We start from the raw sequence: 66,658 nt of genomic DNA, 5'->3' as shown, positions 1-66,658 counted from the left end.
GGGAAGCTGGAGAGAGTGATCCGGATACTGCAGGCAGAGGAAAAACAAAAGTTAGGTTGTGGTCAACAGCTACAGGCAACAGGAAACAAGAGACGAGTAAGCGAGAGCGAGGGAACAGTAAACTGGAGCCAGGTACGTAATAGTTACCACGGTAGCGCATAGGACGATCTGGCGCCAACAGCAAGGAATCCACGGGTTATGAAGGGGAGTTGATTGGAGGTGAAGACCAGGTGAGCGTGATTGCAGATGAGGACCAGGTGCGAAGTGAGACAGACAGGGGGAGTTGCAGATACAGACGAGGAAAACACAGCGGGCTGCTGTGACCACAACAAATTTACTGATGTTGTGACATAAAATGACATACTGCTTTGTCTTAGGTTTGTATCTATACTGACTGTACACAATATAGTAAGCAATTAAACTGGGAGTGGCTGTATTTAAAAAAAAACATTCCAATTTGAGAAGTAAGCTTATTAATTTTCTTGATGAGAGTTACAGTCATATGAAAAAGTTTGGCAACCCCTCTCAGCCGGCATTATAATTGACTCTGCTTTCACACAAAAAAGATAAAAGTGGTATGTCTTTCATTTACCAGGAACAGCTAAGTACTGGGATGTTTTCCAAACAAAGATTTTTTGAAAAGCAGCATTTAGTTTTATGAAATTAAATAAAATGTGAAAAACTGGCTGTGCAAAAATATGGGAACCCTTGTGGTCTTGCTGATTTTAATGCCTGTAACAGCATGTAAAACTGAGGACTCTAAACACAAAACTGGTTGGATTATGTTGTTAAGCCTTGAACCTCATATAAAGGTCTGTTTAATCATGATAAAAGGTATTTTAGGTGCCTAAATGCAAGTTCCACTTCTCTTTGACTCTCTGCAGAAGTGAGACAGAATGCGATCATCAAAACAGCTCCCAAAAGATCTTAAAAACAAAGATTATTCATTGTCATGGTTTAGCGGAAGGCAACAAGAAGCTTTCCCAAAGGTTTCAATTGTCAATTTCCACTGTAAGGAACGTTGTCAGGGAATGGAAGGACACAGGCACAGTTGCAGTTAAACCCAGGTCTAGCAGACCAAGAAAAGTACAAGAGCGGCATATGCGGCGGATTGTGAGAATGGTTGCACACAACCCAAAGATCACCTCCAAAGACCTGCAAGAACATCTGGCTGCAGATTGTGTATCTGTACATGGTTCTACAATTCAGTGCAATTTGCACCAAAACATCTGTATGGCCGGGTGATGAGAAGGAAGCCCTTTCTGCGCCCACGCCACAGATACAGTTGCATGGAGTATGCAAAAGCTCATTTAGACAAGCCAGCTTCATATTGGAAGAAAATGCTTTGGACTGATGAGACAAAAATTAAGTTATTTGGTCTTTATAAAAAGCAGATGTTTTGGTGCAAATTGCGCTGAATTGTTGAACGATGTACAGATACACAATCTGCAGCCAGATGTTCTTGCAGGTCTTTGGAGGTGATCTGTGGGTTGTGTGCAACAATTCTCACAATCCTCCACCTATGCCGCTCCTGTTTTTTTCTTGGGCTGCCATGCCTGGGTTTAACTGCCACTATGCCTGTGTCCTTCCATTTCCTGACAACGTTCCCTACAGTTGAAATTGACAATTGAAACCTTTGGGAAAGCTTCTTGTAGCCTTCCCCTAAACCATGACAATGAACAATCTTTGTTTTTCAGATCTTTTGGGAGCTGTTTTGATGATCCCATTCTGTCTCACTTCAGCAGAGAGTCAAAGAGAAGTGCAACTTGCATTTAGGCACCTAAAATACATTTTCTCATGATTAAACAGACATTTCTATGAGGTTCAAGGCTTAACAACATAATCCAACCAACTTTGTGTTTAAATTCATCAGTTTTACATGCTGTTACAGGCATTAAAATCAACAAAACCACAAGGGTTCCTATATTTTTGCACAGCCAGTTTTTCACATTTTATTTTATTTCATACAACCAAATACTGCTTTTCAAAAAATCTTTGTTTGGAAAACATCCCAGTACTTAGCTGTTCCTGGTAAATGAAAGACATACCACTTTTATATTTTTTTTGTGAAAGCAGAGTCAATTATAATGCCGGCTGAGAGGGGTTCCCAAACTTTTTCATATGACTGTAGGTGATAAGTTTGATACCATATTATTTCCTATAGGGGAGAAAGGGGTAATGTGAGACACTTTTTACATTTGCTCCCCTCTATGCGAGCTAAAATGATTTATCAGTGAAATGTACATGTAGCACCTGGAATTACCCATAATGCATTTTCCATTCCTGGCCAGTGGGTGGCTTGATTAGTTTGTTTAGTTGTTGAACTCCTGACTCTGAGCTGGCTGTTTGTGTGTCTCTACGTGCTGCAAATAAATTAAACTTTACTTTTATTATACTACTTCTACCGTCGTGTTTGAGTGGTGTAAAATTTTGGAGGCGCTACTGAGATATCAAGATAAGGACTTTGCAGCGGAAAGACAACGGAACTCGGAGAGAAAAAGACGGTAAAAGCCCGGTGTGCGAGAACAATGGCCACGAGGTAGTTTAGCTTGCATAGCTAACAGTCGTAGTCTAGTTAGACGACACGGAGCCGTTTTATTGTTTTTTTTTCCGAAGTGTGACGAGTCACGAACGCGAACAGCAAGATGTCGGAGCACCATGAAGAGTTTCTTTTGGCGATAGAAGAGAAGTTGATTGGATTAACCGTGAAAGAGTTGCACCAAGTTTGTGAGAGCTGTAATATTGCAGGCAAAGACTCAGCAGACATTACAGGTAAAACTCGCCGTGCACTGGTGAAGCACGTTACCGAGTTTTTGGAGAAAGAGGACGAAGACATGTCTGTGCTTTTGCAACTGAACGACCTGCTTGACACTATGCGGGGCAACCCTGTGACCGACGGCGCGGGAGCAGCAGCGGCCGACGGCGGGGAAGCAGCGGCAGTGTCCAGGTATGCGGGCGACGACGGCGGGGGAGAAGCGGCACTCTCCACACCTGCGGTGGCGGTGGACTACGTGGGAGCAGCTCACTCGGCGCCGCCCGCGTCAGCAGGAGGAGACGGCGCACCAAATCCATTATTGTTGGAGCAAGGAGGAGCCCTGGAGACAGCGCGGCACAAGGAGACTCAACGCGGAGGCAGTGAGTCCACGAGCAATAGCTACTACGATTCTTCAAGGGGGTTCAGAAAGGACTTCAAAATAAATGGAAATGTGGGTGAGTCAACCTCAAAAGACACTCTTAGCTTTAGTAGCTTGGAACATCAGATTGAAAGTGGGCTAAGAAAATGCTATCCTGAATTTGAAATTGTGGAAGCAGTTATTCGTGCTGTGAGGCCTGGATTGAAACTGAGGAGTTATTTAGAGGGGGAAAATAACCTTACCCTTGTTACCCTGAGACAAATCCTCAGAGCTCACTATGCAGAACAGGATGCGACTGTATTGTACCATCAACTGTCACAAACTGTACAGGGACCTGCGGAAACACCGCTAGATTTTCTGGTCCGAGTGCTCGATCTGCGTCAAAAAGTACTGTTTGCATCGGAGCGTGCCCAGTCTGGCCTGAAATATAACAAAGAGCTAGTCCAAAGCCAGTGTTCACAGTCCATCATGATGTTTTTGGGTTACTATAGGAGTTATGTGCAGGATTTTTCCCGTCATGCAAAATGCCTGTATGACCTGTTCTCATCAGACATAACCCAAAGTATTGAGTCTAAGTACAAATTTCGAACAGCGAAGGCAGGACAAGCCCCACCAAATCAGAAAATAGAGTGGACACACACCAAAAAGCATTGAACTATCTTGTTGATGTCTTGACTAACCCACCTGTAATGGCTTACCCCAGATTTGAGGATCCATATATTCTGCATTTTGACGCTTCAGAGGAAGGACTGGGAGCAGTCCTTTATCAGAGACATGAAGGCAAACTGAGAGTCATCGGCTATGGCTCACGGACATTGACACCAGCAGAAAAAAACTATCGACTACATTCAGGAAAACTGGAGTTTTTAGCACTGAAGTGGGCGGTTACAGACGGGTTTAGAGACTATTTGTTTCATGCTCCCTCTGTAACTGTGTACAGCGATAATAACCCTGTTACTTATGTCCTGAGCTCAGCCAAACTAAACGCAACAGGACATCGCTGGGTGTCCGAGCTGGCTGACTTTAACTTGACGTTAAAGTACCGTCCGGGGAAAGTGAACACGGACGCAGACTTCCTGTCCCGGGCACATGTGAGTATGGATGCATTAATGTGTGAATGCACGGAGCAGTGTGGCCCAGAGGTGCTAGGAGCAATATTCAATGCAGTTGAACATCAGAAAGAGCATGATGTGGACTGGATCTCGGCCATTACCTGCAGCCCACATGTACATGAAATAGCTGCCGATACCCAGTCAGACATAAAGATAACACAGCAAGAGCTACTGAAAGCGCAGCTGCAAGACACCGCCATTTCCTATGTAATCCAGCTGAAAAAGTCTGGAGAGAAACCAGAGAAGATGAGAGGTAAACAACTGTTACATGAGTGGAAAAGACTGTATGTTTCTCAAGAGGGTTTGTTAAAACGCAAGACGGCAACATGTAGTCAAATTGTGCTTCCTGAAGTTGGTTTACAAATATCTTCACTGTGAAATGGGTCACCTTGGGGTGGAACGGGTCTTACGCCTGGGAATACCAGGTGCTTTAAGCATTTTCGAAGTTGAAAAAAGCTTTCATTTTGATCAATTAGGAGGTAGAAACATCAAACATCAAAGGCAATAGTGCTCACAGCAGCCAGCTATAAAAGGCCCACTTGTTCACTGTGCCTTTGCTTACGGCCATACCACCCTGCACCCGCCCGATCTCGTCCGATCTCGGAAGCTAAGCAGGGTCAGGCCTAGTTAGTACTTGGATGGGAGACCGCCTGGGAATGGCTCATGACCCCCCAAAGTCCCTATTGCTCAGCTCCTGGGATCGGATCAGAGGATCACGATCCTAAACGGAGGGCTCCATCTGGTGGCCACTGGTGGGAGGTTTTATTACCAGAAATGTCATGTGCAAGCCCTAGTTTATCAAAATCCACTAGTCTGCTGAATGTTTTGTTTATTATTTTCATAGTTTGAGTTGATGTAGCTGATGAGATTCATATAATCATGTGGAAAAGTGTATAATTGTTACATTTTTGGGCTGAATTACGAAAAAGAAAATGAATGTATTCAGTGCACTCTCACTTTGTCTGGAAGACATCAGAGTCATTCACAGAACTCATTGTTTTCACACAAGGACTTCTAATTGCTTTGGTGCGTTTTGTTTCTTTCCACTATCCCACCCCTTGTGAAACCCAAGCACACAGAGACTCCAAAATACTTTTACAACTTTTATTTTTCACCCAGAATGTGTTTCATTGAAAAGGCAATCCATATAAAAACACAAGTAAACAAGATCTGTTTAGTTAAAAGCTCGCCCACAACGACAAGGTACAGATCTACAGGTGAGAACACGAGAGACAAACATTTACTACCATTTGCAAACATTTAGTTAAACATGGAGCTGACAGACATACACACATCACAGGCACATAAATAACATCAATAATAATCAAAAACACTCAACAATTAAAGAACACACACTTGTACTTAAGATACAAATAACAATTGGCTTGTACAGGCTAAAGTGCAATAATGAACATGATTACCCAAAGACTCAGGTGACCAATCAACAAATAAAGGCTCAAGCCGTTCCTCTGTTGTGTTTTTTTGTGTTTTCTTTAGCAAACTTTTGTTAAACATGAAGCAGAGAGATACAGACAAACATCACATAGACATGAAGCTGACAAAGAAAAACAAACAACACGCATGACAAAAACACAGATTATCTGAACATGAACAACCACTAAAGGGTATGTAAACTGATTGTGTTAGATTGGAACTGATTAAGGTTAAAAAGATTGGACTTGTTGGGCATGAATGCCTTCACTGTTGGTGCAGGAGGGACAAAGCTCTGGCTGCAGGATGGCCCACGAAACGGGGTGGGCCATAAGTGAACGCAGCAGGAGGCCTCGGCTGGAGGTGGGTGAGCGCAGCAGGCTTGGGCCGGGTGGAGGACGACAACACCGTGAGCTGAACGGGCCGGTTCGCAGGAGTCACAGAGCCAGAGCTCATCAACAAATAATCTGGAAATATAAAATACACATGTGATCGGTATTGATATGACGTGTGTGCTATTTGCTTTCCACAGCCAACAGGGGAAACAAAGTGCTTATGACAACTTACCTCCGCTTCTCACCACGTCTCTTTCCAGCCTCGTGATGGATGTGCTGGTACTGGACCTGAGGCCGGTCTGGCAGAGGGAGGGATGTTGGCAGCGCAGGAGCCTACGGGAATGGTGCGTCAGACAGCACTTTCAGGTGAGGAGTCACCTTGGGTAGTACTGTCGCCCCGTAGTTGGCCTTCTTCTCCTCCCTAGCAGTGAAGGTCGAGATCGACTTGGCGTTGATGTTGGGCAGTGGAATGACGAGACCGCCGAGGATGGGGTCGTCTCGGACATCTTCAGATGCCTCGTCAGGTTGGACTTTTTAGTGAAAGTCTTGTGGCACACGCTGCACTGATGTGTAGGCTTCTCCATGTTTCATCTGCTACGGTAAAACATGAATACATGAGTAAAACTAAAAGCAGATCATTTAGATTGACAATATGTAGCCCTTTATTATACAGAAATGTGCTGTTGGTGTATTAGCCTAGGACAACACGCTCGCCATATTGTTATCTATGTTGTTGTTGTTGTCTTAACAGTCACATTTACCCATGTTAACACATATCCACATCAAATTGACCAAGAAAATGTTGATTGTCACCGGAAAGCACAACACACCTTAATCAGCTTATTATTTAAACGACTCTTGGGTGAATATAGTCATGCCATACACCGTTAGAAAGCTTAGATTGTCATGATTAAAACGAGACCATCGACGTGTAATATGGTTGCTCACAGCAATAATAGTGTTGGCGGTTAACTCGGTTAGACTTCAATGTAAACAGTCTGGCGAGCTATCGTTACACTACACACATTAATCAGCTTATATTTCAACGGCCCTTCGATGAATACAGTCATGCCATACACCGTTAGAAAGCTTAGATTGTCATGATTAAAACGAGACCATCGACGTGTAATATGGTTGCTCACAGGAATAATAGTGTTGGCGGTTAACTCGGTTAGACTTCAATGTAAACAGTCTGGCGAGCTATCGCTACACTACACACATTAATCATCTTATATTTCCACGAACCTTGGATTAATACAGTCATGCCATACACCGTTAGAAAGCTTAGATTGTCATGGTTAAAACAAGACCATCCACAAGTAATATGGTTGCTCACAGCAATAATAGTGTTAGCGGTTAACTCCGTTAGGTTTCAATGTAAACAGTCTGGTAAGCTATCGCTACACTACACACATTAATCATCTTATATTTCCACGACTCTTGGGTGAATATAGTCATGCCATACACCGTTAGAAAGCTTAGATTGTCATGGTTAAAACGAGACCATCCACAAGTAATATGGTTGCTCACAGACAAAACGGCGTTAGGATGAAGAATATGAAACTTTACCTGTGAGAAATCAACGTCAACAATGGCCGCCGCCAGTGCCGAGATCGTGCATATATGAATAAATTAGATGACGTTTTCCTATCCTCGCTCAGTGATTGGTCTGTTGAGCGCTGATCTCTGCTCAACATTGCTCAACCATTGGCTGATCGCTGCTCAACTCTGCTCAGCATTGCTCAACCATTGGTCGGCTGGCGGGACCTTAGGGACTTGGAGGAGAATTCGCCTGGGAATGGCTCATGACCCCCCAAAGTCCCTATTGCTCAGCTCCTGGGATCGGATCAGAGGATCACGATCCTAAACGGAGGGCTCCATCTGGTGGCCACTGGTGGGAGGTTTTATTACCAGAAATGTCATGTGCAAGCCCTAGTTTATCAAAATCCACTAGTCTGCTGAATGTTTTGTTTATTATTTTCATAGTTTGAGTTGATGTAGCTGATGAGATTCATATAATCATGTGGAAAAGTGTATAATTGTTACATTTTTGGGCTGAATTACGAAAAAGAAAATGAATGTATTCAGTGCACTCTCACTTTGTCTGGAAGACATCAGAGTCATTCACAGAACTCATTGTTTTCACACAAGGACTTCTAATTGCTTTGGTGCGTTTTGTTTCTTTCCACTATCCCACCCCTTGTGAAACCCAAGCACACAGAGACTCCAAAATACTTTTACAACTTTTATTTTTCACCCAGAATGTGTTTCATTGAAAAGGCAATCCATATAAAAACACAAGTAAACAAGATCTGTTTAGTTAAAAGCTCGCCCACAACGACAAGGTACAGATCTACAGGTGAGAACACGAGAGACAAACATTTACTACCATTTGCAAACATTTAGTTAAACATGGAGCTGACAGACATACACACATCACAGGCACATAAATAACATCAATAATAATCAAAAACACTCAACAATTAAAGAACACACACTTGTACTTAAGATACAAATAACAATTGGCTTGTACAGGCTAAAGTGCAATAATGAACATGATTACCCAAAGACTCAGGTGACCAATCAACAAATAAAGGCTCAAGCCGTTCCTCTGTTGTGTTTTTTTGTGTTTTCTTTAGCAAACTTTTGTTAAACATGAAGCAGAGAGATACAGACAAACATCACATAGACATGAAGCTGACAAAGAAAAACAAACAACACGCATGACAAAAACACAGATTATCTGAACATGAACAACCACTAAAGGGTATGTAAACTGATTGTGTTAGATTGGAACTGATTAAGGTTAAAAAGATTGGACTTGTTGGGCATGAATGCCTTCACTGTTGGTGCAGGAGGGACAAAGCTCTGGCTGCAGGATGGCCCACGAAACGGGGTGGGCCATAAGTGAACGCAGCAGGAGGCCTCGGCTGGAGGTGGGTGAGCGCAGCAGGCTTGGGCCGGGTGGAGGACGACAACACCGTGAGCTGAACGGGCCGGTTCGCAGGAGTCACAGAGCCAGAGCTCATCAACAAATAATCTGGAAATATAAAATACACATGTGATCGGTATTGATATGACGTGTGTGCTATTTGCTTTCCACAGCCAACAGGGGAAACAAAGTGCTTATGACAACTTACCTCCGCTTCTCACCACGTCTCTTTCCAGCCTCGTGATGGATGTGCTGGTACTGGACCTGAGGCCGGTCTGGCAGAGGGAGGGATGTTGGCAGCGCAGGAGCCTACGGGAATGGTGCGTCAGACAGCACTTTCAGGTGAGGAGTCACCTTGGGTAGTACTGTCGCCCCGTAGTTGGCCTTCTTCTCCTCCCTAGCAGTGAAGGTCGAGATCGACTTGGCGTTGATGTTGGGCAGTGGAATGACGAGACCGCCGAGGATGGGGTCGTCTCGGACATCTTCAGATGCCTCGTCAGGTTGGACTTTTTAGTGAAAGTCTTGTGGCACACGCTGCACTGATGTGTAGGCTTCTCCATGTTTCATCTGCTACGGTAAAACATGAATACATGAGTAAAACTAAAAGCAGATCATTTAGATTGACAATATGTAGCCCTTTATTATACAGAAATGTGCTGTTGGTGTATTAGCCTAGGACAACACGCTCGCCATATTGTTATCTATGTTGTTGTTGTTGTCTTAACAGTCACATTTACCCATGTTAACACATATCCACATCAAATTGACCAAGAAAATGTTGATTGTCACCGGAAAGCACAACACACCTTAATCAGCTTATTATTTAAACGACTCTTGGGTGAATATAGTCATGCCATACACCGTTAGAAAGCTTAGATTGTCATGATTAAAACGAGACCATCGACGTGTAATATGGTTGCTCACAGCAATAATAGTGTTGGCGGTTAACTCGGTTAGACTTCAATGTAAACAGTCTGGCGAGCTATCGTTACACTACACACATTAATCAGCTTATATTTCAACGGCCCTTCGATGAATACAGTCATGCCATACACCGTTAGAAAGCTTAGATTGTCATGATTAAAACGAGACCATCGACGTGTAATATGGTTGCTCACAGGAATAATAGTGTTGGCGGTTAACTCGGTTAGACTTCAATGTAAACAGTCTGGCGAGCTATCGCTACACTACACACATTAATCATCTTATATTTCCACGAACCTTGGATTAATACAGTCATGCCATACACCGTTAGAAAGCTTAGATTGTCATGGTTAAAACAAGACCATCCACAAGTAATATGGTTGCTCACAGCAATAATAGTGTTAGCGGTTAACTCCGTTAGGTTTCAATGTAAACAGTCTGGTAAGCTATCGCTACACTACACACATTAATCATCTTATATTTCCACGACTCTTGGGTGAATATAGTCATGCCATACACCGTTAGAAAGCTTAGATTGTCATGGTTAAAACGAGACCATCCACAAGTAATATGGTTGCTCACAGACAAAACGGCGTTAGGATGAAGAATATGAAACTTTACCTGTGAGAAATCAACGTCAACAATGGCCGCCGCCAGTGCCGAGATCGTGCATATATGAATAAATTAGATGACGTTTTCCTATCCTCGCTCAGTGATTGGTCTGTTGAGCGCTGATCTCTGCTCAACATTGCTCAACCATTGGCTGATCGCTGCTCAACTCTGCTCAGCATTGCTCAACCATTGGTCGGCTGGCGGGACCTTAGGGACTTGGAGGAGAATTCGCCTGGGAATGGCTCATGACCCCCCAAAGTCCCTATTGCTCAGCTCCTGGGATCGGATCAGAGGATCACGATCCTAAACGGAGGGCTCCATCTGGTGGCCACTGGTGGGAGGTTTTATTACCAGAAATGTCATGTGCAAGCCCTAGTTTATCAAAATCCACTAGTCTGCTGAATGTTTTGTTTATTATTTTCATAGTTTGAGTTGATGTAGCTGATGAGATTCATATAATCATGTGGAAAAGTGTATAATTGTTACATTTTTGGGCTGAATTACGAAAAAGAAAATGAATGTATTCAGTGCACTCTCACTTTGTCTGGAAGACATCAGAGTCATTCACAGAACTCATTGTTTTCACACAAGGACTTCTAATTGCTTTGGTGCGTTTTGTTTCTTTCCACTATCCCACCCCTTGTGAAACCCAAGCACACAGAGACTCCAAAATACTTTTACAACTTTTATTTTTCACCCAGAATGTGTTTCATTGAAAAGGCAATCCATATAAAAACACAAGTAAACAAGATCTGTTTAGTTAAAAGCTCGCCCACAACGACAAGGTACAGATCTACAGGTGAGAACACGAGAGACAAACATTTACTACCATTTGCAAACATTTAGTTAAACATGGAGCTGACAGACATACACACATCACAGGCACATAAATAACATCAATAATAATCAAAAACACTCAACAATTAAAGAACACACACTTGTACTTAAGATACAAATAACAATTGGCTTGTACAGGCTAAAGTGCAATAATGAACATGATTACCCAAAGACTCAGGTGACCAATCAACAAATAAAGGCTCAAGCCGTTCCTCTGTTGTGTTTTTTTGTGTTTTCTTTAGCAAACTTTTGTTAAACATGAAGCAGAGAGATACAGACAAACATCACATAGACATGAAGCTGACAAAGAAAAACAAACAACACGCATGACAAAAACACAGATTATCTGAACATGAACAACCACTAAAGGGTATGTAAACTGATTGTGTTAGATTGGAACTGATTAAGGTTAAAAAGATTGGACTTGTTGGGCATGAATGCCTTCACTGTTGGTGCAGGAGGGACAAAGCTCTGGCTGCAGGATGGCCCACGAAACGGGGTGGGCCATAAGTGAACGCAGCAGGAGGCCTCGGCTGGAGGTGGGTGAGCGCAGCAGGCTTGGGCCGGGTGGAGGACGACAACACCGTGAGCTGAACGGGCCGGTTCGCAGGAGTCACAGAGCCAGAGCTCATCAACAAATAATCTGGAAATATAAAATACACATGTGATCGGTATTGATATGACGTGTGTGCTATTTGCTTTCCACAGCCAACAGGGGAAACAAAGTGCTTATGACAACTTACCTCCGCTTCTCACCACGTCTCTTTCCAGCCTCGTGATGGATGTGCTGGTACTGGACCTGAGGCCGGTCTGGCAGAGGGAGGGATGTTGGCAGCGCAGGAGCCTACGGGAATGGTGCGTCAGACAGCACTTTCAGGTGAGGAGTCACCTTGGGTAGTACTGTCGCCCCGTAGTTGGCCTTCTTCTCCTCCCTAGCAGTGAAGGTCGAGATCGACTTGGCGTTGATGTTGGGCAGTGGAATGACGAGACCGCCGAGGATGGGGTCGTCTCGGACATCTTCAGATGCCTCGTCAGGTTGGACTTTTTAGTGAAAGTCTTGTGGCACACGCTGCACTGATGTGTAGGCTTCTCCATGTTTCATCTGCTACGGTAAAACATGAATACATGAGTAAAACTAAAAGCAGATCATTTAGATTGACAATATGTAGCCCTTTATTATACAGAAATGTGCTGTTGGTGTATTAGCCTAGGACAACACGCTCGCCATATTGTTATCTATGTTGTTGTTGTTGTCTTAACAGTCACATTTACCCATGTTAACACATATCCACATCAAATTGACCAAGAAAATGTTGATTGTCACCGGAAAGCACAACACACCTTAATCAGCTTATTATTTAAACGACTCTTGGGTGAATATAGTCATGCCATACACCGTTAGAAAGCTTAGATTGTCATGATTAAAACGAGACCATCGACGTGTAATATGGTTGCTCACAGCAATAATAGTGTTGGCGGTTAACTCGGTTAGACTTCAATGTAAACAGTCTGGCGAGCTATCGTTACACTACACACATTAATCAGCTTATATTTCAACGGCCCTTCGATGAATACAGTCATGCCATACACCGTTAGAAAGCTTAGATTGTCATGATTAAAACGAGACCATCGACGTGTAATATGGTTGCTCACAGGAATAATAGTGTTGGCGGTTAACTCGGTTAGACTTCAATGTAAACAGTCTGGCGAGCTATCGCTACACTACACACATTAATCATCTTATATTTCCACGAACCTTGGATTAATACAGTCATGCCATACACCGTTAGAAAGCTTAGATTGTCATGGTTAAAACAAGACCATCCACAAGTAATATGGTTGCTCACAGCAATAATAGTGTTAGCGGTTAACTCCGTTAGGTTTCAATGTAAACAGTCTGGTAAGCTATCGCTACACTACACACATTAATCATCTTATATTTCCACGACTCTTGGGTGAATATAGTCATGCCATACACCGTTAGAAAGCTTAGATTGTCATGGTTAAAACGAGACCATCCACAAGTAATATGGTTGCTCACAGACAAAACGGCGTTAGGATGAAGAATATGAAACTTTACCTGTGAGAAATCAACGTCAACAATGGCCGCCGCCAGTGCCGAGATCGTGCATATATGAATAAATTAGATGACGTTTTCCTATCCTCGCTCAGTGATTGGTCTGTTGAGCGCTGATCTCTGCTCAACATTGCTCAACCATTGGCTGATCGCTGCTCAACTCTGCTCAGCATTGCTCAACCATTGGTCGGCTGGCGGGACCTTAGGGACTTGGAGGAGAATTCGCCTGGGAATGGCTCATGACCCCCCAAAGTCCCTATTGCTCAGCTCCTGGGATCGGATCAGAGGATCACGATCCTAAACGGAGGGCTCCATCTGGTGGCCACTGGTGGGAGGTTTTATTACCAGAAATGTCATGTGCAAGCCCTAGTTTATCAAAATCCACTAGTCTGCTGAATGTTTTGTTTATTATTTTCATAGTTTGAGTTGATGTAGCTGATGAGATTCATATAATCATGTGGAAAAGTGTATAATTGTTACATTTTTGGGCTGAATTACGAAAAAGAAAATGAATGTATTCAGTGCACTCTCACTTTGTCTGGAAGACATCAGAGTCATTCACAGAACTCATTGTTTTCACACAAGGACTTCTAATTGCTTTGGTGCGTTTTGTTTCTTTCCACTATCCCACCCCTTGTGAAACCCAAGCACACAGAGACTCCAAAATACTTTTACAACTTTTATTTTTCACCCAGAATGTGTTTCATTGAAAAGGCAATCCATATAAAAACACAAGTAAACAAGATCTGTTTAGTTAAAAGCTCGCCCACAACGACAAGGTACAGATCTACAGGTGAGAACACGAGAGACAAACATTTACTACCATTTGCAAACATTTAGTTAAACATGGAGCTGACAGACATACACACATCACAGGCACATAAATAACATCAATAATAATCAAAAACACTCAACAATTAAAGAACACACACTTGTACTTAAGATACAAATAACAATTGGCTTGTACAGGCTAAAGTGCAATAATGAACATGATTACCCAAAGACTCAGGTGACCAATCAACAAATAAAGGCTCAAGCCGTTCCTCTGTTGTGTTTTTTTGTGTTTTCTTTAGCAAACTTTTGTTAAACATGAAGCAGAGAGATACAGACAAACATCACATAGACATGAAGCTGACAAAGAAAAACAAACAACACGCATGACAAAAACACAGATTATCTGAACATGAACAACCACTAAAGGGTATGTAAACTGATTGTGTTAGATTGGAACTGATTAAGGTTAAAAAGATTGGACTTGTTGGGCATGAATGCCTTCACTGTTGGTGCAGGAGGGACAAAGCTCTGGCTGCAGGATGGCCCACGAAACGGGGTGGGCCATAAGTGAACGCAGCAGGAGGCCTCGGCTGGAGGTGGGTGAGCGCAGCAGGCTTGGGCCGGGTGGAGGACGACAACACCGTGAGCTGAACGGGCCGGTTCGCAGGAGTCACAGGGCCAGAGCTCATCAACAAATAATCTGGAAATATAAAATACACATGTGATCGGTATTGATATGACGTGTGTGCTATTTGCTTTCCACAGCCAACAGGGGAAACAAAGTGCTTATGACAACTTACCTCCGCTTCTCACCACGTCTCTTTCCAGCCTCGTGATGGATGTGCTGGTACTGGACCTGAGGCCGGTCTGGCAGAGGGAGGGATGTTGGCAGCGCAGGAGCCTACGGGAATGGTGCGTCAGACAGCACTTTCAGGTGAGGAGTCACCTTGGGTAGTACTGTCGCCCCGTAGTTGGCCTTCTTCTCCTCCCTAGCAGTGAAGGTCGAGATCGACTTGGCGTTGATGTTGGGCAGTGGAATGACGAGACCGCCGAGGATGGGGTCGTCTCGGACATCTTCAGATGCCTCGTCAGGTTGGACTTTTTAGTGAAAGTCTTGTGGCACACGCTGCACTGATGTGTAGGCTTCTCCATGTTTCATCTGCTACGGTAAAACATGAATACATGAGTAAAACTAAAAGCAGATCATTTAGATTGACAATATGTAGCCCTTTATTATACAGAAATGTGCTGTTGGTGTATTAGCCTAGGACAACACGCTCGCCATATTGTTATCTATGTTGTTGTTGTTGTCTTAACAGTCACATTTACCCATGTTAACACATATCCACATCAAATTGACCAAGAAAATGTTGATTGTCACCGGAAAGCACAACACACCTTAATCAGCTTATTATTTAAACGACTCTTGGGTGAATATAGTCATGCCATACACCGTTAGAAAGCTTAGATTGTCATGATTAAAACGAGACCATCGACGTGTAATATGGTTGCTCACAGCAATAATAGTGTTGGCGGTTAACTCGGTTAGACTTCAATGTAAACAGTCTGGCGAGCTATCGTTACACTACACACATTAATCAGCTTATATTTCAACGGCCCTTCGATGAATACAGTCATGCCATACACCGTTAGAAAGCTTAGATTGTCATGATTAAAACGAGACCATCGACGTGTAATATGGTTGCTCACAGGAATAATAGTGTTGGCGGTTAACTCGGTTAGACTTCAATGTAAACAGTCTGGCGAGCTATCGCTACACTACACACATTAATCATCTTATATTTCCACGAACCTTGGATTAATACAGTCATGCCATACACCGTTAGAAAGCTTAGATTGTCATGGTTAAAACAAGACCATCCACAAGTAATATGGTTGCTCACAGCAATAATAGTGTTAGCGGTTAACTCCGTTAGGTTTCAATGTAAACAGTCTGGTAAGCTATCGCTACACTACACACATTAATCATCTTATATTTCCACGACTCTTGGGTGAATATAGTCATGCCATACACCGTTAGAAAGCTTAGATTGTCATGGTTAAAACGAGACCATCCACAAGTAATATGGTTGCTCACAGACAAAACGGCGTTAGGATGAAGAATATGAAACTTTACCTGTGAGAAATCAACGTCAACAATGGCCGCCGCCAGTGCCGAGATCGTGCATATATGAATAAATTAGATGACGTTTTCCTATCCTCGCTCAGTGATTGGTCTGTTGAGCGCTGATCTCTGCTCAACATTGCTCAACCATTGGCTGATCGCTGCTCAACTCTGCTCAGCATTGCTCAACCATTGGTCGGCTGGCGGGACCTTAGGGACTTGGAGGAGAATTCGCCTGGGAATGGCTCATGACCCCCCAAAGTCCCTATTGCTCAGCTCCTGGGATCGGATCAGAGGATCACGATCCTAAACGGAGGGCTCCATCTGGTGGCCACTGGTGGGAGGTTTTATTACCAGAAATGTCATGTGCAAGCCCTAGTTTATCAAAATCCACTAGTCTGCTGAATGTTTTGTTTATTATTTTCATAGTTTGAGTTGATGTAGCTGATGAGATTCATATAATCATGTGGAAAAGTGTATAATTGTTACATTTTTGGGCTGAATTACGAAAAAGAAAATGAATGTATTCAGTGCACTCTCACTTTGTCTGGAAGACATCAGAGTCATTCACAGAACTCATTGTTTTCACACAAGGACTTCTAATTGCTTTGGTGCGTTTTGTTTCTTTCCACTATCCCACCCCTTGTGAAACCCAAGCACACAGAGACTCCAAAATACTTTTACAACTTTTATTTTTCACCCAGAATGTGTTTCATTGAAAAGGCAATCCATATAAAAACACAAGTAAACAAGATCTGTTTAGTTAAAAGCTCGCCCACAACGACAAGGTACAGATCTACAGGTGAGAACACGAGAGACAAACATTTACTACCATTTGCAAACATTTAGTTAAACATGGAGCTGACAGACATACACACATCACAGGCACATAAATAACATCAATAATAATCAAAAACACTCAACAATTAAAGAACACACACTTGTACTTAAGATACAAATAACAATTGGCTTGTACAGGCTAAAGTGCAATAATGAACATGATTACCCAAAGACTCAGGTGACCAATCAACAAATAAAGGCTCAAGCCGTTCCTCTGTTGTGTTTTTTTGTGTTTTCTTTAGCAAACTTTTGTTAAACATGAAGCAGAGAGATACAGACAAACATCACATAGACATGAAGCTGACAAAGAAAAACAAACAACACGCATGACAAAAACACAGATTATCTGAACATGAACAACCACTAAAGGGTATGTAAACTGATTGTGTTAGATTGGAACTGATTAAGGTTAAAAAGATTGGACTTGTTGGGCATGAATGCCTTCACTGTTGGTGCAGGAGGGACAAAGCTCTGGCTGCAGGATGGCCCACGAAACGGGGTGGGCCATAAGTGAACGCAGCAGGAGGCCTCGGCTGGAGGTGGGTGAGCGCAGCAGGCTTGGGCCGGGTGGAGGACGACAACACCGTGAGCTGAACGGGCCGGTTCGCAGGAGTCACAGAGCCAGAGCTCATCAACAAATAATCTGGAAATATAAAATACACATGTGATCGGTATTGATATGACGTGTGTGCTATTTGCTTTCCACAGCCAACAGGGGAAACAAAGTGCTTATGACAACTTACCTCCGCTTCTCACCACGTCTCTTTCCAGCCTCGTGATGGATGTGCTGGTACTGGACCTGAGGCCGGTCTGGCAGAGGGAGGGATGTTGGCAGCGCAGGAGCCTACGGGAATGGTGCGTCAGACAGCACTTTCAGGTGAGGAGTCACCTTGGGTAGTACTGTCGCCCCGTAGTTGGCCTTCTTCTCCTCCCTAGCAGTGAAGGTCGAGATCGACTTGGCGTTGATGTTGGGCAGTGGAATGACGAGACCGCCGAGGATGGGGTCGTCTCGGACATCTTCAGATGCCTCGTCAGGTTGGACTTTTTAGTGAAAGTCTTGTGGCACACGCTGCACTGATGTGTAGGCTTCTCCATGTTTCATCTGCTACGGTAAAACATGAATACATGAGTAAAACTAAAAGCAGATCATTTAGATTGACAATATGTAGCCCTTTATTATACAGAAATGTGCTGTTGGTGTATTAGCCTAGGACAACACGCTCGCCATATTGTTATCTATGTTGTTGTTGTTGTCTTAACAGTCACATTTACCCATGTTAACACATATCCACATCAAATTGACCAAGAAAATGTTGATTGTCACCGGAAAGCACAACACACCTTAATCAGCTTATTATTTAAACGACTCTTGGGTGAATATAGTCATGCCATACACCGTTAGAAAGCTTAGATTGTCATGATTAAAACGAGACCATCGACGTGTAATATGGTTGCTCACAGCAATAATAGTGTTGGCGGTTAACTCGGTTAGACTTCAATGTAAACAGTCTGGCGAGCTATCGTTACACTACACACATTAATCAGCTTATATTTCAACGGCCCTTCGATGAATACAGTCATGCCATACACCGTTAGAAAGCTTAGATTGTCATGATTAAAACGAGACCATCGACGTGTAATATGGTTGCTCACAGGAATAATAGTGTTGGCGGTTAACTCGGTTAGACTTCAATGTAAACAGTCTGGCGAGCTATCGCTACACTACACACATTAATCATCTTATATTTCCACGAACCTTGGATTAATACAGTCATGCCATACACCGTTAGAAAGCTTAGATTGTCATGGTTAAAACAAGACCATCCACAAGTAATATGGTTGCTCACAGCAATAATAGTGTTAGCGGTTAACTCCGTTAGGTTTCAATGTAAACAGTCTGGTAAGCTATCGCTACACTACACACATTAATCATCTTATATTTCCACGACTCTTGGGTGAATATAGTCATGCCATACACCGTTAGAAAGCTTAGATTGTCATGGTTAAAACGAGACCATCCACAAGTAATATGGTTGCTCACAGACAAAACGGCGTTAGGATGAAGAATATGAAACTTTACCTGTGAGAAATCAACGTCAACAATGGCCGCCGCCAGTGCCGAGATCGTGCATATATGAATAAATTAGATGACGTTTTCCTATCCTCGCTCAGTGATTGGTCTGTTGAGCGCTGATCTCTGCTCAACATTGCTCAACCATTGGCTGATCGCTGCTCAACTCTGCTCAGCATTGCTCAACCATTGGTCGGCTGGCGGGACCTTAGGGACTTGGAGGAGAATTCGCCTGGGAATGGCTCATGACCCCCCAAAGTCCCTATTGCTCAGCTCCTGGGATCGGATCAGAGGATCACGATCCTAAACGGAGGGCTCCATCTGGTGGCCACTGGTGGGAGGTTTTATTACCAGAAATGTCATGTGCAAGCCCTAGTTTATCAAAATCCACTAGTCTGCTGAATGTTTTGTTTATTATTTTCATAGTTTGAGTTGATGTAGCTGATGAGATTCATATAATCATGTGGAAAAGTGTATAATTGTTACATTTTTGGGCTGAATTACGAAAAAGAAAATGAATGTATTCAGTGCACTCTCACTTTGTCTGGAAGACATCAGAGTCATTCACAGAACTCATTGTTTTCACACAAGGACTTCTAATTGCTTTGGTGCGTTTTGTTTCTTTCCACTATCCCACCCCTTGTGAAACCCAAGCACACAGAGACTCCAAAATACTTTTACAACTTTTATTTTTCACCCAGAATGTGTTTCATTGAAAAGGCAATCCATATAAAAACACAAGTAAACAAGATCTGTTTAGTTAAAAGCTCGCCCACAACGACAAGGTACAGATCTACAGGTGAGAACACGAGAGACAAACATTTACTACCATTTGCAAACATTTAGTTAAACATGGAGCTGACAGACATACACACATCACAGGCACATAAATAACATCAATAATAATCAAAAACACTCAACAATTAAAGAACACACACTTGTACTTAAGATACAAATAACAATTGGCTTGTACAGGCTAAAGTGCAATAATGAACATGATTACCCAAAGACTCAGGTGACCAATCAACAAATAAAGGCTCAAGCCGTTCCTCTGTTGTGTTTTTTTGTGTTTTCTTTAGCAAACTTTTGTTAAACATGAAGCAGAGAGATACAGACAAACATCACATAGACATGAAGCTGACAAAGAAAAACAAACAACACGCATGACAAAAACACAGATTATCTGAACATGAACAACCACTAAAGGGTATGTAAACTGATTGTGTTAGATTGGAACTGATTAAGGTTAAAAAGATTGGACTTGTTGGGCATGAATGCCTTCACTGTTGGTGCAGGAGGGACAAAGCTCTGGCTGCAGGATGGCCCACGAAACGGGGTGGGCCATAAGTGAACGCAGCAGGAGGCCTCGGCTGGAGGTGGGTGAGCGCAGCAGGCTTGGGCCGGGTGGAGGACGACAACACCGTGAGCTGAACGGGCCGGTTCGCAGGAGTCACAGAGCCAGAGCTCATCAACAAATAATCTGGAAATATAAAATACACATGTGATCGGTATTGATATGACGTGTGTGCTATTTGCTTTCCACAGCCAACAGGGGAAACAAAGTGCTTATGACAACTTACCTCCGCTTCTCACCACGTCTCTTTCCAGCCTCGTGATGGATGTGCTGGTACTGGACCTGAGGCCGGTCTGGCAGAGGGAGGGATGTTGGCAGCGCAGGAGCCTACGGGAATGGTGCGTCAGACAGCACTTTCAGGTGAGGAGTCACCTTGGGTAGTACTGTCGCCCCGTAGTTGGCCTTCTTCTCCTCCCTAGCAGTGAAGGTCGAGATCGACTTGGCGTTGATGTTGGGCAGTGGAATGACGAGACCGCCGAGGATGGGGTCGTCTCGGACATCTTCAGATGCCTCGTCAGGTTGGACTTTTTAGTGAAAGTCTTGTGGCACACGCTGCACTGATGTGTAGGCTTCTCCATGTTTCATCTGCTACGGTAAAACATGAATACATGAGTAAAACTAAAAGCAGATCATTTAGATTGACAATATGTAGCCCTTTATTATACAGAAATGTGCTGTTGGTGTATTAGCCTAGGACAACACGCTCGCCATATTGTTATCTATGTTGTTGTTGTTGTCTTAACAGTCACATTTACCCATGTTAACACATATCCACATCAAATTGACCAAGAAAATGTTGATTGTCACCGGAAAGCACAACACACCTTAATCAGCTTATTATTTAAACGACTCTTGGGTGAATATAGTCATGCCATACACCGTTAGAAAGCTTAGATTGTCATGATTAAAACGAGACCATCGACGTGTAATATGGTTGCTCACAGCAATAATAGTGTTGGCGGTTAACTCGGTTAGACTTCAATGTAAACAGTCTGGCGAGCTATCGTTACACTACACACATTAATCAGCTTATATTTCAACGGCCCTTCGATGAATACAGTCATGCCATACACCGTTAGAAAGCTTAGATTGTCATGATTAAAACGAGACCATCGACGTGTAATATGGTTGCTCACAGGAATAATAGTGTTGGCGGTTAACTCGGTTAGACTTCAATGTAAACAGTCTGGCGAGCTATCGCTACACTACACACATTAATCATCTTATATTTCCACGAACCTTGGATTAATACAGTCATGCCATACACCGTTAGAAAGCTTAGATTGTCATGGTTAAAACAAGACCATCCACAAGTAATATGGTTGCTCACAGCAATAATAGTGTTAGCGGTTAACTCCGTTAGGTTTCAATGTAAACAGTCTGGTAAGCTATCGCTACACTACACACATTAATCATCTTATATTTCCACGACTCTTGGGTGAATATAGTCATGCCATACACCGTTAGAAAGCTTAGATTGTCATGGTTAAAACGAGACCATCCACAAGTAATATGGTTGCTCACAGACAAAACGGCGTTAGGATGAAGAATATGAAACTTTACCTGTGAGAAATCAACGTCAACAATGGCCGCCGCCAGTGCCGAGATCGTGCATATATGAATAAATTAGATGACGTTTTCCTATCCTCGCTCAGTGATTGGTCTGTTGAGCGCTGATCTCTGCTCAACATTGCTCAACCATTGGCTGATCGCTGCTCAACTCTGCTCAGCATTGCTCAACCATTGGTCGGCTGGCGGGACCTTAGGGACTTGGAGGAGAATTCGCCTGGGAATACCAGGTGCTGTAAGCATTTTCGGAGTTGAAAAAAGCTTTCATTTTGATCAATTAGGAGGTAGACACATCAAACATCAAAGGCAATAGTGCTCACAGCAGCCAGCTATAAAAGGCCCACTTGTTCACTGTGCCTTTGCTTACGGCCATACCACCCTGGACCCGCCCGATCTCGTCCGATCTCGGAAGCTAAGCAGGGTCGGGCCTAGTTAGTACTTGGATGGGAGACCGCCTGGGAATACCAGGTGCTGTAAGCATTTTCGAAGTTGAAAAAAGCTTTCATTTTGATCAATTAGGAGGTAGAAACATCAAACATCAAAGGCAATAGTGCTCACAGCAGCCAGCTATAAAAGGCCCACTTGTTCACTGTGCCTTTGCTTACGGCCATACCACCCTGGACCCGCCCGATCTCGTCCGATCTCGGAAGCTAAGCAGGGTCGGGCCTAGTTAGTACTTGGATGGGAGACCGCCTGGGAATACCAGGTGCTGTAAGCATTTTCGAAGTTGAAAAAAGCTTTCATTTTGATCAATTAGGAGGTAGAAACATCAAACATCAAAGGCAATAGTGCTCACAGCAGCCAGCTATAAAAGGCCCACTTGTTCACTGTGCCTTTGCTTACGGCAATACCACCCTGGACCCGCCCGATCTCGTCCGATCTCGGAAGCTAAGCAGGGTCGGGCCTAGTTAGTACTTGGATGGGAGACCGCCTGGGAATACCAGTTGCTGTAAGCATTTTCGAAGTTGAAAAAAGCTTTCATTTTGATCAATTAGGAGGTAGAAACATCAAACGTCAAAGGCAATAGTGCTCACAGCAGCCAGCTATAAAAGGCCCACTTGTTCACTGTGCCTTTGCTTACGGCCATACCACCCTGGACCCGCCCGATCTCGTCCGATCTCGGAAGCTAAGCAGGGTCGGGCCTAGTTAGTACTTGGATGGGAGACCGCCTGGGAATACCAGGTGCTGTAAGCATTTTCGAAGTTGAAAAAAGCTTTCATTTTGATCAATTAGGAGGTAGAAACATCAAACATCAAAGGCAATAGTGCTCACAGCAGCCAGCTATAAAAGGCCCACTTGTTCACTCTGCCTTTGCTTACGGCCATACCACCCTGGACCCGCCCGATCTCGGAAGCTAAGCAGGGTCGGGCCTAGTTAGTACTTGGATGGGAGACCGCCTGGGAATACCATGTGCTGTAAGCATTTTCGAAGTTGAAAAAAGCTTTCATTTTGATCAATTAGGAGGTAGAAACATCAAACATCAAAGGCAATAGTGCTCACAGCAGCCAGCTATAAAAGGCCCACTTGTTCACTGTGCCTTTGCTTACGGCCATACCACCCTGGACCCGCCCGATCTCGTCCGATCTCGGAAGCTAAGCAGGGTCGGGCCTAGTTAGTACTTGGATGGGAGACCGCCTGGGAATACCAGGTGCTGTAAGCATTTTCGAAGTTGAAAAAAGCTTTCATTTTGATCAATTAGGAGGTAGAAACATCAAACATCAAAGGCAATAGTGCTCACAGCAGCCAGCTATAAAAGGCCCACTTGTTCACTGTGCCTTTGCTTACGGCCATACCACCCTGGACCCGCCCGATCTCGTCCGATCTCGGAAGCTAAGCAGGGTCGGGCCTAGTTAGTACTTGGATGGGAGACCGCCTGGGAATACCAGGTGCTGTAAGCATTTTCGAAGTTGAAAAAAGCTTTCATTTTGATCAATTAGGAGGTAGAAACATCAAACATCAAAGGCAATAGTGCTCACAGCAGCCAGCTATAAAAGGCCCACTTGTTCACTGTGCCTTTGCTTACGGCAATACCACCCTGGACCCGCCCGATCTCGTCCGATCTCGGAAGCTAAGCAGGGTCGGGCCTAGTTAGTACTTGGATGGGAGACCGCCTGGGAATACCAGTTGCTGTAAGCATTTTCGAAGTTGAAAAAAGCTTTCATTTTGATCAATTAGGAGGTAGAAACATCAAACGTCAAAGGCAATAGTGCTCACAGCAGCCAGCTATAAAAGGCCCACTTGTTCACTGTGCCTTTGCTTACGGCCATACCACCCTGGACCCGCCCGATCTCGTCCGATCTCGGAAGCTAAGCAGGGTCGGGCCTAGTTAGTACTTGGATGGGAGACCGCCTGGGAATACCAGGTGCTGTAAGCATTTTCGAAGTTGAAAAAAGCTTTCATTTTGATCAATTAGGAGGTAGAAACATCAAACATCAAAGGCAATAGTGCTCACAGCAGCCAGCTATAAAAGGCCCACTTGTTCACTCTGCCTTTGCTTACGGCCATACCACCCTGGACCCGCCCGATCTCGGAAGCTAAGCAGGGTCGGGCCTAGTTAGTACTTGGATGGGAGACCGCCTGGGAATACCATGTGCTGTAAGCATTTTCGAAGTTGAAAAAAGCTTTCATTTTGATCAATTAGGAGGTAGAAACATCAAACATCAAAGGCAATAGTGCTCACAGCAGCCAGCTATAAAAGGCCCACTTGTTCACTGTGCCTTTGCTTACGGCCATACCACCCTGGACCCGCCCGATCTCGTCCGATCTCGGAAGCTAAGCAGGGTCGGGCCTAGTTAGTACTTGGATGGGAGACCGCCTGGGAATACCAGGTGCTGTAAGCATTTTCGAAGTTGAAAAAAGCTTTCATTTTGATCAATTAGGAGGTAGAAACATCAAACATCAAAGGCAATAGTGCTCACAGCAGCCAGCTATAAAAGGCCCACTTGTTCACTGTGCCTTTGCTTACGGCCATACCACCCTGGACCCGCCCGATCTCGTCCGATCTCGGAAGCAAAGCAGGGTCGGGCCTAGTTAGTACTTGGATGGGAGACCGCCTGGGAATACCAGGTGCTGTAAGCATTTTCGAAGTTGAAAAAAGCTTTCATTTTGATCAATTAGGAGGTAGACACATCAAACATCAAAGGCAATAGTGCTCACAGCAGCCAGCTATAAAAGGCCCACTTGTTCACTGTGCCTTTGCTTACGGCCATACCACCCTGGACCCGCCCGATCTCGTCCGATCTCGGAAGCTAAGCAGGGTCGGGCCTAGTTAGTACTTGGATGGGAGACCGCCTGGGAATACCAGGTGCTGTAAGCATTTTCGAAGTTGAAAAAAGCTTTCATTTTGATCAATTAGGAGGTAGAAACATCAAACATCAAAGGCAATAGTGCTCACAGCAGCCAGCTATAAAAGGCCCACTTGTTCACTGTGCCTTTGCTTACGGCCATACCACCCTGGACCCGCCCGATCTCGTCCGATCTCGGAAGCTAAGCAGGGTCGGGCCTAGTTAGTACTTGGATGGGAGACCGCCTGGGAATACCAGGTGCTGTAAGCATTTTCGAAGTTGAAAAAAGCTTTCATTTTGATCAATTAGGAGGTAGAAACATCAAACATCAAAGGCAATAGTGCTCACAGCAGCCAGCTATAAAAGGCCCACTTGTTCACTGTGCCTTTGCTTACGGCAATACCACCCTGGACCCGCCCGATCTCGTCCGATCTCGGAAGCTAAGCAGGGTCGGGCCTAGTTAGTACTTGGATGGGAGACCGCCTGGGAATACCAGTTGCTGTAAGCATTTTCGAAGTTGAAAAAAGCTTTCATTTTGATCAATTAGGAGGTAGAAACATCAAACGTCAAAGGCAATAGTGCTCACAGCAGCCAGCTATAAAAGGCCCACTTGTTCACTGTGCCTTTGCTTACGGCCATACCACCCTGGACCCGCCCGATCTCGTCCGATCTCGGAAGCTAAGCAGGGTCGGGCCTAGTTAGTACTTGGATGGGAGACCGCCTGGGAATACCAGGTGCTGTAAGCATTTTCGAAGTTGAAAAAAGCTTTCATTTTGATCAATTAGGAGGTAGAAACATCAAACATCAAAGGCAATAGTGCTCACAGCAGCCAGCTATAAAAGGCCCACTTGTTCACTCTGCCTTTGCTTACGGCCATACCACCCTGGACCCGCCCGATCTCGTCCGATCTCGGAAGCTAAGCAGGGTCGGGCCTAGTTAGTACTTGGATGGGAGACCGCCTGGGAATACCAGGTGCTGTAAGCATTTTCGAAGTTGAAAAAAGCTTTCATTTTGATCAATTAGGAGGTAGAAACATCAAACATCAAAGGCAATAGTGCTCACAGCAGCCAGCTATAAAAGGCCCACTTGTTCACTGTGTCTTTGCTTACGGCCATACCACCCTGGACCCGCCCGATCTCGTCCGATCTCGGAAGCTAAGCAGGGTCGGGCCTAGTTAGTACTTGGATGGGAGACCGCCTGGGAATACCAGGTGCTGTAAGCATTTTCGAAGTTGAAAAAAGCTTTCATTTTGATCAATTAGGAGGTAGAAACATCAAACATCAAAGGCAATAGTGCTCACAGCAGCCAGCTATAAAAGGCCCACTTGTTCACTGTGCCTTTGCTTACGGCCATACCACCCTGGACCCGCCCGATCTCGTCCGATCTCGGAAGCTAAGCAGGGTCGGGCCTAGTTAGTACTTGGATGGGAGACCGCCTGGGAATACCAGGTGCTGTAAGCATTTTCGAAGTTGAAAAAAGCTTTCATTTTGATCAATTAGGAGGTAGAAACATCAAACATCAAAGGCAATAGTGCTCACAGCAGCCAGCTATAAAAGGCCCACTTGTTCACTGTGCCTTTGCTTACGGCCATACCACCCTGGACCCGCCCGATCTCGTCCGATCTCGGAAGCTAAGCAGGGTCGGGCCTAGTTAGTACTTGGATGGGAGACCGCCTGGGAATACCAGGTGCTGTAAGCATTTTCGAAGTTGAAAAAAGCTTTCATTTTGATCAATTAGGAGGTAGAAACATCAAACATCAAAGGCAATAGTGCTCACAGCAGCCAGCTTTAAAAGGCCCACTTGTTCACTGTGCCTTTGCTTACGGCCATACCACCCTGGACCCGCCCGATCTCGTCCGATCTCGGAAGCTAAGCAGGGTCGGGCCTAGTTAGTACTTGGATGGGAGACCGCCTGGGAATACCAGGTGCTGTAAGCATTTTCGAAGTTGAAAAAAGCTTTCATTTTGATCAATTAGGAGGTAGAAACATCAAACATCAAAGGCAATAGTGCTCACAGCAGCCAGCTATAAAAGGCCCACTTGTTCACTGTGCCTTTGCTTACGGCCATACCACCCTGGACCCGCCCGATCTCGTCCGATCTCGGAAGCTAAGCAGGGTCGGGCTTAGTTAGTACTTGGATGGGAGACCGCCTGGGAATACCAGGTGCTGTAAGCATTTTCGAAGTTGAAAAAAGCTTTCATTTTGATCAATTAGGAGGTAGAAACATCAAACATCAAAGGCAATAGTGCTCACAGCAGCCAGCTATAAAAGGCCCACTTGTTCACTGTGCCTTTGCTTACGGCCATACCACCCTGGACCCGCCCGATCTCGTCCGATCTTGGAAGCTAAGCAGGGTCGGGCCTAGTTAGTACTTGGATGGGAGACCGCCTGGGAATACCAGGTGCTGTAAGCATTTTCGAAGTTGAAAAAAGCTTTCATTTTGATCAATTAGGAGGTAGAAACATCAAACATCAAAGGCAATAGTGCTCACAGCAGCCAGCTATAAAAGGCCCACTTGTTCACTGTGCCTTTGCTTACGGCCATACCACCCTGGACCCGCCCGATCTCGTCCGATCTCGGAAGCTAAGCAGGGTCGGGCCTAGTTAGTACTTGGATGGGAGACCGCCTGGGAATACCAGGTGCTGTAAGCATTTTCGAAGTTGAAAAAAGCTTTCATTTTGATCAATTAGGAGGTAGAAACATCAAACATCAAAGGCAATAGTGCTCACAGCAGCCAGCTATAAAAGGCCCACTTGTTCACTGTGCCTTTGCTTACGGCCATACCACCCTGGACCCGCCCGATCTCGTCCGATCTCGGAAGCTAAGCAGGGTCGGGCCTAGTTAGTACTTGGATGGGAGACCGCCTGGGAATACCAGGTGCTGTAAGCATTTTCGAAGTTGAAAAAAGCTTTCATTTTGATCAATTAGGAGGTAGAAACATCAAACATCAAAGGCAATAGTGCTCACAGCAGCCAGCTATAAAAGGCCCACTTGTTCACTGTGCCTTTGCTTACGGCCATACCACCCTGGACCCGCCCGATCTCGTCCGATCTCGGAAGCTAAGCAGGGTCGGGCCTAGTTAGTACTTGGATGGGAGACCGCCTGGGAATACCAGGTGCTGTAAGCATTTTCGAAGTTGAAAAAAGCTTTCATTTTGATCAATTAGGAGGTAGAAACATCAAACATCAAAGGCAATAGTGCTCACAGCAGCCAGCTATAAAAGGCCCACTTGTTCACTGTGCCTTTGCTTACGGCCATACCACCCTGGACCCGCCCGATCTCGTCCGATCTCGGAAGCTAAGCAGGGTCGGGCCTAGTTAGTACTTGGATGGGAGACCGCCTGGGAATACCAGGTGCTGTAAGCATTTTCGAAGTTGAAAAAAGCTTTCATTTTGATCAATTAGGAGGTAGAAACATCAAACATCAAAGGCAATAGTGCTCACAGCAGCCAGCTATAAAAGGCCCACTTGTTCACTGTGCCTTTGCTTACGGCCATACCACCCTGGACCCGCCCGATCTCGTCCGATCTCGGAAGCTAAGCAGGGTCGGGCCTAGTTAGTACTTGGATGGGAGACCGCCTGGGAATACCAGGTGCTGTAAGCATTTTCGAAGTTGAAAAAAGCTTTCATTTTGATCAATTAGGAGGTAGAAACATCAAACATCAAAGGCAATAGTGCTCACAGCAGCCAGCTATAAAAGGCCCACTTGTTCACTGTGCCTTTGCTTACGGCCATACCACCCTGGACCCGCCCGATCTCGTCCGATCTCGGAAGCTAAGCAGGGTCGGGCCTAGTTAGTACTTGGATGGGAGACCGCCTGGGAATACCAGGTGCTGTAAGCATTTTCGAAGTTGAAAAAAGCTTTCATTTTGATCAATTAGGAGGTAGAAACATCAAAGGCAATAGTGCTCACAGCAGCCAGCTATAAAAGGCCCACTTGTTCACTGTGCCTTTGCTTACGGCCATACCACCCTGGACCCGCCCGATCTCGGAAGCTAAGCAGGGTTGGGCCTAGTTAGTACTTGGATGGGAGACCGCCTGGGAATACCAGGTGCTGTAAGCATTTTCGAAGTTGAAAAAAGCTTTCATTTTGATCAATTAGGAGGTAGAAACATCAAACATCAAAGGCAATAGTGCTCGCAGCAGCCAGCTATAAAAGGCCCACTTGTTCACTGTGCCTTTGCTTACGGCCATACCACCCTGGACCCGCCCGATCTCGTCCGATCTCGGATACCCGAGCTCCCATGTGTCATATACCTGCTACAGCACCATTTGAGATCATCTCTATTGACTATCTTCACCTTGAAAAAAGCAGGGGAGGGTATGAATATATTTTGGTAATTATTGACAACTTTACCAAGTTTGCCCAAGCGTACCCAACCCGTAACAAATCAGGCAAAACGGCAGCAGACAAGATTTTTAACGATTTTGCCCTGAAATATGGCTTCCCTGCTAAAATACACCATGACCAAGGCAGAGAGTTTGAGAACCGTTTATTCGGACAACTCCAAAAATACACGGGCATTGCAAACTCTAAAACAACTCCCTACCACCCACAAGGGAACCCAGCTGAAAGATTTAATCGTACATTGTTATCTATGCTGCGGACCTTGGACGAGGAGAAAAAGGGAAATTGGAGTGACTATGTGAGCAAAGTTGTACACGTTTACAACTGTACGACTAGTGAAGCAACGGGTTACTCTCCTTTCTATTTGCTTTTTGGTAGAAAGCCACGTTTGCCAATTGATGTAATATTTGGGATAAGTGAGGAGGAAGGATGTAACTCCCATGAGGAATATGCTCAAAAATGGCAGCAACAAATGAAAGAAGCGTATGACATTGCATCCAAAACTATCAAAAAGACTACGGCAAGAGGAAAAATGTACTATGATCAAAAGAGACAAAGTGCAGTGCTTTTTCCAGGTGACAGAGTCCTTGTGAGAAATATGTCAGAACGAGGAGGGCCTGGGAAATTGCGTGCATATTGGGAAAAACAAATACACATTGTGGTCTCTCAAAAGGGGAAAGACAGCCCAGTTTATGAAGTCAAGTCTGAAAGTGGCACAGGGAGAGACAGAATCCTCCATCGTAACATGTTAATGCCCTGTGATGCTTTACCACTACAGGAACCAAAAACAAAAACTGAAAAAAATCTGCCCATCCAAAAAGCTAAGAGACGCAAAGAGAACAACACAAAAGATACATCAGAAGACTCAGAGAGCTCAAGTGAGGATGAATACTACTGGGCTGATAGACTGAGGCATCATCACCACCAGCCTGGAGAGCAAAATGTTGCACCTCAAAATGCCCCTCAAATAATTCAGCCTGAACCTGAGGCTGAGACAGAGGAGGTCAGAGTTGATACTCCAGCCCCAGTGCTTGTGGACAATGACACTACCGAAAATGACATTACTAGAGTTGACACTGAAGAGGTGCCACAGACAGTTCCAGCTGCAGACTGTCCTGGCAACCAGGAGCCAGAACTCACTGACATGCAACCACGTCGTTCACAGAGGGAAAGACGACCCAGAGAAACACTGACGTATGACTCATTAGGGCATCCAACGCATCGTGTGGTGGGGCTTCACATTAACCCACTGTATGTAAATGCACTCGCCCCAGGATATGGACAATACTGTGTGCCTTGGCTAACTCCACAGATGTTTGGACCACAGCTGGGTTTTCCTCCACTTGTGTCTATGGGATACTACTGAAGGACTGTTGTAAAAAGAAAAAGAAAAGTATGGACACAGTAGAACTGTTTGTGAACTGAGTACTAACTGTCCATTTGATAAGTGTGTCATAGGAGAAAAAGGACTGAGATCAGTTAAAGGAAAAAGAAAAACACTGCTGTGTTCAGTTAATGACTGTGATCCTTGATTGTAATAATCTACTGATTAAGACCAAAGTTCTGATGGTGATATTAAGTGGTTAATATTTCATAAGCTACGTACGTTTTATGTGTGACATAAGAGTCCAGATATGTTGTTATTAAGCTTTGGCATTGAGACAGTAAAATTGTTATGTTTTCAGACTATGAAAAAAGAGAAGTCTCCGGAGAAGATATTGAATGAACAGAAATGGTTTTGGGTCAAAGAAAACGCATATAATTACACTATTGTTGTAACTGCTCAGAGGTAACTAAACTGAAGTTTAAAATGCTTAATGTTGTCATTTAAGAGTAAAATGTGATTATATCACATGGTATGCAATAGTGATATATTATATACATGTAAAATGCACTTAAACTATTTACTTGTTTCTTACTTTCAAAAGAAAGATATTGCCATTGTGAGTAAATGTTGATTTTTCAAAGTTCATGTGGTACTAGAACATTTTGCTAATGTTAAGGATAACATTTATTTTGCAGGGGAGGAATGTAGCACCTGGAATTACCCATAATGCATTTTCCATTTCTGGCCAGTGGTGGCTTGAGTAGTATTTTTTAAGTTGTTGAACTCCTGACTCTGAGCTGGCTGTTGTGTCTCTACGTGCTGCAAAGAAATTAAACTTTACTTTTATTATACTACTTCTACCGTCGTGTTTGAGTGGTGTAACAATGACGTATGTATCGTATTACGACGTGATGACGTATGTATGATGGCGCAATCGTGCCCGGGCCGCGGCCTTTGGGAGCATTGTGACCACGGGCCAGAGGGGGAGTGGGGAGGGGAGGGGGGATCTTCCTGCAGCACGGAACAGGCAAACTTTCCTAGTGTGAGTGCGCCCTCAGAACCAGCTAGAACAGCCTGGGACTCAGAACACAGGACTAGACCCAGCTGTCATTTTCCATCTTTTGAGTCTTTGATTAATATTTTTCTGCATTTGTTTTATTGGGATCATTCATTAAATAAAGACATATTACTTAGAGTCTATTGATGTTAAATGACACTCCTGTCCCCCACATACATACATGCCAAACCATGCCCTTGCTGACACCCCTTCAACTATTCAACCCCCACCTCCGGCCCGCATTGACTTTTGTCTTATTCAAAGTAGTCTCCTTGCTACCTCAAATATAATGGATTCATTAAAACAGGGCACAGACACTGTCTCACTTTACCCCAAAGCATTTGTATCACTTTACCCCACTGCCACAATTTGAGAAAAAACGACCTCTCTCAGCAATTCAGGCTAATCTTCAGTTATCATCATCACATGGTTTCATATGTTGGTAGTTCATCGACATGTATGATAGAAGTTTTTCTACCTGAATCAATTTGCTTTGGCGCAACAGTTGATTATGTAGACAGCAAGAAAATGTACTTTTTACGTGCAAAAAATAAATTTTTTGTGAGAAAAAAAACATGCTTACAACATCACCATGAGGTCCTCTCCTCCGTGGCAAAGGGAGAGGGGCTTGAAAACATAAATCTCACATGACCAAAAATGTGTTCCGTTGCCTAGATACAGGGGGTGTCTCACATTACCCGATGTCTCACATTCCCCCGTTCTCCCCTACCCTATAGGCCTACCTAAAGCTGAGGCCTGGAGTTAGCCTAACAGCGCAACAACTGAAGGGCCCGTCTGGTAACCACACAGTGCAGACTCCACCCCTGCAAAGGGAACCTTCAATAAGCAAAGTTCAAAACAGTAACCCGGCGTTACATTCTGCAAATGCACTGTAATGGCTGTTTTCCTCTCTTTTTTTCATTTTGGAAACAATTGACCTCTGATATTATAATCGTATCATTTGAGAGCTCACATCTAACACTAATTAGAGTCTATAATTTGAATATAACTGTCATGAGAGGATCTGCCATAAAAAAAAATATAAGAAAAGAAAAGAAAAGAAAGCTTTTCTGTGTATTAATGACTGATTGGAATTCTTCTTTACTTCTGATAAACCAGGGTTTAGCCATGTCCACCCACAGTGTGTCCTTGTTCTGCACGCCAATACTCTGCTATTCGGACAGAAGCAAAGTTTGTTTGATTAATACAAAGGCCAACCCAGTGAGGAGACCGTCCCTCAGCTGACAAATAACAGTTCTCTCAAGGCCTTTCCTTTTCTCTAATCGTTAATCCATTCCAAAACCTTCATCATGCTATGATCGATGAATTGTTTGTCTAGGCAAACACAATTTATCCAGCTGAAACTCTCTGCACCTGAGCACACACACACACACACACACACACACACACACACACACACACACACACACACACACACACACACACACACACACACACACACACACACACGCACACACACACACACACACACACACACACACACACACACACACAAACACAAGGACAGGAATAAGCAGCTGTTTCTGATTGGCGCAGGTGGGACACGTGACCAATCTCATTTGAATATGGACAGGCAGTCAGGTGAGCGTGGGACAAAACGGTCCTAGCTATGCGGCCAGCACAACGGCCCCTGGCTGCTGATTTCTTCGGTTTACCGGAGCCTCTTCCTTTGAACCAGGAATCAGCAGAGGACATCTCACTCTCGCTCATGAACCGGCAAGTAACTCCCGTTCATGTTGCCCGCACCCCCTCGATGGAAGACCAATCGTATTCTTACGTGTCTGGCTAGGGTCTCAACTTTTATCCCAGCGTGTTTTTGAGACGGAGAGCTTGTCGGAGCACCGTCTTATCTTCACCTGTCTGCGCTTACATCTGTCAGCATACTGCTGCTGCGGCGGCAGACTCACCTGAGCCCGGGGGGCGCACCGGTTAAACAGGTAGAGCAGGACGTGCCGCATTCCGCCACGCACAGACGTAGGCTGCCTAGGCCTTACGTGCGTCCGGTTGTTGCCAGATAAAACTTTGATGGGTGTGTCAGTGTCGTGTGCGGAGTATAGTCGAGGATTCAGGAGAAAAACTTACCTTTTCCGTTTTTACCGATGAAACAAACAGTAGAAAAATAGCCATATCTGTATTGCCCAATGACATGTAGACTATGGTGAGTTCAGTGTTTGTTTGTTTTGTTTTTCTCACCTACCTTCTACCTCATCTTTATATTCGGTGCCATTAGCCTATTGCACTTCTGTGGTTCCTGCAGTGTTTGTGTTGCTTGTCCATACACATTGCTTGTGAATGTAAAGACTCTTTTAGCTCACAAATACATTTTTAATATGTTTATTCTATACGTTGATTTTAAAATGGAAGAAATGCACACGCGTTTTTCTGTTTTTGTTTCAAAAGTGACTGAAAACGGTTGATTTAATCAAAATAGTTACCAATCATTTGATGTTGCGGGATTAATCGATTTATAGTCTCAGCTCTGCACCCTCTCAGCAGAAACTATCAACACGAACACCCCTGACAGGATGTAATACAACAGCGGACACATAGGCTACAACCTGTGTGAAACACACTCAACTAGCTTTTGTTTTTGTGTTACATTGAGTGTTAATTGACCCTTGTGGTAGCCTGTGTCCATACTTAATGTTGGTGTTGTATTGGAAATAATTGTATTGAAGGATTTTTTTTTAAAGTTGAAAATTCAAGGGGCAAGCAAAAGTAATGGTGCCATGTTTTTTTGTAGTGCTACTAGTTTACAGGTGCCTTTCTTGTCGTTGCAGTGACATAATTGCTCCTCTTGAACATTTAAGCTCAGTCTTGTGTCTGAGTCGATAACATCTTTCTCCTGATATTGGATGTTCTCAGAGGCCTGAAAGAGCACATTTCCTTCACAGTTGAAGGTGGAGTCGGTGATTCTAGAGAACACTTGTTGTCAAAATCACTGTCCGTCCGTACTGAAATTCCACAGCCTAGGCTCTGTAAACTGGTACGTAAAAACCAGGGCCAACTGTAGCTAGCGATATGTGTGTTTACTAGGCTGTGTATTAACATTGTTTTTTTTCCATCGCACAAAAATCTAACAAGTAGCTGATCGCAAGGAGATATTAACTGATTTTGACTACAAGCATTCTCCGGAATCGCTCAGTCACTCAAGTAGGCTTATCCGATTTGAGTCTTCCTCTGTTTCCACATTTGTTGACTGTTTGATGCAGGCAGTTGGATTGTTCTGATATTTTATAGACCAAATGGCTCTTCAGTTGATCGGGCAAGTCATCTGCAGATTAATCAATATTGAGAATTTCTGTTTTTTTTGTTTTTTTCAGATGCCCCCCTGTCGTTTGTATGTAACTAATGCTGCATTGGTCCACATGTAAGAACAGAGGCCTCACAGACCCGATCGATTCTTCAAATTCCTCTGTGAGGTGAGAGCAGAATCAACACTCACTGAATGATCTCATCCCTGCTGTGTAGCTGTTTGCTTTTAGGGAGACTTTGGTAACTCGTTTTATGGAACTAGAAATTCCTAGCAAGCTTTCTGGAAAGGCCTGTGTTTTGATACTTGATTATAATTATTGTTATTATTATAGGGAAAATATCAATGATCTCAAAATAAGCTCCCATTAAAATGTGAATTCATTAATCCATCAATAGTCTTAGGAAAAGTATTCTCCATGCATATTCAATGATATACTTGTAGACAAATTTCACATTTTCCCATATATTGACCATGGGTTTGTTGACTGAATGAATCTAGTGGTGTTGTAGTCGACACCGTCTAAACCCAGACCACAGAGTTACTGTCGTTATGGGCGCAGTCCAACCATTGCAGACTTTCTTTTTGTTTACTGTAGGCAATGATAGCTTTTTCTAAATCAATAAAACCATATTCAAATCACCATTTTGATTAAATTATTTAACTTATTTAGTTAGTAGCTGAGCGTCAAGCTCCTGTTAATCTTGTCGGGCATTATTTTGACCAGACACTGGGACTTTTATTTTGCAATATCCCCACAGTTGCAGTCTTGACCGGTCTTGACATTAAATCTCAAGTCCTCTCTGTCCAAGACCGAGACAAGACCAAGACTGGGAGAAGTCGATACCAAGGCGGGTCTCGAAGCCATTTTTTAAAGGTCTCTCGGTCTCAACGCTAGAATCTAGGTTATGCTTTTAATTTGAACAGCATAAATCGAACCTGTGTTTAGCGTAGATGTACAAAATTATCCATGAAACATCTAAAATGTTCACAGAACAAAGCATTAACAAGTGTGTGTGTGTATGTCTGTGTCTGTGTGTGTCTGTTACCTGCACAGCTTTCTGTCACTGTGGCGATGCAGGTGTCCATCCCCGCTACAGTGTCGGTGTGTGTGTCCAGTGTGCTGTCCCTGTTCAGCCTGGCGGCGCTGCTGCTGCTGTGTGTCATCAGGAAGAAAAGAAGGATGGAGGGAAACTACAGGCCCAGCGCGGAGGAGAGGAAACAGACGGGAGCAACGGGATCAGAAAAACACGGCCTGCCTCTACCATTACCCAAAGAAGAACGCCTCATATGACTTAACCACCCCACGGGCACTGTGTAAACCTGTGGATATCTAGATTTTCTTTTTTCTGATGTTGCTGCGCTGCTGACCTCTGGGATGATCTGTGTATTGTCTGTGCACCAGAACTCCTCAGACACACTGAACACTGTTTGTGCCCTCACCTTTTTAATTCTTGTCAACAACATATATACCAATCAGACTGCCGGTTCTATCACCTGTCTCACTGCACAAAAAAAGGATGCACCCTTATAATATAATTTGAGTTTTCCTGTTGTATTCTGCCACTGAAGGGACATGAGCTGAAGTATATTTTGTATTTTCTACAAATAGTATACTCTTTACTGTGCTGTGTGCTCCATATTTTTTTTATATTTAAAACAGTGTTTTGAACTTGTCACAGTTATGAAGGATATTGATTAAACAATGGCTGTTTTGCACTTTAAGGTCAAGCTCTGAGAAGTCAAATTTCTTTAATAAAAAAAAACTAACGTTTAAAATCACTAGTACACAATATGTTCTGTTAATAAACCAGCAAAGTGCACACGTTATCTTTTTTCCATCCATTGTCTTGGAGTTTTGAAGGCAAAGACTGTTGAAAATGTAAAGTTTTATTTACGAGGGTTATATTTTCAGTCTTATCAAAAATGGAATGATTATCTCCAAAAATGTGTCGGTTTTTGTTGAGAATAAGCTGTTTGTAGATCATATCGCCCTCTCGCACATACACTTATACAGGAAATATTCATGTATCAATGACACATTGGCCACCATACAGTAGCTGACAAACACAACATTCTTTGTCCTCATTAACAAGATAATTCATCTTTTTATTACGAGTATGAGGCCCAGTGAAGTTCACCAGACAAATTAACAAAAAACTCTACTTTAAATATTTGTTCATCTTGACAAAGCGGCCTGCTAGCCTCTTCGTGCGTCCAGATAAGTCTTCCAAAAATGTATTTATTTAAAGGTACATTTTCCAAAATTGACAGTGGACCAGCTGTTTTAGAAAATTACTACGGGGTTGTATTTTTTTTTTTTTTTTTTTACATTTGTGACCCCTTTTTTAAAAGATTTTCAGTTAGAAATAGGCTTGGGGCAGTCAGTCACAGATTGGGTTGGATAAATCATCTTTAGAGACAGGCATACACATTGCTTTTTTTGTCTTTATGGATCTCATTTGGTGACAGTAAAAAAGAAAATCTAAGATGTCCCCACAGCTTATCCTTTAAGCTTCAAATCTCTTCTTAAGTTCAGACACTTTGATTGGAGGCTGGTCTTCCTCCACATGCTTGTGTTCTTGTGATACATTTGAGTCACACTGTGGGTGTATTTGTTGGTTCTCCGAGCTCCGGAACATGTTGTGGGGTCTGGCGGCTTCCGCTGATTCCTCGGTTCTGGACTTCAGCTGAAAGACCTGGGCGTGCGCCTGAGGCTGGAAGTGTGCTGCAGCGGACAGCACTTTGGGAGAGGAAAAGGTCCGTCTCACCTCCCTCTCCTCCTCCTTTCCTGCTCCTTTCTTCCCCTCTTCCTGACCTACTGGAGGTTCAGGGTCAACAACGTGGTTCTGAGGCCCAGGAGAGGCTGTGAGTTTGGGATTGTCTTCCCGTCCTTGTTGCTCCTCCTCCACAGTGTTGGGATGATGGGGATTCAGTTCTGTCAGTTTGTTCCTTGACCTTGTGGCCTCTTTATCTTTCTCCTCTGGGTTGTCTTTTCCCTCTTCTTCTTCTTCTCTCGTTACACATTTCTGCATTTGACTTGTTCCCTTTGGCGTCTTATGTCCCTCAACAACCTCTTCACTCTCATTTGTTTGCTCATTTCCCCTCCTTTCTTTCAGCCCTACGTCCTCCTGCTTCCCTGCCTCTCCTTGACTCACTCTCTTTTCTTGACCGCCATTCTTTCTCTCCTCCTCTGCCTTCTCTTCCTCAAAGCTATTTATGTTGTTTTTTTCTTCTTCTTGGTTTCCATTTATTGCTAGCCCAACTTCTTCCTGTTTCTCATTGACTTGCCTTGGTCTGCTTTCTGGCCCCCCCATTTCACACTCTGTCCCCTCCTCCTCTGGTGCGCTGGTGTCCAGGGACAGCCAATCGGTGTCCTCGGTCACGTCCGTGGTCTCCACATTCCAGCTGTGCAGGCTGCCACTGCCGCTGATGGACAGAGACAGGCTCTCCTGGCTGGGGTTGCCTGGGAAACCACGCTGGAAAAACACAAGCACTGATGTTGGACAATAAAACGTGACATTTGCGTGCATGCTTGCGTTCGTGCGTGTGTGTTTACTTGTGCGGCCATTTTTTCTGAGAACCAATTTCAGTTTGAGGAGATTTTTCAAAAGTGAGGACATTTTGGCAAGTTCCCACTTTGAGACAGGCCTTTAAAGGGCTGTTTGAGGGTTAACACTAAGGTTCAGGTATGAATTACGTTTATGTTAGGGTCAGGCATTTAGTTTTGAGGGTAAGGGGCTACAGGAATGCATTATATCAATTAATGTCCTCACAAGTATTGCTGCAGAAACGTGTGTGTGTGTGTGTGTGTGTGTGTGTACCTTTGTGATATAGTCATGACTGTCCGGTCCAAACAGATCCAAGCTGCGTGTGCCGTACAGCAGGCCGCGCTCATGGGAGCTCCGGGAGCTGAGCGTGTCAAAGATCTCTCCCAGCAGGTCCATCTCCTCTGGGTCACACAGGGGGGAATCTTCCCCGTCTTCTTCTTCATCCTTCAGGAGCTCAGACACAGGCTGGTCCACAGGGCCGGACACAGCTCTGACACAGAAATAACAATGTGGCCCAAGCAAGAAAATACATGCTGCATATTCTCATTATTTCCCCATGATTCTCACCCATCCCAAGTATCTCCGGGGTCCCTCGTGTTCCCTTGGTCCCTGGGAGGCCTAAGTTTGTGAACAGGCCGACGGGGGCGTGACTGACATGAGGCAACATAGAGTAACAGAGCGGATAGCGGAGCAACATTCCCCCAATAGACAAATGTTGGGGTGAATCACGATAAAGCGACAGAAACGGAGCAATAAAAGGTGCAAAATAGCACAAAAAAGCAGCATAGGGCAGTATAATAGGCAAATTAGGTAATGATGAGGACATATGCAGATGGGTTTTCCAATGTTGTAAAATACTTCAAATAGTTAAAAGATTGTTAGGAGACATATCTCACCATCCCAAAGTGCTTTGTAATTGGCAGGCGGTTCTGCAAGCAGTCAGATTTTGCACGGCGGTGTGACACCGATCCTCCTCTCTGAAGGGTGTGTTCTTCATTGTTGGGCTGTATTACACACACACGAGGTACAGGTATAATGGTAAAACCAAGGCCGAATTTGATTCAATCGAAGGACTTGCCCGCAAAAACGTTGACCCACCTTCTGCATCAGCAGGTTTTTCAAACCAGACTTGGTGAGACCTTTGGCCTGACAGAAATAAAAATAGAGATTATGGAGAAGGTTGTTTTGGTAATAACTACTGGATTGACTTGCCCTGCTCTAAAACCAAAACACCTTGGCTTGTACTCACCCTCATGTTTGCTTTGGACCTCATGTTAAGTATGAGTGCTCCTCCCCCTTTCTGTCAAAAGCACAAATACATCAGTGTTGCACTTTTTCACCCAAGATGGAAAAAAAAACTTAAAACTGTTTCATTTAAGTTTGAAAGAGCATACCTTTAAATTACCAACTAACTGTTGATACGATTTGTTTCTCCCTGTAAACGTACAAAGATAAAAAAGGCAAGAGGATAAGTGGGAAAGCAGGAAATATACACACAAAGAGACACACACCCACACACACACACACACACAGATACATACCTGTGGTTGTTTCACAATTCAGGATCTCCTCTTCAAAGAGATCATCTGGTTCCTTCCCTTTGTTCAGTACATCCAGGCGGCCATCAACAAACTATCAATATTTGGACATCTTTGGAGGTTATTTATAACAACATATGAGAGTGCTTACTTAAAGTACTTCTGACTTCTGATTTACCAGTAATCTAATTAACTTACATACTAGTCTGTGGCTTAAATTGTGTAAAACGTTTAAATACCGGAAATGATCTGTAATGAAGACCGTGACACCTAGTCCATTAAATAACAAACCAATGGATTTCAGAGCTTTTTATTAAGCAGCAGGAACATTTCACAATTCATTCTCGGTTTTACCAAGCTCTCATCAGGTGTAATGATTGCAGTGTCCGTCCTGCAGAGGGCAGTAAACAACAAGAGGCCACAACATGCACAGTACATATTTACCTGTTTGAAGGACTGCGAATGAATGGCACTCTGTAGAAACTGCCTCATACTGGAAGACTTGTGGTCTAGAAACAGCTCCTCACTGAACAACATTTCACCCTCCTGCAAAACAAAAAATATACAGGTATATTCTGTTTATAGATAGATGGGTTTTGTGCCTTGCAGAGCCTGACACTGAGACAACCTTATATAAATACAGAGAGCACTTTAAATTGTGAAATCAGTGAGCAGTACATTTTAACAAATTGTTAATTATTTTTTGGTCAAATCTGCAATAGCCTTTTATTTGATTATAGTGATAAACCTGGTCACTCTGCAGCGCATCCCTGTAGCCTCCGAACAGCAGCGCTTGAGCCTTCAGAAAGGCCCTGGACACACCACAGCCCGGGGACACCGCCTGACGCTTCAGACACACCTTCAGCCCAGACATCTGGAGACACATTTACATCCATAGTATAAATGACCACATCGGCTGCAGCTGCTCAGTGAGAATGGTCAAAACACCACGATTTGATCAAGAAAAAGATAAGGTAAAAGGTCAAACTTCTTCTTTTTTTTTTTTTTTTTTACTTTTCTTGATCGTTGACCGTATAGACTCCAATGTAATAGCAATAATGCTTTTGAATAGGCTTCATATCTCTTGGAACAATAATTCCCATTTGTCAGTTCAGTTCATTATAAAATATAATAATATAATCTAGGCAGTATAAGGTATAATAAACAAATATATAATCATGATAAGTCCCCACAATAATACTGGTAATGACTTCGGCCCATATGATTTTCTGTTACAGATTGACCATGACCAAAACACTGATGCATAAAAGGGACTTTTACCGTCTAGTGTATGTCCTGCGTTTGTTTTCCTGTGGCTCAATACGTCACCAGGACAGCTGTACCCTTTAACTAACAAGCATCAGGCTGGTTCTGTGGTTCACACTTCACTAAAATAGCATTCCAGTCATACTTTCCTTACTATAAAAAATTGTATAGTGTTCAGTGGGAGTAGACTAAAATAATTACACAAGAAAAAAAACATGCATACATACAAACACAAAAATACACACAGAATATGTATTACCACATCTGAAGGTATCCTTTTAAAGTCGTCAAAGGGGGTTTCCAGGGTGTTTGTGTCCACATTCAGAATGACAACTTCCTCTAACCCACGGCTCCTCACCCTCTGCCACACAGACACAGAGACATAGTTTGATGTTTTGGGTTGGTCAGGTTGTGAGTACAAAACTGGTGGAATCATTGTTTTGGTAGTATCTGAGTATAGTAAGTTTACCTCAGATAGACTGGTGTGGACCCCTATTAGGTAAGGCATAGGTGCACTGTAATCAAATTAAAAAAGCGTAAATCAATTCTAGATGGACATTCATTCGTTCATTCATTTGTTATATTTGTTTCATTCTTACCAGCAGTAGTCCAGTAGGTGGGGTGGCAGGACAGGGATAAATATGTGTTGCCAGTACATGGGGAATAACACAGCACTGAGTGCATGCACGCAAGACGTCAGCTACACACAACACAAAATAGAGGACTGTTTCAGACATTAAGAACACAAAGACCACACACGCCTGACTGTGTGGCCTTCCATAGGACACATGATGCCGACTGTGCCACTTGGAGGCGGCACAATAAAGGTCATGTTGTATACAGTGAGATTTGTTTCCAAGTATTTGCATTTACAAGTGGTTTCTGTCATCAATGGAGTAAAAGTGAAGAAAATAAATGTATAAAATATGGTTTAAGAAGGTTAGGGAGAGTTTCCAGGGGAGGAACGCACTCCTGTACCCAGATGTAAAGAAAATGATATAGAAATAGAAGCAGAAGAAGGTCTTACCGTGCTGAGTTTGCTAGCAAAAATGAGAATGCGTCTTTCAAACAGCATGCTGGCATATATCTGGAGCAAGTTCCCCACATCCACTGCCACAATCAGCTCTGTCAAGTTCCTCTGGTAAACCCAGACACACACACACACACACACACACACACACACACACACACACACACACACACACACACACACACACACACACATCAGTTTGAATGGGCAAAGTGTTGGGAACAAAAACCTCACCAGCGTTGAAATACAAAAGATGTGGACACTGAGTTAAGTTTAAATTCATATACTGACATTTTCAGGGATGGAAGGGAGATTCCTGGGATCTGGTGCGATGAAGTATGGAACCTGGTCGAAATGTAGGAAACAAAACATTAAAGAGAAATCGGGGGGCGTGATATATATTTCTTCAATATCAAGTAGGGAATATACTAGGTTACAGGATAAGACTTTTGCTTTTCATTCTAAAATTCTATATATAAAATAATGATATTCGACAAATCCAACTCCAATTTAGATAGTATTTATAGTCACTCTCTTCACGCTGTACCAGAGCTGTATGAAGGTGCTGCTAATGCAAACCAGAATTAGTGGAACTATAGACGGTATAGCCAAATAAATCTTGACTGAAATGTTATAGATTACAACTCTAATCATATTGTTCTCTATTTTCACACCATAGAACTTTGTCAGGAACATTTATCTAATGCAAAAGAATCTACAAGATAACAACAAACGGTATATATTTGAGCCACATTGAAGTCTGGTCAGACAAAACATTTGTTGTTAATTATTATTCATGGGTATAATGGATACATGCATACAGACAACCGGTCAAAACGTCACTATGAATGCCATAGGTTAGTGCATGTTGTGTTAACTCTGCCTTTAAACATCTGATTCGAAAGGGTGAGTGACACACAAAGGTTTTAGTCCACACAAATCAGGTTTAGCCGTGAAGCACAGACAGCTAAAATTGTTTCCAGCAGCAGGCTATAGTCTGTATTTGCATGGCCATTATTCCAGACCAGATTTAACTCCTGTCTGTGGGACTCACCCGTTCTTGTCCCACTGGGTGTCCAATGGGATGGGACACCTCTGTGCTGACCAATAGCTGCTCTCCCTCAGAACAAAAAACACAACACACTGCTAACCGCTAAAAACAAAAACAGCCATAAAGTCAAGTGTGACTCCCGGTCCCCTGTGGCTAGTAAGAGAATTACCATCTGCAGAGTGACCGATCCAGCTGCCAGTGGTGTGGGCTGCTTGTAGAGCGCAGCCAGCAGCACTTTCATCTCATTGGTCTGTTGAAAAGGACAATGTGCGTTATGGTAATGACACCCCCATACAAGAGTGTGTGGGTTAACAGACTAATAGTGGAGCATAAAGAGAGAGTACACACAAAGGAATGGAAACTCACCTGTCCTTTGGAGAGGTAATCAGCCAAGTTGTTGAGAAGTTTGTAAAACACTTCAAACCATGGCAGATAACTGTAATCAAATTAATCCAAAAGGCATGTTGGTGTTAAAAGGCATGGTTCAACTTGGCATGAGATTTACACACACACACACACATACACACACACACACACACACACACACACACACACACACACACACACACACACACACACACCTGAGTATGCAAAGGCAGGTACGTGAGCTGTTGTTGAGACGGCAGAAGCCAAACCGCTGGCATCCCTCAAGGTCAGTCAAGACAAAAGTAAAGTGCTGCACGGCCACTCCATCCCTCACTCTGTGCAGATGAGTGTAGTGAGAGATGGAAATATAGAAAGACAGACAGGCAGGCTAGAGAAATGTGACCATGGAGCAAAGACAATTTGCGGCAACCCAGCCACTTTATACTCACCTTTGTATGTCATACGGGAAGCAGAACCTGGGTGATGTTTGACAAGACTCCTAGAGTGGGATAGAATTGAGTTTAAAAATGAGAAGTGAAAAATCACCTAACAAGTTCAAGCATCTAGTGGATCTGTGAAGCTGTGTTACCTTTTGCACAGTGGAGCTCTGAGCTAATCAAGACCAAATGAATTGTAATGTTAGGAATGTATGAATTGCAATGTCTGCTTTCACAGCTTTTTTTAGTTACCATTAAATAGAGTACAGCCAAGCTAACAGGAAGGTCAGGTGTTTTTTTGCAGAACCGAAGTTTCCGAGTTTCTGACCACAATTTCATTAAATGCTTTTACGTTGAAAATGAAGGTAATTGAGCTAGACTCTCTAAGATGTCAGTGTTTTAAATAGTTTTTTTTTTACGTTACAGAAATGGGTCTATTAAGATTGTTGCAGTGTGAATTGATTTGCTTTATTTTAGGCCAATTTAATTTTGTCCCTGTGTGTTTGTCTGTAACTGTTTGTCTGTAACTGTGGTTCATCGTGCTGCTGCTTGTCTTGACCAGGTCACCTTTGAAAAAGAGATTTTTAATCTCAATATGGTTTTTCTCCTGGTTAAATAAAGGTTTAATAAAAATAAATAAATAAAAGTATTGTACAAATTACAATTTTGACCAGATGATGGTGCCATACAAAAAAGTTAAGAGGCTGACATTAATGTCTTTACCAAATGTCGTGGGAATACACCCAATAGTTATTCATCCATCCAATAGTAATGTAGATATTTGACTCTAAAGTGCTGAACCAACCAATTAAACAACTGACCAATATTGCGATCCCTTGAGCCAATGCTGTTGGCATGGACCAAAACAAGCTGCTAACGTGACAATAAATCCACAGGAAAATCTAGATTTTCAGATGCAGGAAACATGAGCGGTTACCTCATCACTGAAGTCCTCTGGAAACTGAAACAGTACACCAGGATCTATACCATTAAAAAGGATGGTTAGTGAGGAATAGTCTAAGCAAACAGATCACTTGTACAGAAGCAACTTCATGTTAGTATTTTACAAGGCAACAATGAGTGAAAGGGCCAATCAAATAAACGTCCATTAAAAATCTTTTTTTATTTTTTTTCACCAGCTCACACCGGGCTGCTCAGATTATCGAAATAAGTGTGACAGGCAAACTGTGTGGTTTTTCTGATCACATGACAGGAAGGATGAGCAACTCTCAGCTTGACAGAGACACCTTCATATCCATCGAGTCTATGGCATGTTATCATTTTATATAACACACATAGATTATTAAAGTGGATTTCTTCCAGTTTCAGACAGACCGATTGGTAATGTAGACAAAGAGAGAAAAAATGACAGCACGAAGAGAGTCACAGCAGGAAGTTGAGGCAGAATTCTACTTCAACTTCTCTTTCGCTGTCCAGCTACTCTGTACATCCTAAACCGTTCTATAGTCGACAACACACTTCTAGTACTCTAGTGGAGGCGGAAAAACACAGTAATTGCAAAATATATGACTCACCTTTGTCTCTGGCTACAGGGCAGGTTGCTTCAAAGAACCAGTAGAAGGTTCGCTCTGGGTTTTGTCTGACAGGAAAGAGATTCACAGCACTCACTGATGTGAGTTTACATTTAGGCTACAGTGCATTTTAGTTACAAAAAATATCCCCCTCAATTTTTAGAAGAGGTCATTTCTTGTGATTGTGATCATCGTGACCTTTATGTAGATTTAAACGTTGGAGCCTAAGGCTTTAACAAGGTCTCATTATGTAGGCTAATATATTTAATCTTGGGATGTACATGATTGCTAAAAATAAAAAAATAAAAAAAGTTTTTGATATGTTTTGATTGTGCAGAAGGTTTTGACCTATCCAGGAGGAATAAATATTTGTACGCAATACAGAATGCCTGAGTGCCTTACTGCATTACATATAACTGTGTCACTGACTGCTAACCTGATAGTTGTATTTTCCTTTACAGAAATAAAGATTTTTCTCGACCATATACATTGATGCAGAAAAGGCACAGATTGGTGAGTAAACATTCACCAGGATGCAGGAAATGAAGTGTTTGACAGTCAACATGCAACGTGCCCAAATGTTGAAACAAAACCATACTCCCATCTCCCTAATTATTTTTTTAACAAAACTTTGAAGATACTCTCTCATGTAAATATGAAAAAGGTGTGCGCTCTTCAGGACAAAGGCAAACTCTGATGTACTGTATCTATAAGAGGCCGGTTCTACAGAAAGTGTGAATATATTTTAAAAATATATTCATGATTTGAATATGCATTGCAACAAACATTGTATTCTGCATTGGACAAGAACAGGTCGACCATGAACAGTGGCAACAGAGCTGCTGCAGGAAACTTCCTGTGCAGTTGTTAGAGGAAGTAATAAAACCACAAGAACAGAGAGACGGGCAGAGTGATGATGACAGACAGACAAACAATGAACATGATGAGCTTACTTCAGTCTGGAGCCCATGCTGTCCGAATGTGTCTGTGTCCATGTGTGTGTGTGTGTGTCCAGGGGCACAGAGTCTTCAGCAGGTGTGGCAGATAACGGTCATTCCTCTGACATCGCGGTGGTGTAAACGAGAGCAGACGAGAGCGGCAGAGGCAGGTTGCACAGTTGACGGCGGAGTGAAGGAACACTTCCTGATCTATCTGAGTATGTGTGTTGCGTCGGTGTGTGTGTGTGTGTGATGTCTGCTAGTCCTATAGAAGGCCACCTCTGTTAACTTCTGAGCCTTCATATTCACTGTTCTTACATTTCCATTAACTGTGCTGTAATGTTCCCAGCCACTGTTATATCTTCTCATCCATTCCATCTTAAATGTGCAGTCATCAATTCAAAAGGAAGCCACATATAGTCTATGTGCAGGATAATCTTGTAAGGAAAATAGCATTTCTGTTCTTAATAACGTATGTGATAAAAGGTGAGATTTGTTTTGAGAAATTCCCCTTATTTGACTAGACTGTTTTCATTTTTCAAATCAAGTCTCACTCAGATTAGAGCTACTAGCAGGCTGATGTTCATGCATGCTAATAAAGAGGAACAATTATTAGCCACCCACAGCCTTGATACAAAGCCATGATGTTCTCAACACATGGATCTTTCTGGAGTGTACTAGAACACTACAGCTGATTTATTCATAGAAAAGACACTTTATTTTTCATATAGCCTATGTGGAAAGCAGACCCCTTTAGCACCACTGGTAGGCCTTGCTCTTCCTAAAATAAACATGATTCCCAAGCCCAGGAGTAAAGGTGTTTTGCGCATATAAAATGATGCAAAACAGTGCATCTGGTGTCACAGGTTTCATAGTAAAAGAAGGCATCCACATCCTGTTCAGAGGCACTAATCTCATACTGTGTACTACTGCCACCCTGTGGTGTTCTACTAAAACTGCCTAATCCATAGACCATGCAGGTCTCCATTTTGGTTTGCCTTTGTACCATAGCATCCTGCAGAAAACTAGAATGGAGCCTCATCAAAAGCTATTCATATTGCATTTGCTCTATTTTAGTCCAAAGGAGTCCATTTTAGGAAAGGTATCTCAGCAGTATTTTTTGTGTAAGGCTTAATTATTAGGCTCTTATTTTGTTTGCGTTTAATTCTAAAAATGCATTATACAGAAGAACATCAAAACACACAAAGGGATATTTTTCCAACAAATTTATTCAAACCAATGGAATGAACAATTTTATTAAGTACTTGGCCCAGGTACCGTACAGTACTGTTTGAATCATGATGATAGATGGACATAAACATAAAAGCCACTGACAAGAGACCACAGGCATACTTGTGTAATCTACCACTATGCGCACTGAGATGGGAGGGTCAAATTAGTGTTGTGAATCGTACTCTGGCTGGAGGAAAAGTGACTGTCAATGGCAGAGGGAGGAGAGGAAACAGGGGGATGATGAGAGCACAGGGACAGGAGGAGAGTACTGTAAACACAAGCACTGTAGAACCAAAGCAGAGTAGGAGTGAAAGAAGTGGATGGAGTTGTAAAGTGCAGCTGAGTAATGACGAATGAGTCGATGCCTCAGGCCACTTCCTCCTCTCCCTCCTCCTCGAACTCTCCCTCCTCGGCCGTGGCGTCCTGGTATTGCTGGTACTCAGACACCAGGTCGTTCATGTTGCTCTCGGCCTCAGTGAACTCCATCTCGTCCATGCCCTCGCCGGTGTACCAGTGGAGGAAGGCCTTGCGGCGGAACATGGCGGTGAACTGCTCTGAGATGCGCTTGAACAGCTCCTGGATGGCCGTGCTGTTGCCGATGAAGGTGGCGGACATCTTGAGGCCTCGGGGTGGGATGTCACAGACGGCCGTCTTGACGTTGTTGGGGATCCATTCCACGAAGTAGCTGCTGTTCTTGTTCTGCACGTTGAGCATCTGCTCGTCCACCTCCTTCATGGACATGCGGCCGCGGAAGATGGCTGCCACGGTGAGGTAGCGGCCGTGGCGTGGGTCGCAGGCCGCCATCATGTTCTTGGCGTCGAACATCTGCTGAGTGAGTTCGGGCACAGAGAGGGCTCTGTACTGCTGGCTGCCCCTGCTGGTGAGCGGGGCGAAGCCGGGCATGAAGAAGTGCAGACGGGGGAAGGGCACCATGTTGACGGCCAGTTTACGGAGGTCGGCGTTGAGCTGGCCGGGGAAACGCAGGCAGGTGGTGACCCCGCTCATGGTGGCAGAGACCAGGTGGTTGAGGTCCCCGTATGTGGGCGTGGTGAGTTTGAGTGTGCGGAAGCAGATGTCATACAGGGCTTCGTTGTCGATGCAGTAGGTCTCGTCTGTGTTCTCAACCAGCTGGTGGACAGACAGGGTGGCATTGTAGGGCTCCACCACTGTGTCTGAAACCTGGAGGAGGAACAACACACAAAAGGTCAGGGGAATAATAAAGAAATAAAAAGACAGAAGGGAAATAATACCAATAATAAGTGCAACGTGATCACTGTACCTTAGGAGAGGGCACCACACTGAAGGTGTTCATGATACGATCGGGATATTCTTCGCGCATCTTGCTGATGAGCAGAGTTCCCATACCGGAGCCGGTGCCACCGCCCAGGGAGTGTGTCATCTGGAAACCCTGGAGGCAGTCGCAGCTCTCTGCCTCTTTCCTCACCACGTCCATGACAGAGTCCACCAGCTCGGCTCCCTCTGTGTAGTGGCCCTTTGCCCAGTTGTTACCCGCTCCACTCTGGCCTGGAAGGAAGGCGTTATTATCCCGGTGCAAAAGTATTAGGTCGTCACCGAAACTTAAGTGTGATTTTACTTTTCTCTATATATGGGATGCACAAATCCTCTCGCATATGCTGATAATTAAGATGACCTTGTATGTGTAAATAAAGATACGCGGGTCTGCGTGTGGCTGACTATACATACCGAAGACAAAGTTGTCTGGTCTGAAGATCTGTCCGAAGGGGCCAGAGCGGACTGAGTCCATGGTGCCTGGCTCGAGGTCCACCAAGATGGCCCTAGGCACGTACTTGCCACCTGGAACACAAAAGTATGTAAACTTGAGAAACATTTGACAGCAAAGCTCAAAGTAATACATGAGTTTGGTGTAGTTTAACCGCCCTGACCTGAAGCCTCATTGTAGTAAACGTTGATTCTGTCCAGCTGCAGGTCACTGTCTCCATGGTAGGATCCTGTTGGGTCGATGCCGTGCTCGTCACTGATCACCTCCCAGAACTACAGAAAAGTCCATGGGTTAGATTAGACGCAAACCATCTTATAACATCTAGCTAATGGTAGCGAGACTACTGACATATTCAGCCCACCATGCAATCTGTCAATCATCTTAGTTGATTGACAGAAAATTAACCCACTACAAAATGTGATGATCAAATCATAGTCATCATTCATTGTATTTGCTTCTATGATGGATTTTCTTTGCTTCTTTGTCCGTTTGGATCGTCTACTGCTGGTCAGACACGCCGTTTGACCAACAGTATCCACTGGATGAGCTGAAAGAATGTCTCAGCTCTGGAAAACATATTTGCATTTGTATATGATGATGGGCCTATATATTTAAAAAAAAAAAAAGATGGAGAGGCGAAATTGAGATTTTTTTTTATTATAAGCCACGCCTATTTTAACCAGGCAATTCCAAACTTTATGGGATTATTAATGCGCCTAGATCGTCCACACTAAATTTCATATCAGGTCTCCGGTTCCCCAACACTGCCTGAAGATATCCACCTAGTTTTATACTGATTGGACCAATTGGTTATTGAGATCTGGCATCAGAGGCCCCTCCTTTTGCAGAGATACTTGGATTCACAGCAGCCGTGACAGTGGGGGAGGGTGGGGGTCTTGCTTCGCTTTAATGCAGAGATGATTTGCATGTAGAAACTGAGGAGAACACATCCTGACTTGAAGGCCTTAAGCAATCAGATTGTCTTTATACAATATACAAGACAAAGACTGTATTTGTGGTAGCTGTTTATATCAGTGACAACAGTGCGCTTTATTGCTTATTGAAAATATGTTCTTATGTTCCTATTCTCATTCTGCAACAATCGTTATTGGGCTTTTTTTCCTATTCCTTTTTTACATTAAAGAGGTATCCTTTGTAACACTTTGGCATCTTATCCCCAGGACATTTAAGATGGAAAAAAAATATATAAATTGTGTTGAATTGTGATGAGCATTCTGATTTGAGCATCATTGTAGCATTTGTAGGCCCATGTCGAATGTCAAGGTTTTATCATCCGAGGCCTACATTTTTCTGTAGTAGGCTACGTTAGGTGAGCCTGTGCTTTAGCTATAGGCCTACTTTCTTGTACACCGATGACCTAAATTTCACATTTGTAACTGTAAAGTGGCAGGAGGGGGCATTTCAAGTACGGTAACCCGGTTAATCCAGGCCTAGCTGTTTGCATGCGTGCATGACAGCGCATTCGATGTCTGAGCCACACCCCTCTCTCTTGCCACAAACACGCACGCGCGCGCGTGCACACATACACACACACGGTCATTGTGACAAAAGGGCCGATGAGCTGATGGCGTTCATTTAAAAGCCGCCAGCGGGGATGTCTCGGCTTGCCACCGCCCATCCTGAAGGATGCTATTGTACAATGCTTTAACCCCAGTCACACTTTACACTCCGCTTTTTTGACCTTTTTCGTTTCTTGTTCACCGCATGGACTCAAATGGCCTCCTCGTGGGAATAAACTTGAATTAAATCGCATAATAAAGCCGACTGCAGTTAATAACTGAGGAAGGCCTAGATTAAAACGTCGAAGGGGTTATTTGGCCTACCTTTGCTCCAATCTGGTTTCCGCACTGCCCGGCTTGCAGATGCACAATCTCGCGCATGTTGTCGTTTCGGTGTGAAGAGTCTTGCAGAGAATTTATAAATCGTGTGACGACGGTCCCGTTGAGATGTTCGGTCCTGGTCTTTCTAGTTCGGTGGACAGTGGCTGAATGGCGGAGAAGCTGTGGCTGCCTGCGTATAATGCTGTCTGGCCACGCCTTCCGCTTCTCAGTCCGCGGCTGCGCAGTTCACCCCGGTGCTGCAGTATGACGTCATCTCCATGACAACTGGAACCGGGCTGGGCCTGCCTGGGCTGGCTGGCTGGTTGTTGCTGGTTTGACGCGCCCGTGTGCTCAAAGAACAGATTAATTTGACTGTCTTCATTCCCGTCGTCTAAGCGAACTGTGTGCATCAGCGTGTGCAGGAATGGATGACTGAAGATGTAACATGAATGTGATGGTTATAGGGATGGATGTTATGGGGGAAATCCTGGGTTAGAAAGATGAAATCACAGTTTTGCATAGCCTACATCATCTTTTTATATTTGTGTGAGTGCCTAGGTGGGAGCTTTCCTTTGTCGTTTTCCTGGATTGAAAGGAATAATGTTGCATGATGCCTGGGATGGATTGTCACATGCAAGGAGTATGTGAATTTACTGTTAAATTACATTTCCATCATTTATTCTTATTTTATGGCACGTTGGCCTATTTATTTAAATAGTTAAGCTATTTTAATGTTTCCTACCGCTGACACATGAATCTGTCCACTGAAGATTAATTAGACGCATCTTATTTTCATGTCAAGTCATGTTTTTTTGTACAGAAAAAGTACATGATTGTTATACCTCCCCTACCAGCCTATACCCTAGGCCTATGTGACTTGCACATGTTATGACGCAGTATTCTTCAAATAAATTACTTGGTCGTGATCTACCACTATCTATCTGTATTAAGTCTCTCTAAAAGCAAAACATGTTTATGTGCCTGCAGGTTTGAATTTGCACCTCCCATCGCTCAGTCAATTGCAGTGACACTGACAAATTCCCAGAGAAAAATACCAGAAGATAACACGTTGTCCGTCATTGTGGAGCAGCTCGTTATTTTTTGCTTGTGCTGTTGCTCGTCGAGGCAGGAAGCTTGAAAACACAGAGTGGGAAGGTAGTGAGCAGAAAGTGATAGTCAGCAAACCGAAGGCCATTCCCCAACCTTTTATTGAAGGCTTCAAAGTTTTCCAAAGAAAGCCTGCAAAAGATGAGTCCGGAGGTGAAATTTCGATTTGTCCTATATCGACTGGATTCAGACTCAATCTGGATTTTCTGGAGGCCTACAGTATAGGACCTATCTGGATTTATGTTTCTAGATCATGACACTTGCACGTAAACTGCGGCAAGTTAGGCTATGCAAAGATTTTTTTTTTTACCTCAAATAACGTTGAGGTAAGCCCACATTTATGCCACAGTCCAGACCAGTCAATAATTGCACAGTTACCAGTCAATGCTTCAGGCTGACTGTGAACTACATTGAAACCCATCCAACAGGCTCAAATATCATCACTGAGTCAATAGTTAGCTGGGGTTCGAGGGGTGTAATAATCATACACAAGCCTGGGCTGTTTTTAATTCTTAAAACGGAACATTTGTCATGGAAAAAAAGGTTGTTTAAAAATTGCTGTTATTAATAGTAACACACATCATTTGGATTAAGGTCAGATAATGATTTAACCACAAATCAACTGTACAAGAGTTCATTTTTTATATTATTTAATTATAATTTGATTATTTCATATTTTTGTAATAATTTGAAATGTCAAAGTGTACCTGCAGATCGTGATAACGTCCTTCGCCACTGCCTTGTGCTATGTTACTGTAGCATGTTTCACTGATTCAGTGTTCATGTGTAATCTACTAGCTTTACGAGATTAAAATACTGTAGCATGCTATCACTCATTTTGCAGCATTTTAGCCTTTAGCTGCTGAATAAGGGCCTCTTTCTCTTCCTATCTCCTCGCCTCTGAAATGCTAGTGGTAAAAACAGTTGCGGGGCTGCTGCGTGGTGCAACAAATCCAGTCTCATGATCATACCATCAGGCCAAATCTAGACGGAGAGGGGCTGTTTTGGCTTGTTTACAGATTTGAGTACAGATACTGTTTCAGATTTAGCCTACTTATTTTGTTTAACGCAACACGCAATGTATATGGTTGACTGTCCACTGTCTACTGTCAGGGGGCAACAGAGGTGAGAGTGGGTGAGGAAGAGGCTGGGTTGGCGTGGGAGGAAGGGGGCATGTGAAAGGACTCGGAGTCTACAGTTGGATATGGCAGACAGACAGGGTGCACACAGGAAAGCGGCAGGCAGGTTATGGTCCTCTGCGAGCTGCTGGATAGCTCAGCAAGTTACAACACCACTGACTTTGACACAGTCATCCAGGGTTTGATTCCCGGGCAGGGCGGGGCTAGTCCAGTGAGGGTCCTTAGGCAAGACCCTTAATGCTAACTGCCAATACCTCCAATTGTAAGTCGCTTTGGATATAAGTGTCCGCTAAATGACATGTAACACGTAATCCTGTGGCACAGGAGAAACATAGTATGTATAACGTGAGGAAGCAAACATAGAGAAGATACAATATGGCCCAACAACGATATGGTGAATTGTTGTTGTTGGAGAGCCAGGCAGGGTAGATATACTGCAGATGGATGAACTGATGATGAGAGGCAGGTGTGCCAGAGGGAGAGGGCTGAGCTGGTTGCAGCCAGTTGTGCAGGATGACACAGCAGGAAGTAGTGACTACAGTAATGCCAACACGTATAAAACAAGACACTTACAGGGAGGGACAGGCAGGGGGAGCACTATAGCAACACAGGGAAGGGGAAAGACAAGAGAACACAGGGAAACTTGCTGGGGCACAGAACAGAAGGTACAGCATTCACAACTGCCCATACAAAGGGAGTAGCGTAATGCTCAGGCGATTTAACCGAACTAGCAAGGCATGAATGAAATCAGCCTGATACACTCATTGGACTCCTTCCTTTTAAAGGTGCACTATGTGATTTTGGGTGTGCAAGAGATTTTCTTCTGCATCTTCTCCTAATTGAACAAACAAACTGTCCTCACAGGAAAATGTGATCCCTGGAACACTGTTTGAAGTTAGAAAGCTACCATTAAAGTTACTGTTTCGCTGTTGTTGTTTACAGCATGGCCCACAGTTTTGTTTACAAACCATTTCTAGTCTTACATTTGGTGCCAGGTGCCTCAAGATAAATTAGTTTTAAACTAAAGATGATTTAATTATTTAATACTAAAAGATAAACTAAGAGGACATGTGTTTTGTAAACTAATTGCACACTCTGCATGTAAACAAATCCCTCTCGCCAGAAAACTGTATAGTGCACATAGTGAAAGCGAGTTTTAATTAGGACATCATGCTGACAGAACACAGATACCATTCCTTCCACAATAAAAAAACAAGGTTAAAAGAGAGAAAGGCTGCATAGCGTCATATAGTTCATTGTGAAGTGTTATGATGGATTGTTAAGAAGAGCAATGGCCTACAGTGGAGAAAAAAAGCTGTTCAAAAGACTGGTGGGCAAGGCAAGGCAAGTGTATTTATATAGCACAATCCAGACACAAGGCCATTCAAGGGCTGTCAAATTAACGCGTTAATTTCGATTAATTAATCACAGAAAAATTAGCGCGATTAAAACAATTAACGCAGATTAATAGCACTTCTATAGTGCCCTTTGACCCGGTGAAAAAGGGGTGAGACGATAGCGCGGATACGGCCCGCAAGGTATTAAAGAGAAAAGAAAGAAGCAGGGGAAAGGGGCCGAGGGCTCTATGGATGTGTTATGGGAAGCTTCGGGCAAATAAGCATGAAGGTAGGAAGTTATCTTATGTTATTCTCCGCAGTGTCTGTGCATTATTGATTTAGTGGGTGCCTAATTAACAATGTAGGTTCAAAACAGTATCTCTCAATCTTCCTCTGTGTCTCACTGTTGTTTGCTAGCTGCCTCGTTAGCTGGCAGTGCAGCGCGTCTTCATTTAGCCCGCTTGTTTTTTGTGGTTTTAAGTAGAAAATTCGGCTAAATTCCTAATTTTATTTCATCTAGAAACCTGGCTGAGGGGAGGAGACAGAAGTTACGAGAGAGAGATTAGCCCCTTTTACACAGCCAGTGAAAGCCGGGAATATGCCGGCCTTTCGGCCCTCCGCCCTGCTGTTTAAATGCGACAGTTGCGGAACGAGGGAAGAAAGGTGCGAGAGATTGTTCCGGGAATTTTACTACCTCGGGGGGTAGTAAGATTCCCGACACAATCAGTTCCGCCTCTCTGTTTAAATGCTCCAGCTTGTTGTTGCGGAACAGGGGGGCGTTTGACGTTCCATAGCCTACGTTCTAAACATGCGACCATGTTAGCAGTTGAAGGACGTGTGTTTAACATTAATCACGGCGGCCTGATGTCCCGTAAAAATCACCAAATAAAAGGAACGGCGTATAATCTATCTGATCATGAGGTCCGTTGCTCAATCCAAACCCCCGCGCTTCATTTTGCAGAGTGTATGAGTCTATTTCTGCCCAGGATGTTGTGATAGCTCGAGGTTGGACCCAAAAGCAGTACGGACACCAGTTAGTCAGTTAAGAACAATGTTTATTTAGGCTGGCAGGCCGGCAGGCAGGACACTGGACGGCTGAATGACGTGGCGAGCAGCGGCAAGTGGATATCCGGAAACCCGCAGGCAGGCGAGCAGGTAAGGTGAACAGCGGAGGTAACTGGCACGGAAGAAAACAGGAACAGAGTTAGGACAAAACTCAAACTGGAGCGAGAAAGAAAACAATAAACAAAGATATCCAGAACTTGGATCATACCGCTCCGGAACGTAGTATACTCTGGCGTCGAATGACTGGAGTCCACAGGCTTAAGTAGAGAAACCTTGATTAGCCAAACGATCCACACCTTGGCCAGTCAGCCCAGGAGTGCTGCCACGCCCACATGCCAACAGAGACAGACAATGGAAAAACACACAGAGGAGGAGGGGAGACTGCCGAGTCGTGAGTCATGACAGTACCCCCCCCTCAACGACCGCCTCCAGGCGGTCTACCAGGCTTATCTGGGTACCTGGCATAGAACTCCCGGAGGAGTGTGGGGTCCAAGATGAGGCCCCTGGCGATCCAGCTCCTCTCCTCTGGCCCATAACCCTCCCATTCCACCAAGTACTGGTAGCCCCTCCCTCTGCGCCAAACGTCCATCACCCGGCTGACCGTGAAGGCCGGGTGACCATCAATGAGACGGGGGGGTGGTGGGGCGACGGTAGGCGGGCACAACTCACTAGTGGAGACTGGCTTTAGCTGGGAGACGTGAAACGTGGGGTGAATCCTGAGAGACAGGGGAAGCTTAAGGCGAATGGCAGCAGGATTAATGACCCTATCGACCTCAAATGGTCCAATATACCGGGGAGACAGCTTCCTGGACTCAACACTAAGGGGAATGTCCCAGGAGCTAAGCCAAACCCTTTGGCCAGGTACGTACACGGGCGCAGGGATCCGCCGCCGATCAGCCAACCTCTGATTCTGATCCCTAGTACGCAGGAGAGCCGCTCTGGAATCCCTCCAGATCCTGCGGATCCTACGCACGTTGTGCTGAACAGAGGGCACGGCGATCTCGCTCTCCTGAGTGGGAAAGAGAGGTGGTAAGTAGCCCAGAGATGCTTCAAAAGGTGTCATACCTGTAGCAGCCGACGTCAGGGAGTTGTGCGAGTATTCAACCCAGGTGAGATGCGAGCTCCACGACGCTGGGTTGTGAGCGCAGATGCATCTCAGAACCGTCTCCAGGTCCTGATTTGCCCTCTCGGTCTGGCCATTGGACTGGGGATGATGACAGGAGGAAAGACTGACGGAGGCCCCCAACGCCTGGCAAAACGCTTTCCACACTTGAGAGGTGAACTGGGGTCCTCGATCCGAGACAATGTCCAGGGGGATCCCATGAATCCGGAACACATGGTTAACCACCAGCTCAGCAGTCTCCGCAGCCGAGAGCAGTTTGGGGAGGGCCACGAAATGCACCGCCTTGGAGAAACGATCCACAATAGTTAGTATGGTGTCATTACCTTCGGACGGTGGTAATCCAGTTACGAAGTCCAGAGCTATGTGCGACCACGGGCGACCAGGCACAGGGAGCGGATGCAGGAGCCCGGCTGGGGGGCGATGAGTCGACTTGCCACGAGCGCAGATGGTACACGCCTTCACATACTCGCGCGTGTTGGCAGCGACGGACGGCCACCAGAAGTGGCGTTGGATCAGGGCCAGGGTACGGGAAACTCCAGGATGACAGGCGAAACGTGAAGTGTGACCCCACTTCAGCACCTGAGGACGAACAGGAACAGGTACAAACAGACAACCCGGAGGCCCACCCCCAGGACCGGGGTCCCCTTGGAGAGCCCCCTTAACCATGGACTCAATCTCCCACGTCAGAGAGCCCACCTGGCAGGACTGGGGAAGAATAGTATCCGGAACTGAGGGACTGCCGTTATCAGGGTTAAACTGTCTGGAGAGGGCATCAGGTTTAACATTCTTGCTACCAGGTCTAAACGTGAGGTTAAAGTTAAACCGACCAAAAAACAGAGCCCAACGTGCTTGGCGGGAATTTAACCGTTTAGCAGTCTGAATGTAAGACAGGTTTTTGTGATCTGTCCATACCGTAAACGGAGACGCCGCACCCTCCAGCCAGTGACGCCACTCCTCCAGAGCCAGCTTAACGGCTAGCAACTCTCTGTTGCCGACGTCGTAGTTCCTCTCCGCAGGAGACAGCTTCTTGGAGAAGAAGGCACAGGGATGAAGCTTGTTGTCTCCTTCGGCTCTCTGCGATAACACAGCTCCCACTCCAAGATCCGAAGTGTCCACTTCGACGATGAACTGACGAGCTGGGTCGGGCTGCACCAGGATGGGAGCTGAGGAGAAGCGTCTCTTCAGCTCGCAGAACGCATCCTCGGCTGCAGGCGACCAGACAAATGGAACAGACGGAGAGGTTAGCTTAGTGAGTGGTGCTACTACCTGGCTGTAGTTCCTCACGAACCGTCTGTAGAAGTTGGCGAAGCCCAAGAATCTCTGGAGCTGCTTCCGTGAGCCATGCTGCGGCCATTCCGTAACTGCCTGTACCTTGGCTGGGTCGGCCCGCACCTGTCCGCACTCCAGGATGTACCCCAGGAACGACACTGAGGAAACATGGAACTCACACTTCTCTTGTTTAACAAATAGTTTATTCTCCAATAACCTCTGGAGAACCTGGCGCACGTGTACAACGTGCTCCTCAATGTTGCGGGAAAAAATCAGGATATCATCAAGGTAGACAAACACAGAGTGGTTCAAGTAGTCCCTAAGCACGTCATTTATCAGGGCTTGTAAAACTGCTGGGGCATTGGTAAGACCAGAAGGCATGACCAGGTACTCGAAGTGACCTAAAGGGGTGTTAAACGCAGTCTTCCACTCGTCCCCCTCCCTGATGCGGACCAAATGATAGGCGTTGCGTAAATCCAACTTAGAAAAAACAGTAGCCCCATGGAGTGGATCAAAAGCAGAGTTAATCAGTGGCAGGGGATATTTGTTCTTTACCGTAATATTGTTCAAACCCCGAAAGTCAATACATGGTCTCAGAGTCTTATCCTTCTTAGCCACAAAGAAAAAACCAGCTCCTAATGGAGAGGAGGAAGAGCGGATTATAACTGAGTCCAACGAATCCGTGATGTATTTCTCCATGGACTCGCGTTCCGGAGCTGAGATATTGTAGAGCCGGCTGGTGGGATAGGTGGCGCCAGGCAGCAGGTCGATGGCGCAGTCGTAAGGTCTGTGAGGAGGTAAGGATAAGGCCCGGTGCTTGCTGAACACCTCGGCCAGGTCATGGTACTCCCGGGGAACAGAGGACAAGTCAGGGGGTTCTGGTGAGGCAACACACTCCTTAACGGAACTTGGGGGCTGCGCTGATCTGAGACATGTAGCATGGCAGAAAGAGCTCCAACTAGCAATCTTCCCAGTGGCCCAGTCAATCACAGGGTTATGTACCTGTAGCCACGGAAGCCCGAGCACTAAGGGAGCATGTGTGGAGGGCATAACATGGAACGTTATCCTCTCTCTGTGGTTGCCAGCCAACAGGAGAGGCAACTGCTGCGTTTGCTCGGAAATAAGGGCCAAAACCTCACCATTGAGTGCATTAACTTTGAGCGGTGGAACAATGGGATTAGTGATCTGACAGTGCTTCACAAAACTAGCGTCAAGTATATTAGAGTCAGAACCTGAATCAACTAGGGCCGTAAGTTGATAAGTATTCCCGTTAAGGAAAATACTAGCTTCAATGTTAATGCGTCTTCAGGGCAAACAGGGCAATACTGTGCTACTCACCAGAACCCCGTCTGCGACTGGTGAGGGCTTGGGTTTAACCGGCGGGGGCACCTAGCCCGTTGATGTCCAGGTTCTCCACAGTAGAGGCACAATCCACCCTCGAATCTCCTATTCCGGTCGGAGGGCGAGAGCCGGTTCCGACCCAACTGCATGGGCTCCTCTGTAGACGACGGAGGAAGAGCAGGAAACACAGGCGACTCACTGGTGCGATGGCTGGAGGCATATCCAGCGTCAGTGGAAGAGGAATGAAAAGGTCCAAGAGAGCGACCGGTCCTTTCCCTACGACGCTCTCGGAGGCGATTGTCCAGTCTAATAGCTAGAGCTATGAGTTCATCTAAATCAGCTGACTCATCTCGCACAGCTAACTCGTCTTTAACGGAATCAACTAATCCGTTGAGAAAAACCCCCTGTAACGCCTCGTCGTTCCACCCCGTCTCCACTGCTAATGCCCTAAACTCCACCGAATATTCTGCAACACTGCGAGACCCCTGTCGTAGTTGAAGTAGGCGCTTAGTAGCGTCCATACCCCGGACCGGGTGGTCAAAAACCTTCTTCATTTCAGCTACGAAGCTAGGAAACGAAAAACATACGGCGGACTGCCTCTCCCACACTGCAGACGCCCAAGTCAAAGCATGTCCAGAGAGTAAGCCTATGACGTAACTAATCTTGGCTCGGTCCGAGGCATACGAGCTGGGTTGTAGTTCAAAAACTAAAGAGCACTGGAGGAGAAACGACTTGCATACCCCAAAACTCCCGGCATAGCGCTCCGGTGCGGAGACACGAGGCTCTCGGGCAGACGGAGTGACAGGTGCTGCACCTGGGTCGGGTTGACCAGGATCTAGATGCGTGACGACTCCGTGGAGCTGTCCTCCCAACGCCGCCACGTTCGCGGTGAGTACCTTCAGCGAGGAGATAACGTCTCGGAGAGCCACTTCATGTTGTCCCACAAGAGTGCCTTGCGCTCCCAACGCTTGGTGTAGCCTGTCCGTATCCGCTGGGTCCATGTTGGCCAGAGTATTCTGTTGTGATAGCTCGAGGTTGGACCCAAAAGCAGTACGGACACCAGGTAGTCAGTTAAGAACAATGTTTATTTAGGCCGGCAGGCAGGACACTGGACGGCTGAATGACGTGGCGAGCAGAGGCAAGTGGATATCCGGAAACCCGCAGGCAGGCGAGCAGGTAAGGTGAACAGCGGAGGTAACTGGCACGGAAGAAAACAGGAACAGAGTTAGGACAAAACTCAAACTGGAGCGAGAAAGAAAACAATAAACAAAGATATCCGGAACTTGGATCATACCGCTCCGGAACGTAGTATACTCTGGCGTCGAATGACTGGAGTCCACAGGCTTAAGTAGAGAAACCTTGATTAGCCAATCGATCCACACCTTGGCCAGTCAGCCCAGGAGTGCTGCCACGCCCACATGCCAACAGAGACAGACAATGGAAAAACACACAGAGGAGGAGGGGAGACTGCCGAGTCGTGAGTCATGACACAGGAGAAGTTGTACAATGGGAAAGCTAGGCTAGGCTAAGTAAGGGATAAAGTATAGCGAAAGTATAGCTCCTGCTTCAGCTTGTCGGTCTTTATTTCTAGCAAGTGACCCGTTCGCTATACATTATCCCGCTTATTAGGCTACATGGCTACTACAAAAAATAAAGCAATTCATTGAAGCAACATGTTGTTTTAACAGCCAACAGCCGCTACACGGTCGGAACTCACTCAGTAGCAACGGTTACTATGTCAAGCTGCGGCCAGTAGTACGCCAGTAAATAGGAACGACCAAGGATACGACCTAGTAACGGGGGAATAGTCTGCTCGCCCCGTCTGCTTCAGCTGACTGAAGGCTGCGGCTCAGCTGTTAGCCACAGAGCTACTGTTTTGCTAACACAACTCAAGACGTGAAGAGGTGAAGCGGATTGATTTTGTCAGTTTGGTTAACAGTCCCAGTGATGTTGGACTCAGCGCGTAGCGAGATCAACTGGCACATCGTGGGGACAGTAAAATACGGCCCTCTTACTGCAAGCTCCAGCACTTCTGCTCTCAATTCACCTGCCAGTGTTGTTGTTGTAAAGCAGCTGACCGGCGCGGCGCTAAATGTTTACGTCACATCTTACGCTGTTTACAAGCACCTCTTTCATTCCGGAGCGCTGTGTAAAAGGAGCTACTGATGCGCCAGCAGGCCGGCGTTGCTTGGTTCTGTGTAAATAACACAGAAGCAAGCAAAGCCGGCATTTTGGAGTGATGTTGTTCCGTCGATATGCCGCAATCTCTGTGTAAAAGGGGCTAGAGAGAGAGAGAGAGAGAGAAACAAACTGTAGGCTATACAGCTGTTTATAAACAGGCATAAAAGTGTCATAGAAGTATGCGATTAATTTAGATTAATTAATCACAGAGCCTGTAATTAATTAGTCAGCCCTAATTAAAATACATAATACACATTAGAAAAGCGAAAGAATATAAATAAAACATTTAAAAGCTAATGAGTAGATATAGAACTGAAGGGGATATGGGCACGGGTGAGAAGGATAAGCCACGGTCCTTCTGGTCTTCTTTCTGGCCCTGAGGTCATGCACAACATTCAGAGGGCAACTGCTCCATGGCCTGTGAGCCGCTTGGCATTGAGCCCGATCCGTTTGGAGTCTGTGTTGAGTGGCCGCAGTGGATTCTGGGTATACCACACAGACAGTAATGGATGAGGTGAGGTGAGGATGCTTTCCGTTGTGGCTCTGTAGAACTGGTTTCGGAGTTTGGTAGAGACGGTTGAGTTTTTTTCGCAGCAGCCGGAGGAAAAAAGATTCTGGTGATGAACAAGTTTGATGATGGTGGGAGTAGTGTGATTTTTATTTATTTCAGGTCGCTTGCTTATTGTTGTACCCATGAACTTAAATGAATACTTCACCCATACGGAACCAGCGTTCTATCATTATAAAATCACTATTATAATATAATGAATTAGGTTTTTCTTTCCTCTTTCCTTGGCCCAGCTGTCCTGTTAATCCTGACCCTTACTGTGATGTCACAAGAAGGAAAATGTAGGGTTAGACAGTAAGACCATAAAACACTCTTTCTACCTTTTCTCAGGCTATGATAATACGATTTCAATTTTTTTTGCACATTTATACTACATAGGATCTCCGAGTTCAATACACCTTCATATTCCAACCGGTGAAGTAGGTCTTTAACAGTCAGTAAACTTATTAACTGCTGTGTTGCTAATGAAAAGAGGGGGGGTTGTGGAGGATGGCGTTTCCAGCTGTTTTGTTGGTGTTTAGCTCCAGGTTATTGTCTATTCACAATGGTTGAATCAATGAAGTGAAACAGGTACGTCTAATTGTCAGATTGCTACTAAAGTACTTTCATTCAACGTAAAGGATGTTTTGATATTGAGGTGGGTTCAGCATTATTTCTTAATCTTGAGGCTGCCATGGAAAAAATATGTTTTTTTAATGAAAGTGTCACTGATGCGTAGCAGAAGACAAAAAAGTACTCTGGTGTATGGGAGCACAGGTTGGCGTCTAGAGCTTGATAAAACGTATACTTAGGAGGTGTAGTTTATGTGCACTACAAGAGATGTAATACACAATACACAAGAGGTGCCTATTTTATGGTTAGGAGAGCTTAATTCAGCCATGATCATTGTAGTAACATCTGCCATCCACAAAGGGGCGATATATATCTTCTGTTGCTCATCTGATCCAACAATCCCTGCGTTCCAATCCCCATACTTACCTACTATTTAGTATGCCAGAAAAAGATTTAGTATGTCCCAATACATGCACGTCAATTGTAGTATGCTGAAAAAAACATAAATGCCCCACTAACTCCAATAGCATTTTTGAGTATTTGTCTAATTTCTTGACATTTCTCGATACATAATAAGAAAACTCTTCTGTACTTTAGTATGTAGTGTAGTAAAAAGAAAAAGTATGTGATTTGGAACGCAGGGAATGTGTTCCTGCTGTCCCTGGTAAGTAGGAATTCCGATCTCAGGGGGCATTCCATTTGGAATTTCCGACTGGGAACTCAGAATTCCCAGTTTTACTGGAACTCACCATAGCTGTCCCTTGCTTCTTTAAAAACAAAGAAAAAGAAAGAAGCTCAATTTAGTGACATCGTATTTGTTTCTATGTATGGGAATAAAGGTTCATGTATCGATTGTCTCATAGCTCAAAAGAGGGGATTCCTAAACTCAACTATTTGTATCTTACATGCATACACTAGAAGCTATACCTACAATATTCTGATGAGAAAGTCCTCCTCATGAACGGTTGCTGAACATACAGTATACCAGGGCTATTCAATAGGCGGCCGGCGGGCCAAGTGCGGCCCGCGAAGGAATATTTACTGGCCCCCGCCTTGACTACCGACCGACCCAAAAAAAAAAAAAAAAATTTTTTTTTTTTTTTAGTGGTGCACAATCAATGTACTAGCATGTGCGATGTGTGCTTTTGCATGGTCATAACTGCGCGAAAGGCCGCGATCTGCAGTAAATAAATGTGCACATGTGTCTCCAAGCTTTTCTCTATCAGCTGCTCTGTGTATGCAGCTTTGCGGGCGCGATTGTACCACAGTGTAAGTGTATGGTCCATTATTTGTATTTAGTGTGTCTGCATAATATTGCACCAGTAGAACTTTGCATGTTTGCACAAAATTTGTACCTTCACATAGCAAACAAAATTGCACAACTGTAAAGTCAGTGTCTGTAGTTTTTTTGTATTCAAATAAGCAGTTGTTTATTTCTGTACTGTGCATTGGCATCTTTGAGCACAATACAGCCAAAAATTTTGGGCAAAATCCCATGACTCCCATGACCCTGGACAGTGACCCCTTGACAAACACATTTTTGGGGGGAACCACTGTAAGGTGTTGCACTTAGAGTAGCCTACATTTATTTCTATGTTTTTTTGATAAGCTGTTGCACTCTCAGTAAACCTAGGCCTACCTGTATTTTGATAAGCTGTTGCACTTAGAGTACATTTATTTCTATGTATTTTGATAAACTGTTGCACTTAGAGTACATTTATTTCTATGTATTTTGATAAACTGTTGAAGAGTTAACCTATTGTGTTTTCCTGAACTGATAAGATTGTTAAACACTTAAACAACAGGCAACCTATGTTAATCAAATTGGGATTTTTTTTTGATAAGCTGGTGAACTCTATTTGATAAAGACAATATATGCACTCCTATGTTGTTGTAGTGTTTTACAGTATATGTAGCTATTGATGTAATGCCCATCAATTTTAGGCATTTTTTTCTGGCCCCTCATTTTGGATCATTTCCACCAACCGGCCCCCATTCAAAACTAATTGAATAGCCCTGCAGTATACCATGCAAGTGTTTGTTTGGCCTCCTCCCTCTTCAGTACGTCAGTTCAATTTGTACAATATGCCAACTGAGTATTCCTTCGACTTCAACTTGCCCTGTGGATTACTCCCAATTGTGAGAAATATTCAGCATCACAAAAGAAAAAACTCTCAGGCGGATTTACTCCTGAGATGATGGTGAAAGCTGTAGCCTCTGGTTAACTGAGACTTACCTCTCCTCTCAATTTCCATTTTTTTAATATATGGATATTAATTACTTTTCATGAACACATTCAGTTTTGAGTGGGCTGTATATGCCTGAGGAGGACAGTGGAGCAATTAAAGAAGTACACACACAGACACACACAAGGCATTGTGCTGCTGAGATTGCAGTTGGAAGGATATGAAGTGTGCAGAGCATATTGTGCTCCTTTAAGAACATATCTTGAGGTCATACATTCCATAAGCTCCATTAAACCTACAACATACGCTTCATGTCACAATTCCCATGGTGTCACACTCATTCTCTTGGTCTCAGCCTCCCCCCATCATCACCACTCTGACCGTCATGTGTCCAACCTACCCCCCCCCCCCCCCCCCAGCATTTCCTTCCAGTATAGCCTTAGTTCTTAATTTTCATTCCCGCTCATAAATTTCATGGTTATTCAAATAGGCCACACCGAGATGAACATTTGACCAGCAGTTTGTCATTTCATGCAAGAGCTGGCAGATACCGACCCCCTCAGTAAAGAGAGCCATAAAACCACCGGGCCTGTCAGGAACACCTAGATCACTGAAGAGGGTACTCAGCACTTTGAAAGGACACACACATAAACACACACGTGAAAGTGAACGCACGCACACACACACACACACACACACACACACACACACACACACACACACACACACACACACACACACACACACACACACACACACACACACACACACACACACACACACACACACACACACACACAAAGAGTGAAGAAAAACCCCTTCCAAATAAAAGTTTGACCATGGAAGAACAA

The 66,658-nt window shown here is 44.3% G+C and overlaps 2 protein-coding genes across 2 annotated transcripts; both read right to left on the bottom strand.

Moving 5' to 3' along the window:
* Positions 1–37,503: 37,503 nt before the first annotated feature.
* On the bottom strand, positions 37,504–47,272 carry dennd1c (DENN domain containing 1C). The gene is made up of 22 exons (XM_080028680.1): positions 47,140–47,272; positions 46,190–46,254; positions 45,592–45,635; positions 44,667–44,716; positions 44,433–44,552; positions 44,218–44,287; positions 44,021–44,101; positions 43,092–43,145; positions 42,798–42,908; positions 42,370–42,470; positions 42,240–42,285; positions 42,030–42,131; positions 41,253–41,378; positions 40,949–41,050; positions 40,508–40,598; positions 40,361–40,401; positions 40,216–40,266; positions 40,065–40,112; positions 39,863–39,970; positions 39,534–39,616; positions 39,240–39,456; positions 37,504–38,894 (listed from the first exon to the last, which is right to left on the bottom strand). The coding sequence occupies exons 1-22, from the start codon at positions 47,154–47,156 to the stop codon at positions 37,926–37,928; spliced, it is 2,697 nt and encodes an 898-aa protein (XP_079884806.1). The 5' UTR covers positions 47,157–47,272; the 3' UTR covers positions 37,504–37,925.
* Positions 47,273–48,337: 1,065 nt separating this feature from the next.
* Positions 48,338–52,129, bottom strand: LOC307252169 (tubulin beta-4B chain-like). The gene is made up of 5 exons (XM_080029765.1): positions 51,943–52,129; positions 50,262–50,370; positions 50,062–50,172; positions 49,637–49,881; positions 48,338–49,536 (listed from the first exon to the last, which is right to left on the bottom strand). The coding sequence occupies exons 1-5, from the start codon at positions 51,997–51,999 to the stop codon at positions 48,724–48,726; spliced, it is 1,335 nt and encodes a 444-aa protein (XP_079885891.1). The 5' UTR covers positions 52,000–52,129; the 3' UTR covers positions 48,338–48,723.
* Positions 52,130–66,658: the final 14,529 nt, after the last annotated feature.

This window comes from Ammodytes marinus (assembly GCF_949987685.1).
Source record: "Ammodytes marinus genome assembly, chromosome: 6".
NCBI lineage: Eukaryota > Metazoa > Chordata > Actinopteri > Uranoscopiformes > Ammodytidae > Ammodytes > Ammodytes marinus.
The sequence above is the reverse complement of the archived record's forward strand: the minus strand, read 5'-3'. Positions and strand labels throughout refer to the sequence as shown.

Bases quoted from the DNA above. Each gene is read 5' to 3' on its own strand.
- dennd1c (XM_080028680.1), bottom strand. The intron at 44,717-45,591 runs GTAACCGCTCAT...ATCCCACTCTAG, and splicing joins CAGAGGACTTCAGTGATGAG to GAGTCTTGTCAAACATCACC. The intron at 40,267-40,360 runs GTATGCTCTTTC...TGCTTTTGACAG, and splicing joins AGTTAGTTGGTAATTTAAAG to AAAGGGGGAGGAGCACTCAT.
- LOC307252169 (XM_080029765.1), bottom strand. From the start codon at position 51,999: ATGCGCGAGATTGTGCATCTGCAAGCCGGGCAGTGCGGAAACCAGATT. The intron at 50,371-51,942 runs GTAGGCCAAATA...ACTTTTCTGTAG, and splicing joins GAAACCAGATTGGAGCAAAG to TTCTGGGAGGTGATCAGTGA. The intron at 50,173-50,261 runs GTCAGGGCGGTT...TTTGTGTTCCAG, and splicing joins TTACTACAATGAGGCTTCAG to GTGGCAAGTACGTGCCTAGG.